Below are 61539 nucleotides of genomic sequence, written 5' to 3'. Positions count from 1 at the left end.
CACCTACAACCCCAAAAACCCCACCACTACACCACAAACCACCACGACTACACCGACAACCACCACCACGACACCACAACCACCACGTACAACACCGACAACCACCACGCCTGACACCCCTACAACCACCACTACTACACCTACAACCACCACTACTACACCTACAACCACCACTACTACACCTACAACCACCACCACTTCACCTACAACCACCACTACTACAACTACAACCACCACCACTACACCTACAACCACCACCACTACACCTACAACCACCACTACTACACACAACCACCACCACTACACCACAACCACCAATACTACAAATACAACCACCACCACAAACACAACCACCCCCAACACCTACAGCACACTACCTACAACCACCACGACGACACGGACAACCACCACGAAGACACCGACAACCACCACGACTACACAGACAACACCAACCACGACACCAACCACCACACTAACACAGACAACCACCACCAACACACCGACAACCACCACGACTACAACATGACAACACCACCAAGACACCTACAACCACCACCACTACACCTACAACCACCACTACTACACCTACAACCACCACCACTACACCGACAACCACCACTACGACACCTACAACCACCACTACTACACCGACAACCACCACTACGACACCGACAACCACCACTACTACACCTACAACCACCACTACTACACCTACAACCACCACCACTACACCTACAACCACCATTGCTACAACTACAACCACCACTACTACACCCACAACCACCATTACTACACCTACAACCACCACCACTACACCTACAACCACCACCACTACACCTACAACCACCACTCCTACACCTACAACCACCACTACTACACCTACAACAACCACTACTACACCTACAACAACCACCACTACACCTACGACACCCATACGTGCATGTATCAATCATATCTTAATAACGGTTTATGATTAGAAAATGTGTCATTTAGAATGCTACATCTCTGACATATTTATGATATTTATTTCCGAAAAGTTTTTATCATGTTTTTGGGAAAACTCCAGAGTTTTACTTTTTGATTTTATTGTATAAATTTAAAAACGATACATGTTTTAACTAATTTTATCCAAATTCTATCATAATTTGCCTCTATGTTTGTTATGTAACTTTCGGTGTTAAATCAATTTCATCTGATGGTGTTATCTTGATACATTTGTACATTATATCTCTACATCACGGGTGCCATTTTATGCATATATCTGACAAGTATTGTTTCTACTGTTACATCTTGAGATATTGTAGAATGCCTGATCTGAATTAAATACGATTTACTTTTTGATTTCAGACTAATAAGACATCTTCAAAATGGCTACAAATACCCCTCGTGAGGTTATTGATTTCCACAACAACATGGTTCTCAAATTGAAAGAAAACATAGTCGAAGCCGAATTGGATAAATTGAAACTCCTGTTGGACAATAACCCACTGACAACAGTTGAAAGAACAGAAATAGATTCTGTTGACAAATTGTTTACTTGTCTAATGAATACAAAATTCATTTCTTATGGAAACTACGAACAGCTAGTACCAAAATTTGAAAAGGTTAAACCTATCCTTTGTGATATAGTAAAGGCATATACCTATGCTATTAGCAAGTGCACCGAGAATATCGACAAAACCGAAGGTAAATATTATATATATTATCTCTATATATTTATATGTATAGTTTTGTTTGGATCACTATGTGTTGTTTCTCTTTCGTTGATACAAACAAGTCAAGGTCAAATAATAACACGCCAATAAACATCAATGTTAACATGAACACGTCATTCAACATTGTCATGAGTGCTGGATTGGTATTGAATATCACTTACCAAAGTGAATAACAATCGTGATATGTTGAATTAAATCTGGTTTTGCATACCGGCTTATATGAACAAAAATCAATCCCATGAAAAATTTGATTATTTTACAGAAGAAATGGTTGTTCAGATGGATAAACCAAAATACCATGTTAATGAAGGATCTACAGTCATATTACATTGTGCAGTGGATCCTAAACCAGACAGCATTTTGTGGAAAAGGGGAGACAAAAGCCCGCCACCAAATACAAGAGTTTTGATCGACAATCATAAATACTTTTCAGGATGTCCTAGTGCTCCTTCGCTTATTATCACAAATACAAACAAAGTTATCGACGAAGCTCACTATCAATGTAGGGCAGAGGCCAAAAAGAGAAAAGCAGAGTGTGGCCGCATCGTTCCGTTACATGTGTGTAAGTATTTTTCTCAGTGTCAACCGAAAACCGAAAGAAAGATGAACTTGTTACTGCTAAAACTAAATTTCCTTAGCATTGTATGTCTATGTAATAGCGTCATTAATTGCTGTTAAAGTAATGTGAGTAGTGTTTGAATGAGAAATGTTCTAATTGCTTGTGTCTTTTGTTTTGTTTCGGTTTAAGTAATAAGAATAGTGGCTAAGTTCAGAATATACACACGTGCATGTTATTTTTATACCCCCGCAACGACGTTAGGGGGGTATAATGGAATCAGGTTGTCCGTCCGTCCGTCTGTAGACACATTTTGTCCGGACAATTCCTCCTAAACCGATGGGCTGATTTCAATGAAACTTCACACAAATATAGAGGACCATGTGTAGATGTGCATGCCATTTTCCTTTTTTCAAAATTATGGTTGCTTTAGCAACTGGTCACTACAAACAGGTTTGCCGATAAGAAACATAACTTTAAGTTTGTCCGGACAACTCCTCCTAAATTCAATGAAACTTCACACAAATATAAAGGACCATGTGTAGATGTGCATGCCACTTTCTTTTTCTCAAAATTACAGCAACTGGTAAATGTATATTACTGGGTTATCTTAGTTAGTCTAATTGACAGTTCCAATTCACCATTGACTCGTGCAGATTGCGGGGGTATTAGTCAGCCATCCTGGCGATAGTTCTAGTTGAAATATGATATCAAAAATCCATGATACTGCATCATCATTCTGACAATTCATAGTTTGGGTTTCCACCATCGGCGTCTATATATTTGAGATCGCTAATATTAAAGATGAGTCCTAGATTTACGAAGTTTAATCTATCTTTGGCTTTGTATCCAACTATTAATTTGCATTGCCATATCTAAAAAAATTGTCCAATCATATATGACAATAATCTAAGAAGCATTTTTTTAAACTAATGAAAGAAAAATAGGTAATTCCATGCAGAGTGGCAACTATCTTTGTAATATTCGTTTTCAGATTCAATTGTTCTTGTGAATATATTTAGATTTTGGAAGAATGGTTAAAAACAGCACAGAATGCCTTCAATTCAGTTCAAGCGTATTGTGAAAGAAAGACTAAATTTTTACCAGTTATGTACGGAAACATGTCACTGAATTTATGTCGCGTTTCGTTAGAAAAAAAAAGGATATGAGGAACTTTTGGCTTAAAATGTAGTCCAAACTTCATTTGAAAGTGCTTAGCGTTTTTAAATCATTGGGAAATGTATCTGAGCTATGGAAAAAGGATTTGTGTTAAAAACAATAATCTTGTTCATTTCATTTAAGTTGCGTCTGCTGAAACAGTAGATGGCAATCTTTTGAGACTACATTGAAATAAAAAAAATCGTTTAAGTAATATATTATCTAACAAAGCTAACAGCAATCGTAGATCAAATAGTCTGTATTCTTACCGAAACAAAATGATTGTTTGTACTTGAGAACCTCGGTTATTCTGTCCATATGGCAGGGGGGTCGGAGGGGTATTTTATGGTGAAGAAAAACTGGTTATACAATGTGATAGCTAAAGAAACTCTTAATTTCTTTACAGCAGTAGACAAATCTACAAGGTCAGAAGATGATCTTATGGACAGGTAATCTTTTGTATTAACTAGACCATAAGCATAGAACACGATGCAAGCGTATTGCGATATTAACAGTTTCTATCGGAAATATTTGCCCCTATTTGAGTTTGAAATCTAAGAGATTTTGATATAACTATATATTTATTATATAACAGTGAGGCACATCAAGGCAGGCTATATTGAAGAATTGATATTGTCTTTAAGTATTCGATGCAACAAAGGTCTAGATATCTAAATGTTCACATAAAGTTTAGTTTTCCTTGGTCATTAGTACAGTACTCATGACTTCTACATGTCAAGACAAAAAAAAATAAATACATAAAAAATTGATAAATAAATAAAAAATAAAATAAAATGAAATGAATAATATATTTTACGTAACACAAGCATACGACAAACAAACTTTGGATGATCAAATAAACGTAACTGTCTATCATATATGGATTGAATAGATTTTTTTTAAATTTTCATTGCGGCTATGAATACCAGTAGCTAGCTACATATCCCGTGGCGCGCGGTAAAAAATCTATTCAATTCATATATTTACATAACCTTGATTTAAAAAATTTATATCGAGAAAACGAGAAATTTTATCAAAAATAAAAATTTGTCATGTATACGACGAAACGCCAAACTATTAGAACAGCCGGGAGATCCCGCCTATTCACCACGCCATTGTTTTAATGTCGTTCCGCATTTTCCGGTCTTTTTTGTTTAATTTTGTATAATGTTTATTTATTACTTAATTCTTGAATTATGGTATAATTATTTAAAATGTATATGCTCTCTCAATATTTTTAACACTTATCTCGTACCAACGTTATCGATCCAAGGGAAGCTACTCTTGCTGTCTTACTGTCGATCGCGTATTAATATGACCGAGTTATCAGGTGATTTGCACGAGATACAATGTTTTCATACGGTTTTCATAGTGTATTCATTGTCATATGTTTGTTGTTTTCACTTGGTATGTTCATATCAGCAAACCACATTAGGAATGCAAATATATAACGATGAACTATCAGAGGGGTTTAACTAAACCATTTACTTCCATAAAATTGTATTATTATTATCAAATTTTGATATGTGTATTTTGTTATCGTAGCAAGTTGCCTGTATCTGAACGTGAAGAGACCAGACAGAGAGAAGGTATGTATATTAATAAGTCAGTCATAAATATTTTTAGCTCACCTGGACCGAAGTTCCGGTGAGCTTATGTTATGGCGCAGCGTCCGTCGTCTGTCCGTCGTCCGTCAACATTTGCTTCAAATCGCCGCTTGTCAAAAAGTTCTTTTTGGATTTTGACCAAATTTGGTCAAAAACATCTTCGGCAGAAGGGGATCAGATATTGCATAAATGGTGACTCTGACCCCAAGGGGCCATAGGGGCGGGGCCCGATAGGGGAAATAGAGGTAATTCCTTTAAATCACTACTAGTCAAAAAATTATGAATGGATTTGAACCCAATTTAGTCAGGAGCATCCTTGGGGGAAGGGAAACACATTTTGCATAAATGGTGAATCTAACCCCGATGGGGCCATAAGGGCGGGGCCCAATAGGGGAAATAGAGGTAATTCCTTTAAATCACTACAAGTCATAAAGTTATGAATGGATTTGAACCCAATTTAGTTAGAAACATCCTTGGGGGAAGGGAAACAGATTTTGCATAAATGGTGACTCTGACCCCCAAGGGGCCATAGAGGCGGGGCCCAATTGGGGAAATAGAGGTAATTGCTTTAAATCGCTTCTTGTCATCAAGTTATGATTGGATTTCATCCCAATTTGGTTAGAAACATCCTTGGGGGAAGGGGAACAGATTTTGCATAAATGGTGACTCTGACCCCCATGGGGCCATAAGGGCGGGGCCCAATAGGGGAAATAGAGGTAATTCATTTAAATCGCTACTAGTCATAAAGTTATGAATAGATTTGAACCCAATTTAGTCAGAAACATCCTTGGGGGAATAAAAACAGATTTTGCATAAATGTTGACTCTGACCCCGAGGGGCCAAAGGGGCGGGGCTTAATAGGGGAAATAGAGGTAATTCCTTTATATCGCTACTTGTCATAAAGTTATGATTGGATTTCATCCCAATTTGGTCAGAAACATCCTTGGGGGAAGGGGAACATATTTTGCATAAATGGTGAATCTAACCCTCATGGGGCCATAAGGGCGGGGCCCAATAGGGGAAATAGAGGTAATTCCTTTAAATCACTACAAGTCATAAAGTTATGAATAGATTTGAACCCAATTTAGTCAGAAACATCCTTGGGGGAAGGGGAACAGATATTACATAAATGGTCACTCTGTCCCCGGAGGGGCCAAAGGGGCGGGGCCCAATAGGGGAAATAGAGGTAATGCCTTTAAATCGCTACTTGTCATAAAGTTCTGAATGAATTGGATCCCAATTTGGTCAGAAACATCCTTGGGGAAATAAAAACAGATTTTGCATAAATGATGTCTCTTACCCCCAAGGAGCCAAAGGGGCGGGGCCAAATAGGGGAAATAGAGGCAATTCCTTTAAATCGCTACCAGTCATAAAGTTATGAATGGATTTGATCCCAATTTGGTCAGAAACAACCTTGGGGAAAGCGAAACAGATTTTGCATTTAATGATGACTTTGGCCAAAGTTGTTGGGCCCCATAGGGGAAATAAAGGTCATTGATTTAAATCGCTACTAGTCATAGCGTTATGATTGGATTTCATCCCAATTTGGTTAGAAACATCCTTGGGGGAAGGGGAACAGATTTTGCATAAATGGTGACTCTGACCCCTATGGGGCCATAAGGGCGGGGCCCAATAGGGGAAATAGAGGTAATTCATTTAAATCGCTACTAGTCATAAAGTTATGAATAGATTTGAACCCAATTTAGTCAGAAACATCATTCGGGGAAGGTGAACAGATATTGCATACATTTGTGACTCTGACCCCCGAGGGGCCAATGAGGCGGGGCATAATAGGGGAAATAGAGGCAATTCCTTTATATCGCTACTTGTCATAAAGTTATGATTGGATTTCATCCCAATTTGGTCAGAAACATCCTTGGGGGAAGGGGAACATATTTTGCATAAATGGTGAATCTAACCCTCATGGGGCCATAAGGGCGGGGCCCAATAGGGGAAATAGAGGTAATTCCTTTAAATCACTACAAGTCATAAAGTTATGAATAGATTTGAACCCAATTTAGTCAGAAACATCCTTGGGGGAAGGGGAACAGATATTACATAAATGGTCACTCTGTCCCCGGAGGGGCCAAAGGGCGGGGCCCAATAGGGGAAATAGAGGTAATGCCTTTAAATCGCTACTTGTCATAAAGTTCTGAATGGATTGGATCCCAATTTGGTCAGAAACATCCTTGGGGAAATAAAAACAGATTTTGCATAAATGATGTCTCTTACCCCCAAGGAGCCAAAGGGGCGGGGCCAAATAGGGGAAATAGAGGCAATTCCTTTAAATCGCTACCAGTCATAAAGTTATGAATGGATTTGATCCCAATTTGGTCAGAAACAACCTTGGGGAAAGCGAAACAGATTTTGCATTTAATGATGACTTTGGCCAAAGTTGTTGGGCCCAATAGGGGAAATAAAGGTCATTGATTTAAATCGCTACTAGTCATAGCGTTATGATTGGATTTCATCCCAATTTGGTTATAAACATCCTTGGGGGAAGGGGAACAGATTTTGCATAAATGGTGACTCTGACCCCCATGGGGCCATAAGGGCGGGGCCCAATAGGGGAAATAGAGGTAATTCATTTAAATCGCTACTAGTCATAAAGTTATGAATAGATTTGAACCCAATTTAGTCAGAAACATCATTCGGGGAAGGTGAACAGATATTGCATACATTTGTGACTCTGACCCCCGAGGGGCCAATGAGGCGGGGCCTAATAGGGGAAATAGAGGCAATTCATTTAAATCGCTACCAGTCATAAAGTTATGAATGGATTGGATCCCAATGTGGTCAGAAACATCCTTGGGGAATAAAAACAGATTTTGCATAAATGATGTCTCTTACCCCAAGGAGCCAAAGGGGCGGGGCCCAATAGGGGAAATAGAGGAAATTCCTTTAAATCGCTACTTGTCATAAAGTTATTATTAGATTTGAACTTAATTTGGTCAGAAACATCCTTGGCAGAAGGGGATCAGATTTTGCATAAATGGTGACTCCGACCCCTAAGAGGCTGGAGAGGCGGGGCCCAATAGGGGAAATTGAGGCAATTCCTTTAAATAGCTACTAGTCATAAAGTTATGAATGGATTTGAACCCAATTTAGTCAGAAACATCCTTGGGGGAAGGTGAACAGATATTGCATAAATGGTCACTCTGACCCCGGAGGGGCCAAAGGGGCGGGACCCAATAGGGGAAATACAGGTAATGCCTTTAAATCGCTACTTGTCATAAAGTTATGAATGGATGGGATCCCAATTTGGTCAGAAACATCCTTGGGGGAATAAAAACAGATTTTGCATAAATGATGTATCTTACCCCAAGGAGCCAAAGGGGCGGGGCCCAATAGGGGAAATAGAGGTAATTCCTTTAAATTGCTACTTGTCATAAAGTTATAATTAGATTTGAACTCAATTTGGTCAGAAACATCCTTGGGGGAAGGGGATCAGATTTTGCATAAAAGGTGACTCCGACCCCTAAGGGACTGGAGAGGCGGGGCCCAATAGGGGAAATTGAGGCAATTCCTTTAAATCGCTACAAGTCATAAAGTTATGAATGGATTTGAACCTAATTTGGTCAGAGACATCCTTCGGGAAAGGGGAACAGATTTTGCATAAATGGTGACTCTGACTCCCAGGGGCCAATGGGGCGGGCCCAAAGGGGGAAATAGAGGTAATTCCTTTAAATCGCCACTAGTAATTAAGTTATGAATGGATTTAAACCCAATTTAGTCGGAAACATCCTTGAGGAAAGCGAAACAGATTTTGCATTTAATGTTGACTTTGCCCAAAGTTTTGGGGCTCCATAGGGGAAATAAATGTAATTACTTTAAATCGCTATTAATCATAGAGTTATGAATGCATGTTTGAAACTTAGAGAGTCTGGACTTTATTTCTTTAAAGCAGTTGGGATCCCCACACTTTAAACATATAAAGCATTGTTTGAGGTTGACAAATAAAACAAATTTAACATGAACACTATTTTGACACTTGGTCAAATCCAACCAGGTGAACGATACAGGCCCCATGGGCCTCTTGTTGTTATCAGGATCGATAATTAAAATGGCTATAAAAGTGATAGTTACCTTGTAAAATAAAGGTTAAATTATTGATTCATGTAAACAATATGTAATTCAAACTTTGACATTCTTTCATCATTATCAAGCATAATCTAAACATATAAATACATATTTTCATTGATTAAGGCGTGCAGTGAATTTAAGGATATTTTTTCACTATCGTTTCAGATATAGATCGGGATAAATGTCCGATTTGTTGTTTGTCATTTGATAAAAGCAAAACGCGGAGAGTGAAAGAAGATTGTGGACATCATTTCTGCATTACTTGTCTGAGCAAATATGAAAGCTGCCCTATGTGTGACAGAAGTAGGTACCAGTATATTTTCCTTATTCACCTAACACAGCATTTCAGCACAAGTCACATAACATACTATTTAAAAATGCATGGTCATTTGTTACCATATACAATGCTTCCCACAAAAACCCGCACTGTTACCATTTTTTTCTGAAATTACTTCAGGTAATTATATCGACTCGGTATAATAACAATCATACCTTCGGTACAACGCCCACATATTCGTTTTAATGTCACTAACACTCTTACACTTAATCTGTAAATAACAAAAGCAACATGCAGCAGTCAAGAAATGCATGGTTCCTTTTTAAAAAATAAGATTTTACAAAATACTCGAAAATTGTACTGGAGTCGTCCATCTTTTATGTACAGTAAATGCTAACTGTACGTGTTTGTAGTTATAAACTAACAAAAGATGGACTGCATTGCTTACTGACTTTTCAATCCAAGTGAAAACTGAAGTCACTTAAATGATTGAACTATTGGCAGATCTGGTTTTATGATTAGAATATATCTAAAATATATACAAAAAATCTATTTTCAGATGTTGACCTGTACAGATGTCTTATATGTCGTATGCCAAAAGGTTAAATTATTGATTCAAGTAAACAATATGTAATTCAAGCTTTGACATTCTTTCATCATTATCAAGCATAATCTAAACATATCAATACATATTTTCATTGATTAAGGCGTGCAGTGAATTTATGGATATTTTTTTCACTATCGTTTCAGATATAGATCGGGATAAATGTCCGATTTGTTGTTTGTCATTTGATAAAAGCAAAACACGGAGAGTGAAAGAAGATTGTGGACATCATTTCTGCATTACTTGTCTGAGCAATTATGAAAGCTGCCCTATGTGTGACAGAAGTACATGTAGGTAACAGTATATTTTCGTAATGGACATTTTAGCTCAAGCAACACAGTCGACACAACATTCATGTTGGAAATTTTCCGTCGCGATATTTATTTTCAAAGTTTACATCAGAATGCGATTTAAATTGAATTGGAGAAATATTGATGCATTATGTTCAAAATTATTAAATATTGATAAAGGCAAGTATGTGAACAATTGTAAGTTAAATTATCTGTATATGTACTGGATGGAAATAAATCATGAAAACAAATAAAATTAATCATGCTTATCGTGTATGTTTCAATAACAAAGCACACTGTTGTTACATATGTATGTGGTTTATATAAAACAAATTATAGCTAATTATGGCAAGTATGTTCAGAACTCTTGCATTGGTTATTTAGATATATTGCATTGAAGTGCAACTATTGCTGAAAACCTATTACAGTTAACTTCGGCCAATCAAACTCAAACTTCACACAGTGCTTCCTTTCCAAAAGTACTTGCTTGGAATGGCTTTTCAGGTGCAAAGGTCAAGGTCACTGATATTATTAATAGAAAATTGGTTTCCATGCAATAACTCAAGTTCCCTTCAGCCAATCAAACAAAGACTTCACACAGTGCTCCTTTGCTTGGGATTGCTTTTCAGGTTCAAAGGTCAAAGGTCAGGGTCACTTAGTATTAATAGAAAATCGGTTTCCATGCAATAACTCAAGTTCCCTTCAGCCAATCAAACTCAAACTTCACACAGTGCTTCCTTACCAAAAGTGTTTGCTTGGGATTGCTTGTCAGATTCAAAGGTCAAAGGTCCTTGCTACTATAAATAAAAAATAAGTTTGCTTGCGATAAATTGAGATCCCTTGGGCCAATCAAACTCAGACTTGGTGCATTGCTTTCTTATATGAAGTGCTTACTTGGGATTGCTTTACGATTCGATTTTCAAAGGTCAAAGGTTAAGGTCACTGTTGCTATTAATAGAAACTTGGTTTTCATTTGATAACTTGAGTTCCCTCAGACCAATTAAACTCAAACTTTGTATAGTACTTCCTTATCAAAAGTGCTTGCTTTGTTTTGCTTTTCTGGTTCGAAAGTCACGGTCACTATAAATACATAGAAAATCTGTCCAGTTCCCTTTGGGTCAATCAACCTAAAACTTCATAGAGTGCTTTCTGGTTTCTGTATGAAAATTCAAACACTTAAATTTTCTAAACTAATTGTGCATTTCTAGATGGTTACGGATGATGTCCACGCTATTTGCAGGGATTTCGTGACTTTTAAAAGACAATGTCCTATTTCTGCTGCGGGCATATGAAACGGAAATTTCTAACTCAGAGATGATTGAATATATATTACATTATATATTTCATCCTTCTTTGCATCCTATTTTTAGTCCCCTGCCGTTTGAAAAACGGGGGGACTATAGGTTTACCCTCCGTCTGTCTGTCTGTCTGTCCGTCTGTCTGTCTGTCACGCAATAGTTGTCCGGACAACTCCTTCTAAAGTACTACTCTGATTTTAATGAAACTTGGTATACATGATCAGTATAACATGTAGTTGTGCATCCCACATTTTTAGCCCACCATCATCAGATGGTGGGCTGTTCAAATCGCCCTGCGTCCGTGGTCCGTCGTCCGTCCGTCCCTCCGTCCGTCCCTCCGTCCGTCCGTCCGTCCGTCCGTCCCTCCGTCCGTAAACAATTCTTGTTATCGCTATTTCTCAGAAAGTACTGAAGGGATCTTTCGCAAATTTCATATGTAGGTTCCCCTTGGTGCCTAGTTATGCATATTGTGTTTTGAGACCAATCGGAAAACAAAATGGCCGACAGGCTGCCATCTTGGATTTTGACAATTGAAGTTTGTTATCGCTATTTCTGAGAAAGTACTGAAGGGATCTTTCTCAAATTTCATCTGAAGGTTCCCCTTGGTACTTAGTTATGCATATTGCGTTTTGAGACCAATCGGATAACAACATGGCCGACAGGCAGCCATCTTGGATTTTGACAATTGAAGTTTGTTATCGCTATTTCTGAGAAAGTACTGAAGGGATCGTTCTCAAATTTCATATGTAGGTTTCCCTTGGTGCCTAGTTATGCATATTGCGTTTTGAGACCAATCGGATAACAACATGGCCGACAGGCAGCCATCTTGGATTTTGACAATTGAAGTTTGTTATCGCTATTTCTGAGAAAGTACTGAAGGGATCTTTCTCAAATTTCATATGTAGGTTTCCCTTGGTGCCTAGTTATGCATATTGCGATTTGAGACCAATCAGAAAACAAAATGGCCGACAGGCAGCCATCTTGGATTTTGACAATTGAAGTTTGTTATCGCTATTTCTGAGAAAGTACTGAAGGGATCTTTCTCAAATTTCATATGTAGGTTCCCCTTGGTGCCTAGTTATGCATATTGCGATTTGAGACCAATCGGAAAACAACATGGCCGACAGGCAGCCATCTTGGATTTTGACAATTGAAGTTTGTTACCACTATTTCTGAGAAAGTACTGAATGGATCTTTCTGAAATTGCAGATGTAGGTTTCCCTTGGTGCCTAGTTATGCATATTGCGTTTTGAGACCAATCCGAAAACAACATGGCCGACAGGCAGCCATCTTGGATTTTGACAATTGAAGTTTGTTATCGCTATTTCTGAGAATGTACTGAATGGATCTTTCTCAAATTTCATATGTAAGTTTCCCTTGGTGCCTAGTTATGCATATTGCGTTTTGAGGCCAATCGGATAACAACATGGCCGACAGGCAGCCATCATGGATTTTGACAATTGAAGTTTGTTATCGCTATTTCTGAGAATGTACTGAATGGATCTTTCTCAAATTTCATATGTAAGTTTCCCTTGGTGCCTAGTTATGCATATTGCGTTTTGAGACCAATCTGATAACAACATGGCCGACAGGCAGCCATCTTGGATTTTGACAATTGAAGTTTGTTATCGCTATTTCTGAGAATGTACTGAATGGATCTTTCTCAAATTTCATATGTAAGTTTCCCTTGGTGCCTAGTTATGCATATTGCATTTTGAGACCAATCGGATAACAACATGGCCGACAGGCAGCCATCATGGATTTTGACAATTGAAGTTTGTTATCGCTATTTCTGAGAATGTACTGAATGGATCTTTCTCAAATTTCATATGTAAGTTTCCCTTGGTGCCTAGTTATGCATATTGCGTTTTGAGACCAATCGGATAACAACATGGCCGACAGGCAGCCATCATGGATTTTGACAATTGAAGTTTGTTATCACTATTTCTGAGAAAGCACTGAATGGATCTTTCTGAAATTTCATATGTAGGTTTCCCTTGGTGCCTAGTTATGCATATTGCGTTTTGAGACCAATCAGAAAACAACATGGCCGACAGACCGCCATCTTGGATTTTAACAATTGAAGTTTGTTATCTCTATTTCTCAAAGTACTGAATGGATCTTTCTCAAATTTCATAAGTAGGTTCCCCTTGGTCCCTTGTATTGCATTTTTGGACCAGTCTGTCCTGAAAACAACCTGGCAAACAAACAGCCATTATCGTTAAATCTCAAATTTCTTATATAGCTAGGATTCCCTTGTTTGAAAAGTACTGGAGGGATGTCTCAATTTGCACAGATTAGTAAAATGAAGGGAAAAGTAGAGAAAAGATCAATCTGACATGGAACCTATGAAGATCATTCAATGGTGGGCGCCAAGATCCCTCTGGGATCTCTTGTTCGTTTTTAAATTCATTTTTCAAAATGGCTGCCGGCTTCTCATAGGTTGAGGCTTGTCCGGACAACTCCTCCTGAAGTACTACTCCGATTTTAACGAAACTTCGTATACATGATCAGTATAACATGTAGTTGTGCATCCCAATTTTTCTTTTCGAATTTTTTTTTTTTTCAAAATTGACGCCAGCTTCTCATTGGTTGAGGCGTGTCCGGACAATCCTAAAGTACTACTCCGCTTTTAACGAAACTTGGTATATGTGATCAGTATAACACGTAGTTTAAAAAATGGGAAATAAATAGTTGCACTCCTGGTTCAGGCAGGGGACTTTGTATTGCTGTTGCAATACTATCCATCCTTGTTTAAATATGTTATATTTGTGAATTTTCATGAAATCCTTAATCATACTGTACTATCTGTTATGACTGAATAGTTAAGACAAAAGACCTAAGCAAAGACTTACTTCTTTGTGTATTTTGTGTAATTTAACTTTCCCGACTGTCATCAACACAACATATATCATAATATAATAATCATGCGGACAATATTTTTTTAAGAACTTGACACGGTTCCATTTATTTACATTGTTAGATACTCCTGATGACAAGGACTGCACAGTGTCTTTTGTCATTATCAACAACATCGATATCAAAAGGCAGGAATCACAAGCCGACATTTTAAATGGATTTTCTGAAGCTACTTCAACAGATGGACGGGGGAATGGAGTCGCATTTGAAACGAGTAAGTATAATTGTGTTGCGATCCCTTCGACCTTGTATAGCATAAATAGACAATTGAATAATAATGCTATGGAAAATACTATTCACTTCAAATCGTTAGTATATATTGAAATAAATAATGGTTGCTGGCTAATATTTAGGAGAGCGCATATCCTCATGAAGCAGTAAGTTTTTGCCAACAGGGCCCTATGCTTCAACTGTGGTATCACTATTTACATGGGTCATATATGACGTCACCAAACTTGGAGGCATATATACTAGCGAAAATAAGTAAGACAAGATCGGATTGTCTGATATAAATTTTAGACACGTGGTCTAAATTTAATTCAATTACATAATGAGCTAACTCACTGCACTGTAAAAATGTTCTTAAGTTTAAATTCAGTCAAGCGCGATCCCTTTCGACACTTCATGCTTTCAGTAGATTCTTCAAGAAAACGTGCATCAGAGGTACTCTTGCACCATATGTGCTGATAAATCATTACATCGAACATTGAAACTGTACAGTTCCACAACAATTCCTTTCGAATCGATTCCTAAGCAAAATGCCGCGGTTGATCAAAGTGATATATAAAAGGTAACGTCATGTAGCCAAGGAGTATTGTAGAGACAACAATATCCCGTTACGATGGGCGTCTCAAAAATCACAGGGAGATTGGATGAGTGTCCCAGGAGCGGACGCCCATGCATTACGTCACGACGTTATGATAAAGGCATACGTCTCTCGCACATCCGTAACCAATTTCAGACATTGACGGAAACGGCAGGTCAAGTTTTCGGCACTCATGGTCGGCCAATATGTCTAAGATCGGTTAGAAATCCGTCGCGAGAGTCAAATGCAGTGGCTGCTTTCATATGCACGTAATCAACTTTGTTTTGCTCATCAGAGACGCTATACACTTAACAGGTCAGATGGATGGCAACGTGTCTATGGATGTCGTGATGAGCATTATTCTTACACTTGCGTAACAGAAATCCACAGATATGTTGAGTGTCTGTTATGGTAGGAGCAAGAATATTCCAAGGTGTGAAAACACCGCTCATGGTTATCGATGGTAATCTTACAGTAGTAATATATTGTTATCAGGTCTTGAGATCGCATGTTCTTCCTCTTATCAATCAACATAATGTGACTTTTCAGCGGAACAACACGAGGCCCCTTGTTTTTCGGGTTTGTCGTGACTTGCTGGCTCTAAAGAACGTTCCTGTTGTTAATTGACCACCATGCAGTCCAGATATATCCCAAATCGAGCATTAGAGGGACGAGCTAGACAGGAGGATTAGGAAGTGCGTCAACTTACCATATATATAGCGTCCCTCACCTCCGTAGGCCCTTAATCAGGAGTGAAATAATATCCCTCAAAGGGCGATAAACACCTTGGCCAATGTTAAGGAATGTAAGAGCAGCGACTGATACAGGGGCGGGAAAACACAACTACATATTTGGATCAGGGAACAGTGTAGGATACCCTTGTTTTAACGGTATTGACTCTAACTCCGTTTGTGACCGGACAACACAAATCATCAATATGTATTTTGTAATGATGAAATAATTGAGAAATCCAAACAATGACCTACCAGACAAAAATATGTAAAAAAAATAGCTATAGAAAATAAACAGGCGATTCTTTTTTCCACAAGTATAAATAACATCATGAAATAAGTGACCAATCTCTGCTGAATCCTCTTTGTCGTTTGAATCCAATCGAATGGAATGTGTTGAGTTTTGTATCTAGGATATATAGTCTTGCGGACTAGTCTTTAGGTTTACGTATTCTGTTTATTTTTCTCTATGTCCATCACCTCATAATGTCCAACCGTCTGACCTTCATTGTTGAAGTGATTAGGAACAAGGTCCTGTGTCTAATTTCTTATTCTAGATATTTGATTCTGTATTTTCTCATATATCTCATTTCCTGTTTCTCCAACATACTCTTATTACACATGTGGCATCATATTGCATATATGATTTTCGCCATTCTACATTTGATGGTGGTTTTAATTATATTTTGGGTTCACATCCCTGTCTTTAAAGTGTTCTGTTTCAATGAAAATATTTACAATTGGAAAATGATTCACCACCACTATTCTGATTAAATCTGTTTTATTCTTCAGAATGTATAATGGTCTGTATAAATATCACTGCCGCTAGAAGCCCTCTAGAACCATCTGCCGCGCATCTTGCAGAACAGTTTAAGCATTATATATTGGATGGTGGAAAAATACAGTTATCGGACGATTCACACACAGTGTTGGACATTGACACAGAGAGTTTCACAATAACACCAAAGCAAACACCTCAAAATGGTATGTAAAAATAGATATGGGAGGAAATTGTAACTGTTATGTTAACTTACATGTTCACTGAATAATATCATGTTTTAATTTCCTTTATTTCATAGCGGTTTTTTTTCTATTGAATCAGCTGTCACTATCCATTTTAAAGCATACATCTTTACTTGTTTACCCTGTTTGTTGAAGAATTTGTAACAACATCAACCCAAATTATTGGTTTTAAACTTATTTTAACATGGCAGTTCTGAATTAAATATCCTAAATGTATAAATCTTATTTACCAGGTGTTCCATATGTGAGTATTAGTCACGGTGAGTTTACCGTTCCTGTCGGAGGAATAGCTATTATACAAACCTACGTCATCGCATCACCACCTGCTACAGACATTCAGTGGTATAGAAAAGAACACAACCAACTGACAGAAATAGAAGTAGACAACGAAAGATATTTCGGAGGCTCCGATCTTTCACCTTCGTTAATTATCCACAAAGCAAATGCTGAAGATGAAGGGTTTTATTTATGTAAAGCTACAAATGAATATGGAACTGGTTCAAGCAACATTACTTTGTTTACAACACGATCTGGTAAGTAAAGGTCATCTACATTTTATAATCAAAATAGTATAAAGGAGTTATTCTTTTGTCGTTTTTACTTCTTTGAGGATATAATATATCCAAATAATTTTTGTTCGTCAAGGTTCAGCTTCTTTTGAATTCTGAAATGCAAATACAAACTGTAGGCTTTGTGATAAGGCGTGGTAACACTGTTGGGAAAACTAAAATAATGAGCAAACAACGATGGTTATTGCCTAAGGAACAGTCGTAGTAAATTCTTCATATGTATCAAATACAGGTCTGCATCGCTGGCTTAGCTATTTCATTGGATATCTTCGTTTAAGTTATCAGTCAAATAATTTTACAATTTTTGGAGCCGAATCTCGATGCCAAGAAAGACAAAATACATTGTTGCGACTGCGATCTTTACCGTTTTTTGATTTGCTAGAGAAATATTAATTTGAATCTAGCGAATTTGAGCAGATAAAGATTACAATCACGAATTGATAACCTAGACCAACAATATATAAACTGGGACTTCCAAGAGTCTTCAGTATTTTTGACCAGTCATACAAGAGTATAGTATAGCTATGTTACAGCAAACAAAATGAAATGCACAAAAAACTGGATGCCAAGAAATGTTGTTAAAATATTTCAGACTGAGTAAGGGTAAAAATAACATGATGTCAGCTTTAAAAATCCAACTGGTTAAAACAGTAGTCAATTGAGTGAAGTGAAGGTAAGGAATGCGATAAACTGTTATGCCACTAGTGTACCATAACAGTGACGTATGCGACTTGTCCTTGAACACAGCTAATACAACAATCAATGTTATTGTTATTGTTATATAAAAAAACCTACACAATACTTATTATCATGCAGATACAAAATACTTTCAATATTTCACAGGCAATTCCCTAAGGGATGATATCAGTTCAGTGAACGATTGTGTCAGAACAATGCATGGTGAGGTCATACAGTTAATGTTAAGCGCGATGATTCTTCTGAGAGAGACAATAACAGCACCAAAGACGAAACTTAATTTAGAACGAATTTTTAATTTGCAACTTCAGCTGGAATTTGACCGGCAGAATGAAATAAGATGGGAAAAGAAACATAAATGGAAACAAACAAAAAAGAGAGGCAATGTTAACAAAACCTAGATTTTCATAGAGTAACTTCATTTTCTTTCATTTCTTTATATTCAGATGAACACAACAAAAGCACCAAACAAGGAGCACACCCCAAGATAGACGCGACATGCTCGCAAGGACAACAACAGGTGACTAGCATATGGGAAATACACTATTTGCTATTCTTTTAATTCATGTAACTTTGTATAAGAAAACGGTGAATATATATACAGTTATTTGAAGTTTTCATTTTCAAGTTTGCTTTTCATTTAGCGTTGGATTGTACTTTTTATGTTTGATACAGTAGTTGTATTTAGTCATTTGGCCCTACATGCTGAAATGATCACGAGCCTGTCGATGTGGATCGATCCAGATTTATTAAGATTCCAGTCTTAACCGTCATGTTATTTAATAGCATCAGTACTAAACTCATAAAAATGAAAAAAAGGAAATTGATTTGTTCACCAAGGCGTCAACCTCGACTAAAATGTTATCAGTGTCACCAGTACTAAACTCATAGGCAATTGATTATTTTACAAATATTTTGCTAATCAGTATCATCAGTAGTATAATCATAGTTGATTAATTGTTTTTACCAGAGCTCCAGTCTCAACAATGAATAATATCAGTGCTATAGTAAAAGGTAATGGATCATTTTACCTCAGGGTAGATAAAGCGTTTCATATGAAGTTTGCGATATGTTCTCATGTCTAAGCAAAGGAATTTCCAATTGAAATAGCATAGATCATTCTGGGAACACTTTAACTATTATTTCATTTTTGAATCATGAAGAACCATAAGAAATTTAAGCGTTAGCAAAATCAAGAAAACAGATATGAAAATTCACTGCTTTATATTGTATTTAAACTTCACACGACAATAGTATAACATATCGCTAAAGATTAAGTCTCAGGGTTGTTGGGTCCTGGTCGATGTGATCAATGACATATTTCACCTTCACCTGTCATGGCTTGCTCTAAAGTCTGTAATGGTCCTCTGACTGGCCATCTGTACAGCATTTCAAAACTAGTTTCTTCATGGGGTACCTCCCTATAAGCGAACAATGCATATGGCAACAGTTCGTCCCGTGCTTCATTATTTGACGTGCAGAGCTTTTTTAAAACAGCTTTGAGAGTTGCGTTAAATATTTCTACCTTCCCATTAGCTTGTGGATGACGTTGTTATACCTTGATTCCCATCACACGGTAGAGTTCTTGTATCATTTTTGAGGTTAAGTTTGTGCCCTGGTCTGTAAGAATAACACGTGACACGCCCACCCTGCTGAATAGTTCCACCAATGTGTGTTTATGGTTTGTGCGTCAATATTCTTTAATGCAAAAGCCTCTGGGTATCTTGTTGCAGCATCCATTATAGTAAGAGTGAATCTATTACCTTTCGTTTTCGAGACAATGGTCCTACCATCTCCATGGATATTTTGTGGAATTAAGGCTGTCTGATGATTGGCGGTTGTCCTGACGGAGTTTTTCATCCCCACGTCTTCCGGCGGTCTTTTGACATATCTCACAAGTACTACAATACTCCTGTATGTCCTTGAAAACACCTGGCCAATATAATGATCTCGGCACTTTCTCCTTGGTCTTTTCTGTCCCCAATGACCTTGGGCTGTCGTGTCCCAATTTAATCACATTGAGACGTAGTGCCTCAGGTAGCACTACCTGAATTCCACGGTGAATTCCATCTCTGGACTCCCATTTCCTTCTGAGAATACCATTCTCCCAGTACAGGGCATTACTGTCGTCCTTTACCACTTCTACAGACTTTGCTGCATTTCTACGAATGTTAGCTAGAGTTGGATCTTCCTGTTGAAGCTTACTAAGCACTTCAGCATTCACTGCAGAAAGTTCGAGTGGCTCGGTATCCATAGTGACGCTATCTGTATATTCCTCATTGACAGATACATTCTCACTGATTTTGTTAGTGTCCACACCAACATCATCGCCATTGTCCAGGTCAGCCTCATGATCACTAACCCGTCCATTATCACTCGTCACCGATATCCACATGGTCCTCCTCAATGTCCACATCAAGGTCCAGTCCAACTTTAACACCACACTCATTTTCCTTGACCACAGCTACCTTATCAGCAGCAATGTTACTATGGTGTTGAGCACGCGTAATGACATTAACAGACTTAGACTGTCTCTCTATGATGTCTACCCCCAACAGGGCTTCAGCGACACGATCAGGCACTAATCCGAACTGCGCATGTCCCTTGTAATATGGCGTGTCCATATCAGCTTTAGCCAACTTGGCTGAAAACGGCTGTCCAGTCGCTGTACACAAGAGTCTCCCGCTGACCCTTCAATACACAACTGGGGTCCATAAGGTCTTCCCGAATCAAGGTTATAGCTGACCCAGTGTCTTTTACAAAACAGATATCACCGCCGTTGACTTCTCCTGGAATATGGATAAGTCCTCCCGTTTACTGCCTCACTAAAACTTCCGCAAGATTCTTTCCTTCCTTGTTTTTCAGACATTTTTATACCCCCGTAACGAAGTTAGGGGGGTATACTGGAATCAGGTTGTCTGTCCGTCCGTCCGTCCGTCTGTCTGTAGACGCATTTTGTCCGGACAACTCCTCCTAACGCGATGGGCCAATTCCGATGAAACATCACACAAATATAGAGGACCATGTGTAGATGTGCATGCCACTATTTTTTTCAAATTATGTTTGCTATAGCAACTGGTCAGTATAAACAGGTTTTCCGATAAGAACCATAACTTTAAGTTTGTCCGGACAACTCCTCCTAAACCAAAGGGCCGATTTCAATGAAACTTCACAAAAATATAGAGGACTATGTGCATACCACTTTCTTCTTTCAAAATTATGGTTGCTATGGCAACTGGTCATTATATTACTTGGTTATCTTAGTTAGCCTCTAACTAACAGTTTCAATTCACCATTGACTCGTGCAGATTGCTGGGGTATTAGTCAGCCATCCTGGCGAGAGTTCTAGCTCCCAAATATTACTTCCTCAATGTTCTGTTTTGTTATGTAGACACGTTGTTTACTTGCTTCCTGAAAGTTTTTTGTTAGGCAATAATCCTAGTCAAGAGGTTATATAACGCTTTAGTGTATTATTATTCTAACTGTAAAATGTTTGATAATCTTTTGTCCAATGGTTGAATATTTTTGCATTATTTTTTATGCCATATCGTTGCGTCCGTCCGTCCGTCCGTCCGTCAACAATTCACTTCTTCTTCATAACCACAGATCAGAATTTGACCAAATTTAGTCAGAAGCATCCGTATCGGTAGGGGACTCAGAATTGTACAAATGTAGGCTGACCCCCTGGGGGCCTCTGGGGCGGGGCCAAAAGGGGTCAGTTTTACGGAATTGATATAAACGACTTCTGCTCTGAAACTTAGAAATGGATATCGCTCATATTTACCTGGTAGCATTCCTATGGAGTGGGGATTCAAAATTGTACAAATGATGGGGCTGACCCCCCAGGGGCCTGAAGCGCGGAGCCAAATGTGGTCAATCGGGTTATATTCATATAATTGACCTCTTCTCTGGAACCAAACAATGGATATCTCTCATATTTGCCTGGTAGCATCACCTTTGGGTAGGAATTTGAAATTGCACAAATGACGGGGCTGACTCCCTGTGGTCTGAGGGGCGGGGCCAGCCAAAAGGGATTCAAAATTGTACAAATGATGGGGCTGACCCCCCAGGGGCCTGAGGGGTGGAACCGAATGTGGTCAATTTGGCTATATTGATATAAACGATTTCTTCTCTGAAACCGAACAATGCCTGTCACTCATATTTGCCTGGTAGCATCACTATGGGGTTGGGATTAAAAATTGTACAAATGATGGAGCTCATGACCCCCCAGGGGCCTGAGGCGCGGAGCCAAATGTGGTCAATCGGGTTATATTCATATAATTGACCTCTTCTCTGGAACCAAACAATGGATATCTCTCATATTTGCCTGGTAGCATCACCTTTGGGTAGGAATTTGAAATTGCACAAATGACGCGACTGACTCCCTGTGGTCTGAGGGGCGGGGCCAGCCAAAAGGGGTCAGTTTTACAGAATTGATATAAACGACTTCTGCTCTGAAACTAAGCAATGGATATCGCTAATATTTACCTGGTAGCATCCTTATGGAGTGGGGATTCAAAATTGTACAAATGATGGGGCTGACCCCCCAGGGGCATGAGGGTTGGGGTCAAATGTGGTCAATTTGGCTATATTGATATAAACGATTTCTTCTCTGAAACCGAACAATGCCTGTCACTCATATTTGCCTGGTAGCATCACTATAGGGTTGGGATTAAAAATTGTACAAATGATGGAGCTGACCCCCCAGGGGCCTGAAGCACGGAGCCAAATGTGGTCAATCGGGTTATATTCATATAATTGACTTCTTCTCTGGAACCAAACAATGGATATCTCTCATATTTGCCTGGTAGCATCACCTTTGGGTAGGAATTTGAAATTGTACAAATGACGGGGCTGACCCCCTGGGGTCTGAGGGGCGGGGCCAAAAGGGGTCAGTTTTACAGAATTGATATAAACGACTTCTGCTCTGAAACTTAGAAATGGATATCGCTCTTATTTACCTGGTAGCATTCCTATGGAGTGGGGATTCACAATTGTACAGATGGTGAGGTTGACCCCGGGGGCCTGAGGGGCGGGGCAAAGAGGGGTCAATTTGGCTGAATTGATATGAACAACTTCTTATCTGAAAGTAGGCAAGGGATATCGCTCATATTTGCCTGGTAGTATCCTTTTGGGTAGGGATTCAAAATTTTATAAAGGAAGGAACTGACCCCCACTCAAATTTCATATGTAGGTTCCCCTTGGTCCCTAGTTATGCATATTGCATTTTGGGACAGATCGGAAAACAACATGGCCGACACGCAGCAAACTTGGATTTTGACAATTGAAGTTTGTTATAGCTTTTTCTGAGAAAGTACTTCAGGGATCTTTCTCAAATTCCATACATAGGTTCCCCTTGGTCCCTAGTTATGCATTTTGCAGTTTCTTATCAATCGGAAAACAACATGGCTGACAGGCAGCCATCTTAGATTTTGACAATTGAAGTTTGTTATCACTATTTCTGAGAAAGTACTACAGGGATCTTTCTCAAATTTCATATGTAGGTCCTTGGTCCCTAGTTATGCATATTGCATTTTGGGATCGATCAGAAAACAACGTGGCCGATAGGCAGCCATCTTGGATTTTGACAATTGAAGTTTGTTATCGCTATTTCTAAGAAAGAACTGAATGGGTCTTTCTCAAATTTGACATATCTCTTGCCCTTGGTTCCTAGTTTTGCATATTTCATTTTGGGACTAGTCGGATAACAGCATGGCCAACAGACAGTCATCTTGGATTCCACTCAATAACAAAAAGGCCCAAAGACCTAGTATTGGGCCTGTAGCATGCTGGGGTGAAGGGCTAACAAGTTTGTTCAAATGAATAAAGTTGACCTACATTCAAGGTCACAGGGGTCAAAAAACTAAAATCTTTAAACAACTTCTTCTCAACAAACTAGAGCACCCAGGAAGTTGAAATTAGGTCTGTAACATGCTTGGGTGAAGGGCTACCAAGTTTAGTCGAATGAATGGCCTTGACCTTCATTCAAGGTCACAGAGGTCAAATATTCTAAAAAAAATTAAACAACTTCTTTTTAATAACCAAACGACCCAGGGACTTGATATTGGGTTTGTAGCATGCTGGAGTGAAGGACTACAAAGTTTGATCAAATGAATGACCTTGACCTCCATTCAATGTCACGGGGATCAAATAGGCTGAAATCTTCAAACGACGACTTCTTAATAACCAAGAATCCCAGGGAGTCGATATAGGGTATGTAGCATGCTGGGATAAGGGCTACCAAGTTTCTTTAAATGAATGACCTTGACCTTCATTCAAGGTCACACGGATCAAATAGGCTGAGACCTTTAAATAACTTCTCAATAACCGAGAGTCCCAGGGAGTTGATATTAGGTCTGTAGCATGCTCGGGTGAAGGGCTACCAAGTTTGTTCAAATGAATTACTTTGACCTTGATTCAAGGTCACTGGGGACACAAAGGCTAAAACCTTTAAACGACGTCTTCTCAATAACCGAGAGTCACAGGGAGTTGATATTAGGTCAGAAGCATGCAAGGATAGAGGACTACAAAGTTTGTCCAAATAAATGACCTTGACCTTCATTCAAGGACATGGGGATCAAAAAAACTGAATCTTTAGATGACTTCTTCTCAGTAACAAAGAGTCCCAGGGAGTTAATATTGGGTCTGTAGCATGCTGGTATAAAGGGCTACCAAGTTTGTTCAATTGAATGACCTTGACCTTCATTTAAGGTCACAGGGGTCAACAAGGCTAAAACCTTTAAACGACTTCTTCTCTTTGGCGTATTTTTAAAGCCAATTGATGACTGATTACGCTTGTACGCTTTGTTTAAAAGAAATACGCTAAATAAAAAAAAATACTTGATGCGTTTGTGCGTTGTGTGTACAGTTCGTGGTCCTCGGTGTATTCCTATCGATTGCACCCACAAATCATTAGTGTAGCATGCTGGGGTGTAGGGCTGCCAAGTTTGTTCAACTGAATGACACTGACCTACATTCAAGATCACAGGGGCGAAATATTTTTAAATCTTGTCATAGCCAAGAGTCACAACGACCTGTTATTAGGCCAATAGTATGCTGGAATGAAGGACTAGAATATTTATTGAAATGAATAAACCTAGCTTACTCTGATATTTGAATAAATTGGTTATCAGCATAGTATCTGTAGAATTGACCTCAATCAACTGGAAATTTGCTGTAGAGCCAGGTGAGCGATACAGGCCCATTGGGCTTCTTGTTTTATATTGAGTGACCAAGAAAACAAAATGGTTGCCAAGCAGCCATCTTGGATTTCACTGGCTGAAGTTTGTTATCACTTGAAATATTGCGAGGATTCTTCAAAAACTTTATTGCTAGGTTCCCCTATGTGTTCAGATTAAACAAGGAGTCAGCTGACTTAAGGTCAATGTCATGGTGTCAAAGGTTAAGGTCATATTTTGTATAATTTTCCTAATGAACACTTTGTTAAGGTATTAATGAAGTAAAATGGTTCATAATGAAACAAGAAGCCACTGAGCAAATGTTAAGGTCATTGTGTAGAGGTCAAGGTAACTTGATCAGAGGCCAAGGTCAATATGTTATCACCGATGAACATTTTGTTATGAGATTATGAATCAAAGTGGGTTTGAATTTAAACAAGGAGTCCTCTTGCCAAATGTGAGGTGACTGGATCCTTTGTAGGTTCCCTTTGTCTCAAACCATGTGTAGCCCCCCCCCCCCCCCCCCCCCCCCCCCCCCTTTGTCTCAAAGTTCCTCTGTAGATCCCCCTTGTCTCAAACTTGATATGTAGGTCCCCCTTGTCTCAAACCATATGAAGGCCCCCTTGTCTCAAACTTGATATGTAGGTCCCCCTTGTCTCAAACCATATGAAGGTTCCCCTTGTCTCAAACTTCATATGTAGGTCCCCCTTGTCTCAAACCATATGAAGGCCCCCTTGTCTCAAACTCCATATGTAGGTTCCCCTTGTCTCAGATTTCCTATGTAGGTCCCCCTTGTTTCAAACTTCATGTGTAGGTTCCCCTTGTCTCAATCTCCCATGTAGGTTCCCCTTGTCTCAAACTTCCTATATAGTTTTCCCATGATCCCTTGTTGTGCCCATTTGATTGTGAGTCTTACCTAACTAGAAAACTAGATGACTGACAGAAGTTAAGCTTTGATATTTTTGATTCTCAGAAAATTCATCTTGAATGTTTCTCTAGATTGAATATGTCTCCTTGTTATCAGATCAATCACCTGGTAAGGAGAGAAAAGAGCATGTATACAACAAATAAAGATCCCTCTTGGACCTTTTGTTGGTAAAAAAAAAACATTCTCAAAGGTTTGGTAAGGAAATGTTCTTTAATCCTGTTAAAAGTTGATTTTGCATGAACCATTAATGAGAGTTTTAATTACATTGATTATGTTCATGCTATTTTTCAGGTTTGTAAGAAAATGGCTGCATCCTCATCAGACAATAGGGAAAAGGCCACAGAGATCCATAATGAACTGGTTGATCATTTGGGTCGACATCTACGACTGAACAAGCGTTTTAGGATTCCGAATGAAGGTAAGAATAATGTACATATATATATATATATATAAGGGTCAAAGAAGTAATATGAACAGTATAATCCAGATAACACTGGATCCTCACATAAATGTATGGAGGATACGAATTACTTGTAATGATTTTATGGGGCAAAGAAGTAATTCAAACAGTGTAAACAATAAGGTTTGTTAAATTTTCGAGGCAATCCGCCCCTTTATCAAAACACAAAAAATTACAAATACAATCACATAATATATATAAGAAGTACTGGAAATACAATAAAATACAATAAGAATATTGTTTTAGTAACTGGAGAAACCACAATGAACCCTTCGGCAAACGTGGGCCGAAGGCGGATACTAGCGTGACTGCATCATGTTCAAACACTAGAACGCTATGCGACCAACGGCAGAGATATTTTGAATTCCCCCGCACGTGAAAGTATTCCGAAGAGTTCAAAGACGATTCGTCCCTAAACACTGCTAGTGGACGACATTGCATTTATATAAAAAATGTTGCATTATCGTCTCTACAGTGATTGATTAAATATCGTGTACAAAGTCTGAAAAACTTAAGAAAAATATGTGTTAGATCATAAGAATTATAGAGATGATGCAACTTCAGCTGGAATTTGACCGGCAGAATGAAATAAGATGGGAAAAGAAACATAAATGGAAACAAACAAAAAAGAGAGGCAATGTTAACAAAACCTAGATTTTCATAGAGTAACTTCATTTTCTTTCATTTCTTTATATTCAGATGAACACAACAAAAGCACCAAACAAGGAGCACACCCCAAGATAGACGCGACATGCTCGCAAGGACAACAACAGGTGACTAGCATATGGGAAATACACTATTTGCTATTCTTTTAATTCATGTAACTTTGTATAAGAAAACGGTGAATATATATACAGTTATTTGAAGTTTTTCATTTTCAAGTTTGCTTTTCATTTAGCGTTGGATTGTACTTTTTATGTTTGATACAGTAGTTGTATTTAGTCATTTGGCCCTACATGCTGAAATGATCACGAGCCTGTCGATGTGGATCGATCCAGATTTATTAAGATTCCAGTCTTAACCGTCATGTTATTTAATAGCATCAGTACTAAACTCATAAAAATGAAAAAAAGGAAATTGATTTGTTCACCAAGGCGTCAACCTCGACTAAAATGTTTATCAGTGTCACCAGTACTAAACTCATAGGCAATTGATTATTTTACAAATATTTTGCTAATCAGTATCATCAGTAGTATAATCATAGTTGATTAATTGTTTTTACCAGAGCTCCAGTCTCAACAATGAATAATATCAGTGCTATAGTAAAAGGTAATGGATCATTTTACCTCAGGGTAGATAAAGCGTTTCATATGAAGTTTGCGATATGTTCTCATGTCTAAGCAAAGGAATTTCCAATTGAAATAGCATAGATCATTCTGGGAACACTTTAACTATTATTTCATTTTTGAATCATGAAGAACCATAAGAAATTTAAGCGTTAGCAAAATCAAGAAAACAGATATGAAAATTCACTGCTTTATATTGTATTTAAACTTCACACGACAATAGTATAACATATCGCTAAAGATTGAGTCTCAGGGTTGTTGGGTCCTGGTCGATGTGATCAATGACATATTTCACCTTCACCTGTCATGGCTTGCTCTAAAGTCTGTAATGGTCCTCTGACTGGCCATCTGTACAGCATTTCAAAACTAGTTTCTTCATGGGGTACCTCCCTATAAGCGAACAATGCATATGGCAACAGTTCGTCCCGTGCTTCATTATTTGACGTGCAGAGCTTTTTTAAAACAGCTTTGAGAGTTGCGTTAAATATTTCTACCTTCCCATTAGCTTGTGGATGACGTTGTTATACCTTTGATTCCCATCACACGGTAGAGTTCTTGTATCATTTTTGAGGTTAAGTTTGTGCCCTGGTCTGTAAGAATAACACGTGACACGCCCACCCTGCTGAATAGTTCCACCAATGTGTGTTTATGGTTTGTGCGTCAATATTCTTTAATGCAAAAGCCTCTGGGTATCTTGTTGCAGCATCCATTATAGTAAGAGTGAATCTATTACCTTTCGTTTTTCGAGACAATGGTCCTACCATCTCCATGGATATTTTGTGGAATTAAGGCTGTCTGATGATTGGCGGTTGTCCTGACGGAGTTTTTTCATCCCCACGTCTTCCGGCGGTCTTTTGACATATCTCACAAGTACTACAATACTCCTGTATGTCCTTGAAAACACCTGGCCAATATAATGATCTCGGCACTTTCTCCTTGGTCTTTTCTGTCCCCAATGACCTTGGGCTGTCGTGTCCCAATTTAATCACATTGAGACGTAGTGCCTCAGGTAGCACTACCTGAATTCCACGGTGAATTCCATCTCTGGACTCCCATTTCCTTCTGAGAATACCATTCTCCCAGTACAGGGCATTACTGTCGTCCTTTACCACTTCTACAGACTTTGCTGCATTTCTACGAATGTTAGCTAGAGTTGGATCTTCCTGTTGAAGCTTACTAAGCACTTCAGCATTCACTGCAGAAAGTTCGAGTGGCTCGGTATCCATAGTGACGCTATCTGTATATTCCTCATTGACAGATACATTCTCACTGATTTTGTTAGTGTCCACACCAACATCATCGCCATTGTCCAGGTCAGCCTCATGATCACTAACCCGTCCATTATCACTCGTCACCGATATCCACATGGTCCTCCTCAATGTCCACATCAAGGTCCAGTCCAACTTTAACACCACACTCATTTTCCTTGACCACAGCTACCTTATCAGCAGCAATGTTACTATGGTGTTGAGCACGCGTAATGACATTAACAGACTTAGACTGTCTCTCTATGATGTCTACCCCCAACAGGGCTTCAGCGACACGATCAGGCACTAATCCGACCTGCGCATGTCCCTTGTAATATGGCGTTTCCATATCAGCTATAGCCAACTTGGCTGAAAACGGCTGTCCAGTCTCTGTACACAGAGTCTCCCGCTTACCCTTCAATACACAACTGGGGTCCACTAGGTCTTCCCGAATCAAGGTTATAGCTGACCCAGTGTCTTTTACAAAACAGATATCACCGCCGTTGACTTCTCCTGGAATATGGATAAGTCCTCCCGTTTACTGCCTCACTAAAACTTCCGCAAGATTCTTTCCTTCCTTGTTTTTTAGACATTTTTATACCCCCGTAACGAAGTTAGGGGGTTATACTGGAATCAGGTTGTCTGTCCGTCCGTCCATCCGTCCGGCCGGCCGTCTGTCTGTAGACGTATTTTGTCCGGACAACTCCTCCTAACAGGATGGGCCAATTCCGATGACACTTCACACAAATATAGAGGACCATGTGTAGATGTGCATGCCACTTTTTTTTCTTCAAAATTATGGTTGCTATGGCAACTGGTCAGTATAAACAGGTTTTCCGATAAGAACCATAACTTTAAGATTGTCCGGACAACTCCTCCTAAACCAAAGGGCCGATTTCAATGAAACTTCACACAAATATATGTTTATGGTTGCTATGGCAACTGGTCACTATATTACTTGGTTATCTTAGTTAGCCTCTAACTAACAGTTTCAATTCACCATTGACTCGTGCAGATTGCGGGGGTATTAGTCGGCCATCCTGGCGAGAGTTCTAGTTCCCAAATATTACTTCCTCAATGTTCTGTTTTGTAATGTAGACACGTTGTTTACTTGCTTCCTGAAAGTTTTTTGTTCGGCAATAATCCTAGTCAAGAGGTTATATAACGCTTTAGTGTATTATTATTATAACTGTAAAATGTTTTGTAATCTTTTGTCCAATGGATAAATATTTTTGCATTTTTTTTATGCCATACCGTTGCGTCCGTCCGTCCGTCCGTCAACAATTGACTTCTTCATAACCACAGATCAGAATTTGACCAGATTTAGTCAGAACCATCCCTGTGGGTAGGGGACTCAGAATTGTACAAATGATGGGGCTGACCCCCCTGGGGGCCTCTGGGGCGGGGCCAAAAGGGGTCATTTTTGCGCCATTGATATAAACGACTTCTTCTCTGAAAGCAAGCAATGGCTATCGCTCATATTTACCTGGTAGCATCCCTATGGAGCGGGGATTCAAAACTGTACAAATGATGGGGCTGACCCCCCAGTGGCATGAGGGGTGGGGCCAAATGTGGTCAATCTGGCTTTATTGATATAAACGACTTCTTCTCTGAAACCAAGCAATGGATATTGCTCATATTTGCCTGGTAGCATCACTATTGGATGGGCATTCAAAATTGTACAAATGGTGAGGCTGACCCCCCGGGGGCCTGAGGGGCGGGGCAAAGAGGGGTCAATTTGGCTGAATTGATATGAACAACTTCTTATCTGAAACTAAGCAAGGGATATCGCTCATATTTGCCTGGAAGCATCCTTTTGGGTAGGGATTCAAAATTTTTCCAAAGGAAGGAACTGACCCCCACCCCCCCCCCCCGCCCCCCCCCCCCCCCCCCCCCCCCCCCCTTCTGGGTGCAGAAGGCGGGGTCAAAAGGGGTCAATTAGTGTTAACAACTTCTTTTCTGAAAGTAAGCAATGGATATCACTCAAATTTGTGTGGTAGCATCCCTATGGGGTTGTGCCAAATGTTAATTTCATTTCATGTATTAATGCATTTTTTGGCATAAAAACCTCACATACCCATATGAAATGCCTATGATATATTGACATAGCAATACCAGTGACAAATATACTTAATCATCATTCTTGTTTCATATCTCAGGAAATCCAGGTGAGCAAACAGGCCCTCTGGGCCTCTTGTTTTCTTCATGGGCAAAATATTAGGTAATCTTTGTCATTAATGGTGACATGTCATGACAATCATTGTCTCTAACGGTAAAATACCATGGTAATTGTTGTCCCTAATGATAAAATATTTTGGTGATGTTTAGCTCTAGTTCTAAAATGTAACGTTGCTGCGTCTAAAGGTAACGATTTCGACATTCGCACACGTTTTGAGCAGAAATTGACAACTTCCGAATCATAAAGGTACTAATAAGATTAGAGAACATTGGTAACATATTCATTATACGCACATGCAAATAATTAGCTAATTGTAGTAACTGTGTGTTACCATTACCTGTTAGAGTTATTGCCCTTGAATTATAATACATTGTCGGTAAAAGCACGTGTATAGACACCGCCATGTTTTGATCAGTAATAAACAAATGTAAGCGGAAACCAGCCTTCGAGTTATTACACTAATCGTTTATATCAAATATAAGCATTTTAACTATATACATTTTTAGCCAACCATCATGAGATGGTGGGCTATTCAAATCGCCTTGCGTCCGTGGTCCGTCCGTCCATAAACAATTCTTGTTATCGCTATTTCTGAGAAAGTACTGAAGGGGTCTTTCTCAAATTTCATTTGTAGGTTCCCCTTGTCTCAAACTTCATATGTAGGTCCCCCTTGTCTCAAACTTCCTATGTAGGTCCCCCTTGTCTCAAACTTCATATGTAGGTCCCCCTTGTCTCAAACTTCCTATGTAGGTCCCCCTTGTCTCAAACTTCATATGTAGGTCCCCCTTGTCTCAAAATTCCAATGTAGGTCCCCCTTGTCTCAAACTTCCTATGTAGGTTCCCCTTGTCTCAAACTTCCTATGTAGGTTCCCCTTGTCTCAAACTTCGTATGTAGGTTCCCCTTGTCTCAAACTTCATATGTACAGTTGTGTAGGTCCCCCTTGTCTCAAAATTCCAATGTAGGTTCCCCTTGTCTCAAACTACATATGTAGGTTCCCCTTGTCTCAAACGTCATATATAGTTTTCCCTTGATCCCTTGTTGTGCCTATTTGATTGTGAGTCTGACCTACCTAGAAAACAAAATGACTGACAGAAGATAAGCTTTGATATTTTTGATTCTCAGAAAATTCATCTTGAATGTTTCTCTCAGATTGAATATGTCTCCTTGTTATCAGATCAATCACCTGGTAAGGAGAGAAAACAGCATGTATACAACAAATAAAGATCCCTCTTGGACCTTTTGTTGGTAAAAAAAAAACATTCTAAAAGGTTTGGTAAGAAAATGTTCTTTAAACCTGTTAAAAATTGATTTTGCATGAACCATTAATGAGAGTTTTAATTACATTGATTATGTTCATGCTATTTTTCAGATTTATAAGAAAATGGCTGCATCCTCATCAGACAATAGGAAAAAGGCCACAGAGATCCATAATGAACTGGTTGATCATTTGGGTCAACATCTGGAGCCAGAAGATTTCATACGACTGAAAAAGCGTTTTAGGAATTGTCCTCTTACTCCTGCAGACTTAAATGGCATTCAGGATGTTAATGACCTATTTGAACGTCTTACCAACTATACGAAAATAGATCTGGGAAGCTACGAAACAATTATATCAAAATTGAAGGTTATTAATCGTCAACAGGCTAGATATGTGAAGAAACAACAAAGACGAATTCAAGAAATCCTGAATGAAGGTAGGAATGTTGTACATATATATATAGTTATACCTTTGTATCATACAGATCTTATTAGCTCACCTGGTCCCAAGGTGAGCTTATGCCATACCATGGCGGGGCCAAAAGGGGTCAATTTGGCGGTATTGATATAAACGACTTCTTCTCTGAAACCAACGAATGGCTATCGCTCATATTTGCCTGGTAGCATCACTATGGGGTGGGGATTCAAAATTGTACAAATGATGTGGCTGACCCCAAGGGGCCTGAGGGGCGGGGCCAAATGTGGTCAATCGGGCTATAATCATATAATTGACTTCTTCTCTGGAACCAAGCAATGGATATCTCTGATATTGTACTGGTAGCATCACCTTGGAGTAGGAATTGGAAATTGTACAAATGACGGGCCGACCCCCCTGAGGGCTAAGGTGCGGCACCAAAAAGGGTCAACTTGGCTAAATTGATTTAAACAACTTATTCTCTGAAACTTAGCAATGGTTTGGCTGGTAGCATCCTAATAGGGTAGGGATTCAAAATTGTATAAAGGAGGGAGCTGACCCTCCAGGGGGCAGAGGGCAGGGTCAAAAGGGGTCAATCAGTCTAAACAAGATCTTCTCTGAAACTAAGCAATGGATATCACTCACATTTGTGTGGTAGCATCTGTATGGGGTCGCGCCAAAAGTCAATTTCATTTCATGGACATGTACCCATATAAAATGCTTATGATATATATTGACATAGCAATACCAGCGACAAATATACTTAAGCATCATTCTTGTTTCATATCTCATGAAACCAGGTGAGCGATACAGGCCCTCTGGGCCTCTTGTTTGGAAAAGTAAACTAGACATGTTCCCCGGGGTCCCTAGTGTTCATTCAATTTTGAAACTGATCAGGAAAACAAACGGGCAGTCATCTTGATTTTAACAATTGAAGTTTGTTATCAATATTTCTTAAAAAGTTCTTTTTCGATGCCACGGTGCTTGGTCTTTTGTCTGCCAGTCAGGTCAGCCGTCTGGTGTCAACATTTCCTTTAAACAACTTCTTTTCAAAAACTGTAAAGAACAGATAATGTTAGGCCTGTAGCATGCTTGTGTGATGGCCTACAATGTTTGTTCAAATAAATGACCTTGAACTACATTCAAGGTTACAGGAGTTAAATGTGTAAGAATCTTTAAACAATGATTTCATGATATCTAAGTGACTCCCCAGACCTAATATTGGGCCAAAATGCCGAAATGAAGGCTTATAAAATTAACTAAAATGAATATTAAACTTTCTCAGATAATTTGATGAAGTGATAATCAGTATTAAGGGAAAGAAGAAAAAATAGAGAAAACATCAGTATTTCATAGAACAAATAACGATCATTAATTGGCAGGTACCAAGCTTCTTCTGATATAAGAAAATACTTATTATTTCATATCTGTTTGTAATAGTTTGGTATCTAATGGTATCACAGCTTATTGATGTCAGGTTGTAACAGTTTGGTACCCAATGGTATCACAGCTGATTGATGTCTGGTTGTAACAGTTTGGTACCCAATTGTATCACAGCTGATTGATGTCTGGTTGTATTAGTTTAGTACCTAATGGTATCACAGCTGATTGATGTCTGGTTGTAACAGTTTGGTACCTAATGGTATCACAGCTGATTGATGTCTGGTTGTATTAGTTTGGTACCTAATGGTATCACAGCTGATCAATGTCTGGTTGTAACAGTTTAGTACCCAATGGTATCACAGCTGATTGATGTCTGGTTGTAACAGTTTGGTACCCAATGATGCTCACAGCTGATTGATGTCTGGTTGTATTAGTTTGGTACCTAATGGTATCACAGCTGATCGATGTCTGGTTGTAATAACAGTTTGGTACCCAATGGTATCACAGCTGATCGATGTCTGGTTGTAACAGTTTGGTACCCAATGGTATCACAGCCGATTCATGTCTGGTTGTAACAGTTTGGTACACAGTGGTATACAGCTGATTAATGTCTGGTTGTAACAGTATGGTACCCAATGGTATCACAGCTGATTGATGACTGGTTGTAACAGTTTAGTACCCAATGGTATCACAGCTGATCAATGTCTGGTTGTAACAGTTTAGTACCCAATGGTATCACAGCTGATTGATGTCTGGTTGTAACAGTTTGGTACCCAATGATACTCACAGCTGATTGATGTCTGGTTGTATTAGTTTGGTACCTAATGGTATCACAGCTGATCGATGTCTGGTTGTAACAGTTTGGTACCCAATGGTATCACAGCTGATTGATGTCTGGTTGTAACAGTTTGGTACCCAATGGTATCACAGCCGATTCATGTCTGGTTGTAACAGTTTGGTACACAGTGGTATACAGCTGATTAATGTCTGGTTGTAACAGTATGGTACCCAATGGTATCACAGCTGATTGATGACTGGTTGTAACAGTTTAGTACCCAATGGTATCACAGCTGATTGATGTCTGGTTGTATTAGTTTGGTACCTAATGGTATCCCAGCTGATTGATGACTGGTTGTAACAGTTTGGTACCTAATATAATGGTATCATAGCTGATTGATGTCTGGTTGTAACAGTTTGGTACCCAATGGTATCACAGCTGATTGATGTCTGGTTGTAACAGTTTGGTACCTAATGGTATCACAGCTGATTGATGTCTGGTTGTAACAGTTTGGTACCCAGTGGTATCACAGCTGATTGATGTCTGGTTGTAACAGTTTGGTACATAATGGTATCACAACTGATCCATGTCTGGTTGTAACTGTTTGGTACCCAATGGTATCACAGCTGATCGATGTCTGGTTGTCTATGAGTATTTATCCGGTATATAATACCATTCATTTACTTACAGGACCACCAGCAGCAAAAAGACCGAGAACTGAAAGAGTGCTGAACGGTAGGTAGTGATGAGGATATAGCCTTATATTATTCTGTGTTGATATCAAAGAAAATAGTGTGTGAATTATAAACAGAACGAATTAGTATCAGATTTTGTGTACGACATCTATATAGATATGTACACAAGACAGTGAGACCTGTGTCAGACTGTGTATAAGACATCTATATAGATATACACAAGACAGTGAGACCTGTGTCAGATTGTGTGTAAGACATCAATATAGGTATACACATGACAGTGAGACCTGTGTCAGATTGTGTATAAGAAATCTATTTAGATATACACAAGACAGTGAGACCTGTGTCTGATTGTGTATAAGATATCTATATAGATATACACAAGACAGTGAGACCTGTGTCTGATTGTGTATAAGATATCTATATAGATATACACAAGACAGTGAGACCTGTGTCGGATTGTGTATAAGACATCTATATAGATATACACAAGACAGTGAGATCTGTTTCAGAATGTGTATAAGACATCTATATAGATATACACAAGACAGTGAGACATATGTCAGATTGTGTATAAGACATCTATATAGATATACACAAGACAATGACACCTGCATCAGATTGAGTGTACGACATCTATATAGATATACACAAGACATTGAGATCTGTTTCAGAATGTGTATAAGACATCTATATAGATATACACAAGACAGTTAGACCTCTGTCAGATTGTGTATAAGACATTTAATATAGATATATACAAGACAGTTAGACATATGTTTCCGACTGTGTATGATGTCTATATATACACACACAAAACAGCGAGACCTGTACCATATTGTGTATATATCAAAGACATCTATATAGTTATATAGTGGACTTTGTCTTAACCTGGATCTCTCCAGTCTGATCTCTGTCTAAACCAGTCAGAAAAATTCCATCTTTATCTGTAGTAGTTTAACTCTATCTAATCCAGACCCTGTCTATTCTGTAATCCGGACATATTTCGACGATGCTGTTCTTTCTCTACACTTAGTAAATCTACTCTGTGTAAACCTGCGTCAGCTTTGTTCTGGTCCACTGTGCATTGGTGGCGGTGTTAATACAGTGTCGATATAGATAAATTATCATTTAACCCTGCATTGTCACTGTGAAGGTAGACACGATCAGCCAAACACTTTAACTCTTTTCACGTATAATACAGAATGCTGCCTTGTTAATCAAACCATATATCAATGTATGTAATTGTGTCTGATATAGATACAATCTGTTTAAATATCCAAGCGAGACATCCTCTCTAGGTCATCACAATTGCGGAATACCTGGATGAGGTAATCGAGAATGATGATATCTCGCTCAAGTTATTAGTAACTCCACAGCCACCAATATAGAAGATTAATTTAAAATTGAGAGTATTTGAATTTTCTTATTGACACAGATTAGGAATCAGATGTCAAAATGAAAAATGAAAATGACATGAACTGGACTACAGATACACACATGTGTGACATCACTGATATATACAAAAAAAATTAAATCACTGTTATCTACCTCATTTGGATGACAGAGGATTCGAAAGACAAAGACCTTTTCAAGCAAATGCCGTAAATAGAAACTGTTAATTGTCAATGTTGTCCCAGTTGACAATATAATGATGTGTGACAAATGTTATAGCAGTGTTAAATTTAAAATCTTAAACAAAATTGTACAGATACTATCGGATAAAACAACCATAAAATGTGATTTGTGTGTATACGTTAGATATATACCTGTATATAACACAATTAAATATCATAATTTTGTTGTTCATGAATTGAAATAAAAGCAGACTCTCTACAATCCCCAACTGTACAAACCGGCAAATTATAGAGTCTCAATGGAGTCTAGTTTAGACAAAGTGTGCTGTACATAAGAAAGTGAGATCTGTGTCATATTATGTAAATTATTGTTTAGTTTGATATATCTAATTGTATGAATCTTTGTATTTTACAGAAAAGTTTGCAGCTATGATAGGTGAGTTTGCAGGACTAGGTCGAACATGAAGATATTTGTTTGATAGAAGTGAAATGCAGCAAACCGTCCATACTAACAAGAATTCATCAGGAACAGCATGAGATCGAAGCTATTGAAAGTTGAAACATTAATGTTTGTGTGTTAAAGAGCACGCAAATAATTGATTTTGAATAATCGTTCATTTAATCATCCATCAAAGGTCAAGGCCACATGTTATCTGATACGTCACATAGTCATTGTGGCTGACTGATGGAAACAGGTTGTCTTATTGTCAGGGCCAGCTTCTGTCGTCTGTCAAATTTTAAGGTCATCCATTTTAATTCCTTTTGTTCATTGTTGAGCAGTAGGTGTCGTCTGTCCATTAACAATTCACGTTTTTGACGTCTCAGACATCCCTGAACCAATTTTAATGAAATTTTGGAAGAAATTTCCATTGCCAAAATCAACCAACATTGTAATTATATGGCCTGAGGGACAGGGAAAAAAGGAAAAATGCATCCAGTGGACTGAAATTTCAAAAATATTCTTCTCAAGACACAAATAAGGTAGAATCAAAACTACTCTTCATCGATGGAAGGGTCTAAGATAGTTTACCAAAATTGTTTATTTCATGACCCTTCCTTGGGAGGAAGTACATTTACAAAATAGTTTTATTGAAAAAATGTTGGAATTCTTACTTATTTTGAAATCATCAATTGACATTTTTTTTCTCCAAAAAGTCTAGATATTGAGAAAACTAGCATGGAAAGGCATACCAGATATTAATATTTTGTAACGAAGTGAAAGGTGACACAAAGATCATTCATGTCAATTTTCATGACAATCCTGGCCTTGACTGATTCCCAAGGCCTTATGAGTACGGACAATATGAGTCATATTTACTTAAATATACTAGAACTCAGGTGTCCACTCAGGCCCATGGGCCTCTTATTCTTTAAATGACTATTTCAGACCCCAACGCCAACCCTTACCACCCCACCTCTTTACAGGTATATCAGATGGTGGACAGGTCAATTAAACATTTATTTGTGGTTCATTATCTGTCCATCAAATCCTTGTTGTCGCTATTTCCTGAGGAATAGGGGACAGATCTTTTGTAAACTTTTCATGGAGGTTCTTGAACGTGTTCATTCCAAAGACAGCCTGATTGGAAATCCCAAACAACAAACAGACAGCCATATTTGATTCTTAGATTTTGACAGTTTGAAGTTAATCACTATTTCTTGAGAAATATTGGAAGGCTACTAAAACAGTAACTTATATGTAGGTCCCATAGACCCTAGTTGTTTCCCATTTAATATTGAAACCTTTTGGGGAAACAAAATGACTGACAGCATATATTTTGACATTTAAAATTTGTTCTTGCTAAGAGAAATACCGAACTTAAAATGAGGAAAGAAGAAAAAGTAAAGAAATTATCAGTCTTACAGAGAACCAACAAGATCATTATTTGGTTGGCACAGAAATCCCTGGAGTGATGTAATAATTTCCCAAGTGTAATGGATTAAACTTGTTAAATGAAATAGGGAAAATTTACATAGTACTTATCAGGAAGGACCTATTTAATTAAACATTATATGTAATGTCTAATTGTTTCAAACTCGTAGTTAAACCTGAATAGTTATCCTGAACGTTGGCTGATTTTAAAGGTTGAGGGTTTGAAAAATGATTGTAAGGAGCATTTATTGATCAATACTGACTATAGGTGAGCGATGTAGGTCCTTTGGGTCTTTTGTAATACATGCAGTTTGTGTTAAAAAGAATTTAAAGGTTTTCAAATAGAGAAACATGTAAGGTAATAATAGATTCAGTAATATGTGACAATCAATACAGATATCTATTTATTGTAGTGTTGTTTTTTTCGGGAGGGGGGTTAATGAAAAAAGAAAATTTTCTTGTGCTCCCAGTGTACTCATTAATTTTGGCTTTTTCATGCTGATGTTTGTTCTTACAAATTTAATCAATTTTCCTTGCAGATACAACAAAGTCTACAATTAAGACAGAAAAAGATAGCTACACGTTTATTTCTACCAAAAGTCTCCAACATGCCCATCAAAAACTTCTGGAGAACAAGATCGTTATAATCCAGGGAAACTCGGGGGACGGGAAATCATCTACTGCACTTGAACTTCTCCGTTTGCTGTGCTGTAATGAAGAGGAGGGGCAACATAAACGATGTCGACAACCACTACAACTACACGACATAAAAGACATGGATTCAGTTGCACCAAAGTCACAATTAGTTATTCATTTTGATGACATCTATGGAAAGAATGTTGTGTGTCAGGAAGATGTGAAAGAATGGGAGAAACGAGAAAAAGGAATTATTGCAAAACTTTGTGGAAATGAATCTGAGGCCAATTATCTGGTCATTACAATTCGCAGTGGGAATTATTAATTCTTTAAGTGGCCTGGGAAAATTATTTACCAAAGAAAACATTGTTGACCTTAGCCAGTACAAAGAAGAAAAAGAAAAACTTGCATTGTTAAGGTTGTATCAACCAAAAACTGAATTTGTTAAATGGACAGATGATGAGGAGAAACAGATTGTGGCCTCGGCCCCAGACATTGGGTTTCCACAGTGTTGTAGATTATTTAGGGACACACCTAGTTTACAAACAGAGAGAGTCAAATTCTTTGAAAGACCTTTGCATTATTTTAAATCCTCTTTATCTAAATTAGAAGACGGGAAATTTTATGGTCTGCTGTATCTGTTCCTCAAAGGCGGCTCAGTTCTAGAACATGATTTAGACCCTTCTATTGAAAATATTGAGGAAAATGAGAAAATGAAAGCAGCATTTGCTTTTGATGTAGTAAAAGTTAACCTAACACCTGAGCGTATTCACAAAATAGAGAAAAAGAAAGCTGAGTTTGTAAAGGAGTCATTAAAATGCCTTTTGGGTTGGCTGGTGAGAAAAGAATCTACACCGTGGGAAAAATGTCCCTATTACAAATTCAACCATGACTCCATTGAGGAAACAGTGGCACTTCTGTATGGAGAGAAAACTCCCATTGGCTACATACAGAATTGTCCCGAAAAGTTCCTCAGTTATGTAACTACAACAAAAAACACCCCAAACAGAATAGTTATATCATCTGATAATCAAACCAATGCCATGTATAAACGTATAGTGACAGAGTTTCAATCTAATTATCATAAACGTTTTGAGATTTGGGAGTTGAGTAAGGATGAATCTGATGATTTTGATGATTCTGAAAGTTACTGGTATGTGTGGCAGTGTAAATATTTAGCTACATTAGATGTATGGACAGACACCCTGTTTTTACAGGGATTTATCAGATGGCTAAGTGGTCAGAATGATGACAAAAACTTACACCAACTGATAAAATCTGCCTTGTTAAATGGAGCTTGTTCTACTGGTTTAGAAGATCATGTCTCGTATCTCCTTTCTGTGGGTGTCACACCTAACAATCGTACACCGTTTTTTGTAGTGGAGGGTGGGAGTGTACGACTACTGACGGAACTAATGAAGTATGACGTCATTCCTACAGCGAGGGCATGCAGGTCACGATCATCATATTATACTGAGAATATCAATGTCCTACACGAGGCGTGTTTGTTAGAGAGAGAAGAGATGGTGACCATGTTGTGTGACACTTACCCAGACTTGGTACATGAGACTGATGACTGAGAGACAAAGCACGCTCCATTGTGTGGCACGGACAGGAAACGTTGGTATATTTCAGACAGTGGAGAGATTGATACTTAAATCATTGTGTAGAGTTGAGGATGTACAACATAAGTGTGAGACAGAAGATGGTCGTGTTGTACATAGGAGTTGTGTGTGTGGTCATTACATGTCACAGTTAGTGGACAACTACGGGTATACAATATTACATTGGAGTTGTATGTGGGGACACAGGGAGCTTAGTTTATACCTGTGTCAGTGTTACCCAGCACTGACTACAGCTTTAGATAAGTTCGGGTATAATTGTCTACATCACATAGCCATGATGACATCAGATGTAGACTGGTTCACTGATTGTGAACGTCACGTAAAACAGAACGTAGAGAAAACAGGAGGTAAGTATGACATCACGACCATACTTACTAATGACGGGCAATCTGTTTTAGACCTGGCAAAGCAACAGACAGAGGGGATGAAGTTAGATAACAACCCATTGTATGATCATCTTGTCGAGGTGTTTACTAAGTAAATGTGTTAAATATTCACACTTCTATACATTAACTTGTGTAACATAATGACAAAATAAACAGCAACGAACAGAACACTGTGGAAACCTTTTGTGGGATCATCTTGTCAAGTTTATTTGTAAATAAAAGTACTTAGAAATATTCATACATACCTCTTTACCTTCTGTACATTAACTTGTATAACATGGTGTGTGATTAAACAAAGATTAAGTTGAAGAAACAATTTATTTTCATCATTGTTCACAAAAACAAACAAAAGTCGCCAGTTTTAGAAATTTTCTTCGGCGATAGGGGGTGTCCTCAGGTAGGTCCGAGTGAAAGGAAGGTGGTGATACTAATAACCGCCTGGTACGGCCCAACACAGACTGGAGGGTAGGGTAGGGCCCAACACAGACTGGAGGGTAGGGTAGAGCCAAACACAGACTGGAGGGTAGGGTAGAGCCCAACACAGACTGGAGGGTAGGGTAGGGCCCAACACAGACTGGAGGGTAGGGTAGGGCCCAACACAGACTGGAGGGTAGGGTAGAGCCCAACACAGACTGGAGGGTAGGGTAGGGCCCAACACAGACTGGAGGGTAGGGTAGAGCCAAACACAGACTGGAGGGTAGGGTAGAGCCCAACACAGACTGTAGGGTAGGGTAGGGCCCAACACAGACTGGAGGGTAGGGTAGAGCCCAACACAGACTGGAGGGTAGGGTAGAGCCCAACACAGACTGGAGGGTAGGGTAGGGCCCAACACAGACTGGAGGGTAAGATATTTGTTAAAAAATAACAACCATAATTATTTTATAACATCAATATTGGTACCTGGTACTGGTTTTACTAGAAATCACTGTGATACCAGGAACAGAGCAATGAGACTGAGTTATAACATCAATATTGGTACCTGGTACTGGTTTTACTAGAAATCACTGTGATACCAGGAACAGAGCAATGAGACTGAGTTATAACATCAATATTGTTACCTGGTACGGTTTTACTAGAAATCACTGTGATAACAGGAACAGAGCAATGAGACTGAGTTATAACATCAATATTGGTACCTGGTACTGGTTTTACTAGAAATCACTGATACCAGGAACAGAGCAATGAGACTGAGTTATAACATCAATATTGGTACCTGGTACTGACTTTACTAGAAATCACTGTGATACCAGGAACAGAGCAATGAGACTGAGTTATAACATCAATATTGGTACCTGGTACTGGTTTTACTAGAAATCACTGTGATACCAGGAACAGAGCAATGAGACTGAGTTATAATATCAATATTGGTACCTGGTACGGTTTTACTAGAAATCACTGTGATACCAGGAACAGAGCAATGAGACTGAGTTATAATATCAATATTGGTACCTGGTACGGTTTTACTAGAAATCACTGTGATACCAGGAACAGAGCAATGAGACTGAGTTATAACATCAATATTGGTACCTGGTACGGTTTTACTAGAAATCACTGTGATACCAGGAACAGCGCAATGAAACTGATTTCGTATTTACAGGAGTGTGTTGAATGACAGAAAACTTTGATACATATTGATATGTAAGTCTAGTTTGTTGTATATTATGTAATAATATATGTTTGTTGCCTTTTGTTTGTATAAATAGTTTCTAGACCTGTCTGAAGAGAAAGTGATTGTATAGCATGAAGTTTTGTGTTACTATTGTTTGTATAAATAGACTAGATATAACTGAATTGAATGAAAGTGAGTGTATGTGTAGTTTCAAAATTCATATGATCAGCTCATAACGTAATAAAAGTAACGTCGCTTTTGACTGATATAATGGCATATTACTAATGTCGTACCCCCGGCGTTTGCGTCGCCGTCCCACTTTTAAAGTTTTTGGGATAAGTTAAGTTAGTAAGCCCAAAACTGTACACCTCGCACCCTTCTAATTCGGTTTATTCGTTCATTAGAGGTCTAGGAGTTGATGTTATAGCAAAATCATGCAGAAAAAGATTGTGATTTTTTCGCATTTTCATCATTTTGTGGACTTATTTTTTTTTGGCACGGATACTCATTTTAAAGTTTTGGGGGTAAGTCCAAAAGTATGCACCTCATACCCTTCTAATTTCGTTTATACATTCATTAGCGGTCCAGGAGTGATGTTATGGCAAAGTCATGCTGAAAAGAAATTTAGTGGACTTAAAAATGATTGGCACATAAAACCCCAAAAAAGGTTTTGGTGGGTAAGTTTTGGAAAGCTTGTCAATCCACACCCTTTTTATTTGCTTTATACATCCATTTGAGGTCTAGGAGCGATATTATGTGACGAACAATTCAAAATGAAATGCTTATACATGTACATAAAAAATGACTTCATAGTGTGATAGCTGCCACCAGTGAGCTTTTGCAATCATTGATCACACTTGTTATGATATGGAGCTGTAACACAACGGATTGTGTTTAGTAGATTACATTATGAGAATTAACTTGAATATATTTTTATGTTATGGAGCAATAATGAAAGGGATTGTGTAAAGTAGATTAAATTATATATAATCATTAAATGAAGTATTTTCGTTCAATTTTCAAAAGGTTTTAACTTAGTTCAAAGGAATGACCTTGACCCTTGTTAAGGTAAAAGGGGTCAAATGTATTAAAATCTTCTCATAATTCAGTGTCATTCATGTTCATGATGTTGGACCAGGAGCATGTTAGAGTGGATGGCCACATATGTTGATCAAATGTTAACCTTGACTTTCTTTGAAGGTCACAGAGGTCAAACGTTTAGGAAAATGATACATTTATAGAAGTTATATATAGTGAGAAAACCTCAAACTGAAGGTGTGGGTCTCCAGGGGTCAAATTGATGAAAGTGTTGACTTAGAATACTTCTTCATATTGTATTTCAACATGCAATGTGTGGTATTCAGAGACCTCTTTATATAAATAAAATTGTGACATTGATGTACAGTTATATAAGTTACTGGCGTGTTTACTTCCTCCTGTATAATATTTGTTGACTTTGTATATGAGAGAACAAATAAATTGTATTTGAGAGAACAAATAAAGAATTAAAACTAAAATACTGAATCTCCTTATCAATAAAATTATTTAACAACTTCCTCCTCAGAACCAACTGGACGGAGTGTACTGTCATCCTGTTGATCTAATTAAGATAAAGGCGACTGAATAAACAGAAGTATTAAGATAACGATATTTGGCCAGCAGTATCCTTTTGGGATGAAGGGATAAACGACTTATTGGAATGACGTCAATGGGGCCTCTTCATGTATTAAGTATTGTGGATATCCAGTTCATTAATCTCATAGAAATTTACTTTATATGTATATAGTCATCACTGCAAGGTTCATTCTCCTCGCGAAGTTTACAAGTCATTAATATCCACAATTTCACTAACGAATTAATACAGCTCACTTTTATGGACATATACGACAGGATATCATTATACTGAGGGGTCGGATCAGACAGGAAGTCATCATACTTAGGGGTCGGATCAGAGAGGAAGTCATCATACTGAGGGGTCAGATAAGGCAGGAAATCATCATACTGAGGGGTCAAATCACACAAGAAATCATCATACTTAGGGGTCAGATAAGACAGGAAATCATCATACTGATGGGTCAGATAAGACACGAAATCATCATACTAAGGGGTCATATAAGACAAGAAATCATCATACTGAGGGGTCAGATAAGACACGAAATCATCATGCTGAGGGTCAGATAAGACAGGAAATCATCATGCTGAGGGGTCATATAAGACAGGAAATCATCATACTGAGAGGTCATATAAGACAGGAAATCATCATACTGGGGTCATATAAGACAAGAAATCATCATACTGAGGGGTCAGATAAGACAGGAAATCATCATACTGAGGGGTCGGATAAGACAGGAAAGCATTATACTGAGGGGTCGGATAAGACAGGAAGTCATCATACTGGGGGGTCAGATAAGACAGGAAATCATCATACTGGGGCCATATAAGACAGGAAGTCATCATACTAAGGGGTCAGATAAGACAGGAAATCATCATACTGAGGGGTCAGATAAGACAGGAAATCATCATACTGATGGGTCAGATAAGACACGAAATCATCATACTAAGGGGTCATATAAGACAAGAAATCATCATACTGAGGTGTCAGATAAGACAGGAAATCATAATACTAAGGGGTCGAAAGACAGGAAATCATCATACTGAGGGGTCGGATAAAACAGGAATTCATCATACTGAAGGGGCGGATAAGGCAGGAAATCACACTGAGCGGTCAGATAAGACAGGAAATCATCATACTGAGGGGTCGGATTAGACACAAAATCATCATACTGAGGGGTCGGATAAGACATGAAATCATCTTACTGAGGGGTCGGATAAAACAGGAAATTATCATACTGAGGGGTCGGATAAGACTGGAACTCATACAGAGGCGTCAGATAAGACATGATATAATAATACTCAAGGGTCTGATAAGACAGAAAGTCATCATACTGTAGGATCAAACAAGACAGGAAATCATCATAATGAGGGGTCAGATAACAGGAAATCATCATACTGAGGGGTCAGATAAGACAGGAAATCATCATACTGAGGGGTCAGTAAGACAGGAAATCATCATACTGAGGGGGCAGATAAGACAGGAATTCATCATATTGATGGGTCAGATAAGTCAGGAAATTATCATACTGAGGGGTCAAAGCAGACAAGAAATCATCATACTGAGGGGTCAGATAAGGCAGGAAATCATCATACTGAGGGGTCATATAAGACCAGAAATCATCATACTAAGGGGTCGGATAAGACAGGAAATCATCATACTGAGTGGTCAGATAAGACAGGAAATCATCATACTGAGTGGTCAGATAAGACAGGAAGTCACCATACTGAGGGGTCAGATAAGACAGGAAATCATCATACTGAGGGGTCAGATAAGACAGGAAATCATCATACAGAGGGGTCGGATAAGACAGGAAATCATCATACAGAGGGGTCGGATAAGACAGGAAATCATCATACTGAGGGGTCAGATAAGACAGTAAATCATCATACTGAGGGGTCGTATAAGACAGGAAATCATCCTAGTGAGGGGTCGTATAAGACAGGAAATCATCATACTGAGGGGTCAGATAAGACAGGAAATCATTATACTGAGGGGTCAGATAAGACAGGAAATCATCATACTGTGGGGTCAGATAAGACAGGAAATCATCATACTGAGGGGCCAGATAAGACAGGAAATCATCATACTGATGGGTAATATAAGACAGTTAATCATCGTACTGAGGGGTCAGATAAGACAGGAAGTCGACATACTTAAAGGTCAGAAAAGACAGGAAATCATTATACTGAGGGGTCGTATAAGACAGGAAGTCATCATACTGAGGGGTCAGATAAGACAGGAAATCATCATACTGGGGTCATATAAGACAAGAAATCATTATACTGAGGGGTCAGATAAGACAGAAAGTCAACATACTGAGGGGTCATATAAGACAAGAAATCATTACACTGAGGGGTCAAATAAGACAGGAAGTCAACATAGTGAGGGGTCAGATAACACAGGAAGTCAGCATAATGAGGGGACAGATAACACAGGAAGTCAACATACTGGGGGTAAGAAAAGACAGGAAATCATCATACTGAGGGTAATATAAGACAGGATATCATCATACTCAGGGGTCAGATAACACAGGAAGTCGACATACTGAAAGGTCAGATAAGGCAGGAAATCATACTGAGGGGTCAGATAACACATCATACTGAGGGGTCGGATAAGACAGGAAATCACCATACTGAGGGGTCAGATAAGACAGGATATCATAATACTGAGGGGTCGGATAAGACAGGAAGTCAGCATACTGAGGGGTCAGATAAGGCAGGAAATCATCATACTGAGGGGTCAAATCAGACAAGAAATCATCATACTGAGGGGTCAGATAAGACAGGAAATCATCATACTGAGGGGTCAGATAAGGCAGGAAATCATCATGCTGAGGGGTCAAATCAGACAAGAAATCATCATACTGAGGGGTCAGATAAGACAGGAAATCAACATACTGAGGGGTCGGATAAGGCAGGAAATCATCATACTGAGGGGTCAAATCAGACAAGAAATCATCATACTGAGGGGTCAGATAAGACAGGAAATCATCATACTGAGGGGTCAGAAAAGGCAGGAAATCATCATACTGAGGGGTCAGATAAGGCAGGAAATCATCAGACTGAGGGGTCATATAAGACAGGAAATCATCATACTGAGGGGTCAGATAAGTCAGGAAATTATCATACTGGGGTCATATAAGACAAGAAATCATCATACTGAGGGGTCAGATAAGTCAGGAAATTATCATACTGAGGGGTCGGATAAGACAGGAAATCATCATACTGAGGGGTCGGATAAGACAGTAAATCATCATACTGAGGGTCAGATAAGTCAGGAAATTATCAAACTGAGGGGTCAGATAAGGCATGAAATCATCATACTGAGGGGTCAAATCAGACAAGAAATCATCATACTTAGGGGTCAGATAAGACAGGAAATCATCATACTGAGGGGTCAGATAAGACAGGAAATCATCATACTGGGGTCATATAAGACAAGAAATCATCATACTGAGGGGTCAGATAAGACAGGAAATCATCATACTGAGGGGTCGGATAAGACAGGAAAGCATTATACTGAGGGGTCGGATAAGACAGGAAGTCATCATACTGGGGGGTCAGATAAGACAGGAAATCATCATACTGGGGCCATATAAGACAGGAAGTCATCATACTAAGGGGTCAGATAAGACAGGAAATCATCATACTGAGGGGTCAGATAAGACAGGAAATCATCATACTGAGGGGTCAGATAAGACACGAAATCATCATACTAAGGGGTCATATAAGACAAGAAATCATCATACTGAGGTGTCAGATAAGACAGGAAATCATTATACTGAGGGGTCAGATAAGACAGGAAATCATCATACTGAGGGGTCAGATAAGACAGGAAATCATCATACTGAGGGGTCGGATAAGACAGTAAATCATCATACTGAGGGTCAGATAAGACACGAAATCATCATAGTGAGGGGTCATATAAGACAAGAAATCATCATACTGAGGGGTCAGATAAGACAGGAAATCATCATACTGGGGTCATATAAGACAGGAAGTCATCATACTAAGGGGTCAGATAAGACAGGAAATCATCATAATGAGGGGTCAGATAAGATAGGAAATCATCATACCGAGGGGTCAGATAAGACAGGAAATCATCATACTGAGGGGTCAGATAAGACAGGAAGTCAACATACTGGGGGATTAGATAACACAAGAAGTCAACATACTGGGGGGGTCAGATAAGACAGGAAATCATCATACTGAGGGGTCAGATAAGACAGGAAGTCATCATACTGAGAGGTTAGATAACGCAAGAAGTCAACATACTGAGGGGTCAGATAAGACAGAAAGTCATGTAATGAGGGGTCAGATAAGACACCTTTTATAACGTATCACACTCTTGGTAAATGGAGAGGAATGTTGTGAAACAGCATTGTATTTTACAAACGGTTCCGAAGATACCGGGTAGTTATTCTTCGGAAGGCCTCATGCCTTTACATCCCAATGTTGTCGCTCTCATTTATCGGTTAGACCTCAGAGCAATTCAGACGTATATCCATGTTGTTGCTGTTCTGTCTGATGTTGCGTCATACAGATACGATAACTTTCTCCTGTCATATCTCACCAATCGATTTTACAACAATATTTACATTTGTACAGCAGTCACACTATATAACATAGACTGGATTACCAGCCGTAGTTTTTCTTCTCTCCGCTAGGCTTCGCTTCGAAAATACGTGTATTCATGAGCGCAGTCTAGCGGAGAAAAATGGTACTAAGGCAGGTAATTCAGTCTATATATAACATAACCAAGCTCAGTTCAAGGTTACGAGTCCATAACTTTCAAACCTTTATTTTCATGTCATTGTTATTGTGACGTAATAACGAAAGATTGTTGTTTGATGTTGTGTTGTTCCGTCTTTGACGATAATAATTTGTTTATTCATCGTTGGGGCAAAATTCCTGCATATCTTCCTTAAAATCGTTGTCAAATGTAAATATAAACTGCCTTCAGTTTACTGGTATGGCCACTTCATTAAATTTGCCTTTGTCCATTTGGCATTCATTCGCCAATACAGTCCAACTGAAAGCAGTTCAATGCTTAAATGTTAGAGTAATAACTTAATATCCTTGGGCCCTAACCTAGAAAACATATATTGAATGTCATTTTTTGGTGTTAATTGGGTAGTTTGTATACCGTGGGTGTCATTTGTTGGTGTTAATTAGGTAGTTTGTGTACCGTGGGTGTCATTTGTTGGTGTTAATTAGGTAGTTTGTATACAGTGGGTGTCATTTGTTGGTGTTAACTAGGTAGTTTGTGTACCGTGGGTGTCATTTGTTGGTGTTAATAAGGTAGTGTGTATACCGTGGGTGTCATTTGTTGATGTTGATTAGATAGTTTGTGTACCGTGGGTGTCATTTGTTGGTGTTAATTAGATAGTTTGTGTATCGTGGGTGTCATTTGTTGGTGTTAATTAGATAGTTTATATATCGTGGGTGTCATTTGTTGGTGTTAATTAGATAGTTTGTATACCGTGGGTGTCATTTGTTGGTGTTAATTAGATAGTTTGTGTATCGTGGGTGTCATTTGTTGGTGTTAATTAGGTAGTTTGTATACCGTGGGTGTCATTTGTTGGTGTTAATTAGATAGTTTGTATACAGTGGGTGTCATTTGTTGGTGTTAATTAGATAGTTTGTATACAGTGGGTGTCATTTGTTGGTGTTAATTAGATAGTTTGTGTACCGTGGGTGTCATTTGTTGGTGTTAATTAGATAGTTTGTATACAGTGGGTGTCATTTGTTGGTGTTAATTAGTTAGTTTGTATACCGTGGGTGTCATTTGTTGGTGTTAATTAGTTAGTTTGTATACAGTGGGTGTCATTTGTTGGTGTTAATTAGTTAGTTTGTATACCGTGGGTATCATTTGTTGGTGTTAATTAGTTAGTTTGTATACAGTGGGTGTCATTTGCTGGTGTTAATTAGGTAGTTTGTATACAGTGGGTGTCATTTGTTGTTGTTTATTAGTTAGTTTGTATACAGTGGGTGTCATTTGTTGGTGTTAATTAGTTAGTTTGTATACAGTGGGTGTCATTTGTTGGTGTTAATTAGTTAGTTTGTATACCGTGGGTATCATTTGTTGGTGTTAATTAGGTAGTTTGTATTACGTGGGTGATATTTGTTGTTGTTTATTAGATAGTTTGTATACCGTGGGTGTCATTTGTTGGTGTTAATGTGATAGTTTGTATACCGTGGGTGTCATTTGTTGGTGTTAATTTGATAGTTTGTATACGGGGTGATTGAAACAGCTGCACTTTTGAATATAAGTTCATCATTGTCCATTTCATGACTGAAACAAACATTTTGGTTGTCCAAAGTATCTTTCCATCTGGGTTATAGACAGAGAAATTACACTCTAGGGGTGACAGAGAAATTACACTCTTGGGGTGACATAGAATTTACACTCTAGGCGTGGACAGAGAAATTACACTCTAGGGGTTTACAGAGAACTTACACTCTAGGGATGCAGAAATTACACTCTAGGCGTGGACAGAGAAATTACACTCTAGGCGTGGACAGAGAAATGACACTCTAGGGGTGACAGAAATTACACTCTAGGGATGACAGAGAAATTAAACTCTAGGTGTTGGCAGAGAAATTACATTCTAGGGGTGACAGAGAAATTACACTCTAGGGGTTGGCATAGCAATTACACTCTCGGGGAGAAATTACAGAGAAATTACACTTTAAAGGGTTTACACTCTCGGGGAGAAATTACAGAGAAATTACACTTTAAGTGTTTACAGAGAGATTACACTCTAGGGGTGACAGAGAAATTACACTCTAGGGGTGACAGAGAAATTACACACTAGGGGTCGACAGAGAAATTACACTCTAGAGATTGACATAGAAATTACACTCTAGGCGTGACAGAGAAATTATACTCTAGGGGTTGACAGAGAAATTAAACTCTAGGGGGTGACAGAAATCAGACTCTAGGGTTGACAGAGAAATTACACTCTAGGGGTGACAGAGAAATTACACTTTAAGGGTTTACAGAGAAATGACACTCTAGGGGTGACACAGAAATTGCACTCTAGGGGTGACACAGAAATTACACACTAGGGATTTACAGAGAAATTACACTCCAGAGGTCGACAGAGAAATTACACACTAGGGGTTTACAGAGAAATTGCACTCTAGAGATTGACATAGAAATTACACTCTAGGGGTGACAGAGAAATTACACACTAGGGGTGACAGAGAAATTACACTAGGGGTTTACAGAAAAATTACACTCTAGGGGTGACAGAGCAATTACACTCTAGGGGTGACAGAGAAACTACACTTTAGGGGTTTACAGAGAAATTACACTCTAGGGGTTGGCAGAGAAATAACAATCTAGCTAGGGGTTTACAGAGAAATCACATTCTAGGGGTTGGCAGAGAAATTACACTCTAGGGTTGACAGAGAAATTACACACTAGGGGTCGACAGAGAAATTATACTCTAGGCGTTGACAGAGAAATCACATTCTAGGGGTTGTCGGAGAAATTACACTCTAGGGATGACAGAGAAATTACACTCTAGGGGGTGACAGAAATCAGACTCTAGGGTTGACAGAGAAATTACACTTTAGGGGTGACAGAGAAATTACACTTTAGGGGTGACACAGAAATTACACTTTAGGGGTTTACAGAGAAATTGCACTCTAGGGGTCGACAGAGAAATTACACTCTAGGGATTGACAGAGAAATTTCACTCTAGGGGTGACAGAGAAATTACACTCTAGGGGTGACAGAGAAATTACACACTAGGGGTTTACAGAGAAATTGCACTCTAGGGGTCGACAGAGAAATTACACTCTAGAGATTGACATAGAAATTACACTCTAGGGGTGACAGAGAAAATACACACTAGGGGTGACAGAGAAATTACACACTAGGGGTGACAGAGAAACTACGCTTTAGGGGTTTACAGAGAAATTACACTCTAGGGTTGACAGAGAAATTACACTCTAGGGGTTGACAGAGAAATCACATTCTAGGGGATGGCAGAGAAATTACACTCTAGGTTTGACAGAGAAATTACACCCTAGGGGTGACAGAGAAATCACATTCTAGGGGTCGACAGAACAATCACACACTAGGGGTCGACAGAGTAATAACCAAAACCAAAGGTATTCCCCTCCTGGAGATTTTTTCATTCCTACACTCAAGCCAGTGCAAGATATTATTTTTACATGGATTGAAGAATTCAGATACAGACTAACAAGCAGGTCAGGCAGGTAACCCCATACCTTTCCACGTCCGATCGGGGCATCGAACCCCGGCCGCCTAGGTGAAAGGCAAGTGTGCTTCCGCTGTGCCACCCGACCACCCCAATCATCGATTGTGACGCAGCCATGAGGGACCAAGTCTGTCAAATACGACAACTTGTTAGTCCATCAAACCATATCTTTATCACAGGGTAACGTTTAATGATAAATTGTTTTCCCCATTGACTGTTGCAGGTGCGGATTATTTTGAGGTGTATTGTACAGGAGACCTCTCAAAGGAAATCTCACTCACTCGTTATGGAAATCAGGTCGCCGAAATAAACAAACTAAAAACATGAAAGTGATATGGGTCGATGGTGGTCCATCTTCGCTAACCAAGGGTTACTCTACGCTAAGCTCCATTTCTTGGTTAGCGAAGATGATGGTGGTCTGAGTCAGGCGCACATGCGCTACACAACTGTACACGATGATGGGTCAAGTAATAATGTGGCGGACTGGACACAGGTCGGCGAAGGGTGTACGGAAATATAAAACTACCGGTGCAAGTGCTTTAGAAAATTGGGGACTATCTTAGACCCTCCGAAATCCGACACCAAAATGTAAAAGTGAGCAGGAACCTGTCGAGAGGGGAAATGCTACAGGAACGAGTTTCAAAGTTTGCACACTGAAGTATCAACCCCTCCTTTTCAGGACATGACAAACCGCCCATTCTTTACCTACTGTCAGCTTTCTCCTTTCTTGTCAAATGAAATTGAAGACAATAATGGGTACCCCGATAAAAAGTTCTATAAAAAAGTTCCAAGCATTTCCCAGAATGACCTCTGACACTCCCGAGATATCCCTGATCAAGATTAGCCATAAGGACCTTTGTGCCAAAATGGATACCGGTTGTCAAAAATAGAGGACTTTTGGGTCCTCTACTGCACCACTATATTTCAGGACATGACGAACCGCCCCTTCTTTAATAACTGTCAGATTTCTCTTTCAGTTTGATTACGTGACTGAAAACAATTTGAAGTTTCTACCACAAACATTTTTCGTGTAAGTGATACGTCACCGTTATACTAAAGCTGTGAACGGGCAATCTGTTATATTTTCAGTGATCTGATTGATACGATGACACTGCAGGTTAATAATTACATTAAATATAAATAACCTTGACCTTTTTCATAGAAAAATTGAAAATGATTGTATGCGTCGCAGTTTTTTTGTGACATTAGATTAACAAGAGGCTTATGGGCCTTAACGGTCAGCTGACTCTAAATTAAAGACCCTTATACTATTGTAGTATGCATTCTCTATAGCGAGTAAAGTGGCACCGTTGATCATGGTGGCCATCTTGGAATTTGGATCAACCCTAAAAATAACAACACTTGATCTTGACTATCTCAGGATCATTTCTGGTAAGTAAGAGCTGAATCCCACTGGTGGAATTGGAGAAGTTTGAAATAGGTGTTGTTCAGGAAAACCATTATTGCACAAAAATGTTACAAAATGGCCGCCATTGCTGCCAAGTCAATGTTTTTACAAGGCCGAAAAATAACAGCCCTTTGTTGGCTCTCATTTCCTAGCATCCTCACCAATGTTCAGCTCAATGGCACCAGTAGTGAAACTGGAAAATTTTAAAATGTGTTTTTCAAGATGGCAACCATAAAGGCCTAATAAATAACAACACTTGGTCAGAGCACTCTCAGGATCATTTCTGGTTATAGCTGAATCCTACAGGTGGAATTTGAGAACAAGTTTGAAATAGATTGTTCAGCAAAACCATGATTGCGCAATCTTGTTACAAAATGGCCGCCATGGATGCCATGCCAAGTTTTAACGAGGCAGAAAAATAACAACACTTTGTTTGCTCCCCTCCCTTAACATCCTCATTAATTTCCAGCTCAATGGCACCAGAGGAACTTGAAAAGAATTTTAAAATGTGTTTTTCAAGATGGCTGCTATTGGGGACATTTTGGATTTTAAATCGACCATTAATTAACAACACTTGGTCAGGATCATCTCAGAATCATTTCAGGCAAGTTTCAGCTCAATAGCACTGGTGGAACTTGAGAAGTTTAAATGTGTTTTCAAGATGGCGGATGTGGCAGCCATCTTGTATTTCTGATCGACCTAAAAAATAACAACACTTGGTCAGGACCATCTCAAGATAATTTCTCGCAAGTTTCAGCTCAATCCCACTAGTGGAACTTGAGAAGTTTAAAATTTGTAAAGGTTACGGATGGCGGACGGCGGACGGCGCACGGCGGACGACGACGGACGAAGTACGATGGCTATAGGTCATCCTGACCCTTCAGGTAGGATGACCTAAAAACTACGGAAAGAAACGAATGGCTCTAATATCTAATATATATATCATTTGATAAAAACTTATATTATCCACTGTTTTTGTGATCACTGATTAAATGTCCTCTATTTGAATCAGCCTTACATGCGGTATATGTCAAGAATATTTAATTAGTTTACGACTATAATTTCTTATGTTTGATTGGTAAATGAAAGAGAACACATTGTATACGTCATGGTGTGATTCGATAACAATTGAGTCACGGATTTTGCAACCAACACCATGGTGTGTTTTGATAACAATTACATTGTTGTATGTCCCGGATTCTGCAACCATGCAACACCAATCATTCATCCACTGACCAGCTGCTAAATTAATATGTTAAACTTTCTACCTTTTAAGGAGACCCAAACATCAGATCAGCCTACGCTCGTTAAAATACAAAAACAAAAAAACAACAACAAAGAAATGTAGTAGATTCACCGTAATATATACCATATCTACCTTCTGTCTTTGCGGATACGACACATATTTGTCAATTAGAACAATTGATCGCCCGGTTGTATCTATCTTGCATGTGAGCGGACGGTGTGTGCACTATGTTGACTGCTTGCGTTCACAATCTTTTTTTTTTTTTTTTTTATATTTCATTAATGTAAATTTGGTAAGTTAAATCTCTTTTAGAACTTTATTATGAAATTTAAAACTACACTTATATATGTAAACATGTATAATGTATAAAATTATATCACATTTATTGCTATATAACGAATTCGTCTGATGTCGCTATTGGAGCTAGGAGTTCTAACCGTTCATCTGCTTTCCTTGTGTTATCTTGAGACAGACGTTCATATGTGATATTTGACATGGCTGTTGAATCAATGACGTCACTAACTGGCACGGTTATGGCACGCTCACGTGAATCGTAATGATCATGTAGAATTGTAGGGGATTTTTGAAGTTTTTCACCATGTAAAATCTTTGTATCTTTCTGTTCAGCGTCCTCCTCCTCGTCTTGGCCATGACGGGATAACGACATAAGGAAAGGTTCACATATTAAGATCAAAGCTGTTAGGAGGTTGAAAGACCCCATAATCCGGAAAGACAAATCCCAGGTCCCTGTCGCGTCCTCAATCCAACCTGAAAATACAGGTAATATAAGACAATTAAGAGGTGGAATAAGTGGAATTTAGATTTGGAAAAAAAAAGAAAAAAAAAGTTGTTTTATTAATCTTTTGATAAACAACCGTTCCTATAGAACGTTTCATCCATCAAAACGTTTGAATTTTTCTACTCTTTATATTACCATTCCCAATTTCAAACTAAGGGATGACCTTTGTAATGAGAACTTTCTTTTCCCAAAAAAAGGTGAACTGCGATTAAGTAGTTGTGAAATAAACGGGAACAATATTTCGTAAAACATACGACTAGGGCTCATAGAAAATTCACAGAAAATAAAATGAAATAATAAAACGATTGAATTTCTGATCGACCAGATCTTCGAACAGATTACCAGCATACCAATGAGGACAAACTGTTTTGGTTTGGTTTGGTTTGTTTTGATTAACTTCCTATTAACAACCAGTGTCATGTACGGCGTGCCAGGTTTTGGAGGTGGAGGAAAGCCGGAGTACCAGCCTACGGTCAGTACCTGGCAAATTACCCACGTAGGTTTCGAACTCGCAACCCAGAGGTGGAGGGCCAGTGATAAAGTGACGGGACACCTTAATCACTCGGCCACTGCGGTCCCTCTGTTGGCTAGCCTGTATATTGAAGAACTTATCAGAACAAGTAACGGAGACCTTAAGACAACAGGGACAGTTAAGCTGTACGATAAGCGAAACAATATCAGTTTCCTGACATTTAAATTTCCGTTTATGGATAGCAGCACGCCAGCATCGCCGACTTTGTACCTACATGGTATATATGTGATAGTTTATTCGATATTAAAGTTTTTCTCTATTATCATGATATTCGTGACAGATGTCGACTGCAGACGCAGGAATAACAAAATGTTTCGAGAGATGCATTACTTTCGGCATTATGCTTATAAGATATATATGTCGGAACATATGGTGTTATTCTCCTGGAACTTGTTTAAAAGTCTCTATACAAATTTGTAATAAATTTGAATTTAATTGATGGTTTTGTTATGATGACGGTATTTTTTGTTCAGTGGCGGGTTCAGAGGGAGGGGGGGGCCGCCCCCCCCCCCCCCCCCCCCCCCCCTTTCAAAACTTTAAAAAAAGGCACATATGCACCGATTCCTTATATTTCATTGGGAGCAGACCAATTATCTCCAACTAAGTCCCCTACATCCATAAAACTTAAATTTATCAGATACACCAAGATGAATAAATATGGCATAACCATAAGAATGTACTGGTTAAGTCTATATATAACGAGCTTTACACGCAAGCGGAAACTTCTCGTACCATAAATTGGGCTAAACGGGCGAAGAACATATTATGTGCTCATAGTTTTGGATATGTTTGGCTTAAACAAGGAGTTGAAGATATTGATGTATCTTATATCATTATTCCAATCAAGGGTACGAGACATATCTTTACAAACTGGCATAGAGAGCTTGTAGACTCGCCAAGAGCCAGATGTTATAGACTTTTCTTAAATGAATTTGGTTACAAGAGATATCTTAATATTGCAAATATATATATATAAAAAACAAAAAACAAAAACCAATTAACAAGGTTTCGGGTATCTTCTCATAGATTGAATACAGAAGCGGGAAGATGGTATCACCCTATTCCAATACCTCCGGAAATGCGTTATTGCAATTTTGTACTCAAATTGAAAACGAATATCATTTTATTATGGAATGTCCCTTATACTCAGAAATCAAGTCAATTTTTTGTATAGGAAATATCATGTTAGACCTAATATGTTTAGATTTATCTATGTTATTTCATCAGAGAACTGTACCATCATTCAAAACGGCTGTGTATATTTACAAAGCAAACGAATTAAGATATGAAATACTGTTTAACAAAGAGACATATGAAATTACATGTACAGATGTACCTGTTTATTATCATTCGCTTACTTTATGGTAATACTGTTTTTCATGCTTTGATATTCTGTCGTGAATACTGTGACGAAATGTTTCATTTATCAGTGTATCAATTGTTGTTGGTTGAAATCGTATGCAAGTAGAATTATATCTATAACTGTTCCTAATGAGTATTAATCCTGGTATGTAATGAATTTTTAGCCTATCAATGACAAAGGATTCATTGGCAGTAGGTCATATGATAGTACTATTTTACGACCAGCTGGGATGGGGAACCCAGTCTGTCTCTGAGGCTAAAGTTATCTCTTATCAAATTTAAGCTTGTTATTCATTTAATTTGCAACAGTTATGTTCGTAGAATTTAAGTAATATTTGTATTGTACCCGCACATACAATTTTGTGTAAAAATTGGGCTACTGTAATTATGTATAGCTATTCCTCAACCGAAAATCAAGGTATTGTAATTGGCGTTTGCATGACATTCATACAGTTTTCACAGGGCTTTGGATCCAGCATCCGTACTCTTTGATATTTTGCAAATGGAAAAAAAAAGTTTTCAAACTAAGGCTATTTCTGATACCTTGTCAAATAATTATTTTACAACGAAGCATCTTGTTGTACTAGTCTATTATGTTATAATTTGTTAGAATCACGTCACTTGATAGATATTCTTTTGGTTGATAATGAATAAATTAGTACATTATTAAAAAAATCAAACGGTTTTAATTTGTAAATCTCTGAATTTGGGGTTTATGCTGCACTAAAATGCACCTGAGTATATTCCATTTTTTATCAGGGGAGCACACCCGGACACATCAAGCAACCCCCCCCCCCCCCCCCCCCCCCCCCCCCCCCAAAAAAAAAAAACAAAAAAAAAGGCGCAAGCCCCCCCCCCCCCCCCCCCCCCCCTTTCCCAAAATCCTGTATCCGCCACTGTTGTTGTTTGTCTAACACATCTATATTATGAACATTATCAATAAAATAAATATATATGTCCGGCAAAAAACTGATTAATGCAGTGGAAAATAACCAAATTTACTTTGTTATCACTATCCTGGTTTTCAATTCGACAACATGACATTTCATGGATACATCGTGTGTACTACCGGTATTTGATTACTGTATCGGTGTCTACGTATTTACAGTTTTATCAATATTCTACGCACGTGAGTTAGAATAATAGGTTTATATGTACGGACGTTAAATCATTTTTGAATGTGTTCTGACTTTTGTCCTCATTCAAACAGCATTAGGTTTGGAAAGATAACTATATGAGACATGTTTGTTGGTTTGTTTTTGTTTAACGTCCTATTAACAGCCAGGGTCATTTAAGGACGTGCCAAGTTTTGGAGGTGGAGGGAAGCCGGAGTACCCGGAGAAAAACCACCGGCCTACGGTCGACCTTGCAACTGCTCCACATAAGTTTCAAACTCGCAAAAAAGAGGTGGAGGGCCAGTGATAAAGTGTCGGGACACCTTAACCACTCGGCCACCGCGGCCCCTATGAGACATGTAGTACCATGAGTGTGAACTGTGTAATTACCCATTCCAGGCTGGCTGAGTGCTATTGCCGAGGACATGAACATGTAGAGGAGGCCAAACGCTGACGTGAGCTCCACCAAAGGAACACACTCTAACAGGACGACTGCCATCAGACTCCAAAATGCACCCGGAAATATCCCCACTATCAAACCGTAGGTAACCATAACCGGAAAAGTCTTGAACAAGGGCAGTAAAATGGCAGCTGTCCCACTTATCACAGCCGCAAATACCATTATAACGGTGTTCGAAACGTACTTCTTGTCAGCAAACCACCCAATCAGTGCCCTGGTGAATATTTCAGCTGCTCCAATCATAGAAAATGCCACTGCTATCTGACTTTCCTCAAATCCAAGAGACTGCATATGCGCTGGAAAGGCAGTAAAATTGGCAGCATATGCCATTATATTTATAGTGAAAACTGCAATAAACACTGTTAAACGTGTGTTTTTGAGTAATTTCAGATACACACAACAAATGTTTGATGTACTGGTCTGTTGGTGAGGCTTCCGATCCTCTGAACAAACTGACAGTTCCTGAGGCTGACGTAAGAGGGCGCCTGCGACACACATGTGGAGTACCAACCCACTTATTATAATCATTGCACCAGTGACACTGAACTGATCAATGACGTACCGGTATAAGTATGGAAATATAAAGCTACTGAGGCCACTACCTGATACCATAATCCCGTTAGCCAGAGCTCGCCTCTTCACAAAATAGAAACTCACTATCGTTCCACAAGGCGCAAAAGCAAGGCCACTGCCAAATCCTGAAAAAGAAAGAAATATAGATTTAAATTTTGAAATACATAGATATTGTTAAAGTTTTCGACAAGCCATGTCTGATTAAGGGGAAATAATGACCAATTAAAACTAGAACTGTCATCAGCGTGAATGATTAAAACTCTCGCTCCAAAATCCACTCTGATGCCCACTATTCTTTAAACACTTGCTGATTAAGATTTAAAAAGTAAGCTTACGCACCAAACTAGTAAGC

The 61539-nt window shown here is 38.7% G+C and overlaps 2 protein-coding genes across 3 annotated transcripts in view; one reads left to right on the top strand and one right to left on the bottom strand.

Annotated features, from left to right (window-relative positions):
• Nucleotides 1–1458: 1458 nt before the first annotated feature.
• Nucleotides 1459–42473, top strand: LOC117316078 (the record flags this gene model as incomplete). The annotated part of the gene is given in 16 exon segments (XM_033870564.1): nucleotides 1459–1686; nucleotides 1978–2277; nucleotides 3836–3878; nucleotides 4975–5018; nucleotides 9285–9422; nucleotides 10147–10290; nucleotides 14572–14721; nucleotides 16836–17027; nucleotides 17300–17599; nucleotides 18778–18851; nucleotides 26729–26855; nucleotides 27597–27670; nucleotides 32980–33304; nucleotides 36134–36178; nucleotides 38131–38151; nucleotides 40128–42473. Coding segments are annotated over 16 exon segments (2627 nt in total), but the record flags the coding sequence as incomplete, so codon positions are not given.
• A 14119-nt stretch (nucleotides 42474–56592) lies between these two features.
• LOC117317165 (monocarboxylate transporter 12-like) overlaps nucleotides 56593–61539 on the bottom strand; it is a 23036-nt gene continuing 18089 nt past the window's right edge. For both annotated transcript variants that reach the window (XM_033871964.1, XM_033871965.1), the window contains exons 6-7: nucleotides 60545–61312; nucleotides 56593–57114 (exon numbers count right to left, since the gene is read on the bottom strand). In XM_033871964.1, coding sequence (XP_033727855.1) covers nucleotides 56735–57114; nucleotides 60545–61312 — 1148 coding nt within the window. In that variant the 3' untranslated portion in view covers nucleotides 56593–56734. The remainder of the gene's footprint in view (nucleotides 57115–60544; nucleotides 61313–61539) is intronic.

Source organism: Pecten maximus, chromosome 18, assembly GCF_902652985.1.
Source record: "Pecten maximus chromosome 18, xPecMax1.1, whole genome shotgun sequence".
Classification (NCBI taxonomy): Eukaryota; Metazoa; Mollusca; class Bivalvia; order Pectinida; family Pectinidae; genus Pecten; species Pecten maximus.
Note: the sequence above shows the minus strand (reverse complement) of the source record. Positions and strands in the feature narration are given on the sequence as shown.